Raw genomic sequence first — 72,089 nt, 5'->3', positions numbered from 1 at the left:
ATGAAATTAACCTTTAGGGAAACTAATTTCATATCAGTATGTAGTATCTTTGGTACAGTCAAGAGCCAACCCACTCCAACAACCTGGGGTTCTTAACCCTCAAAGAGGAAGTGACAGGATTTTTAAAAACGACAACCGCAAACAATAGAGTAGAAACTCATTTTTATTTCATACATTAAGAGACATTCACTGTTACTGACTGAAATCATAAGGAGAGTTTTGAATTATAAAAATCAAATGCTGATAAAGACAGTGACTAAAAATTGAAAACAGCAAAGAAATAATGGGATCTGAAACAGAAAGGAAAAATAGAAAGCCTGCCTCACCTTTTTATAAAAAGAAGCCACATTGTACTTCTCAGAAGGTGGATCCTAATTTCATGAATGAAATGCTAATGATGAGAAATCCTAAATGACATAAAAGAGACAAATAGTAAAAGATCTATCTACAAAACAGTAAAAGTTGTAATCTATAATGACTCCAAGGAGCTACTAAATCTTACTGTTGTGTTGTTTATTTCTGTAAATGTCAAAACGTTTTGCATTAAGTGCATTTTTTCATATTATAATATTGTGATGTGGTTAACTATGGGTAATATTCCAGCTAGGAGCAGGCTGTGAGGTAATTTATCAAACTAAATACCTAAACTCAATCTGAGTGTTATCATGATTCTGGACTTCATTAATAAAGCCTATTTTTGGGGAATTGGGATCTCAGTCTAATAACTCCTCTAGTGCTCTGCCCACCCCCCACAAAAAGGTGTCTTTAGTCTGGCATTACATTTTCACTTGGATGGGCTTCAGGAGGATCTATTCATACCCTTACATTACATGCATAGATGTGCGTTTTTCTAGGAAGAGTGTGTCATGTGTTAGATATGTCTGGCAGAAGAATAGTTAAGAATTCTTGACATAGAATTAAGCTGGAAGATAGAGACATCTCACAGCCAACTCCAGTGTTAGATTACTTTAGGAAAAAATGATTTCCCTTGTATTCTTGCATTCCTTTTGAACTTCATTCCCGAATAGACTTGTTTTTCTGAAAAATAAAATACCCTGGGCTGGGCATGGTGGTTCATACCTGTAAATCCCAGCACTTTTTGAGGCTGAGGCAGGAGGATTTATTTAGCCCAGGAAATTGAGGCCAGCCTGGGTCACATGGCGAGACCTCATGTCTACTAAAAGTAAATAAAATTAGCTGGGGATGGATTGTGGCAGGCGCCTGTGGTCCCAGCTACTTGGGAGGCTGAGATGGGAGGATGGCTTGAATTCAGGAGGTTGAAGCTGTAGTGAACTGTAATTGTGCCACTCTACTCCAGCCTAGGTGACAGAAGAGATTCTATCAAGGAGTGGGACATTGCTGTAAAGATACCTGAAAATGTGGAAGTGACTTTAGAACTGGGTAACAGGCAGAGGTTCGAACAGTGTGGAGGGCTCAAAAGAAGATAGGAAGATGAGGGGAAGTTTAGAACCTCCTAGAGATTTGTTGAATGGTTTTGACCAAAATGCCTATAGTGATATGAACAGTAAAGTCCAGGCTGAGGAATTCTCAGATGGAAATGAGGAACTTATTGGGAACTGGAGCAAAGATTACTTTTGTTATGTGTTAGCAGAGAACATTGTGCCCCTGCTATAGGGATCTATGAAACTTTGAACTTGACAGTGATGATTTGGGGAATCTAGTAGAAGAAATTTCTAAGCAGCAAAGCATTCAAGATGCTGTTTTTAACAACATATGCTCATATGTGTGAGCAAAGAAATGACCTGAAACTGGAAGTTATATTTAAAAGAGAAGAATGTAAAAGTTTGGAAAATTTGCAGCCTGGCCATGTGGTAGAAAAGAAAAGCCCATTTTCAGGGGAGAAAGTCAAGCAGGCTGTAGAAATTTGCATAAATAAAAGGAAGGCAAGTGCTAATTGCCGAGACAATGGGGAGAAGACCCAGAAGGCATCTCAGAGAATTTTGAGGTAGCCACTGCCATCACAGACCCAGAGGCCTAGGAGGAAAGAATGGTTTCATGGGCCAAGCCTAAGGCCCCACTACCTACCCTATGCAGGTTCAGGACACCACTCTGCATCCGGCTGCTCCAGTTCCAGCCATGGCTCAAAGGGGCTCAGGTACAGTTGGGCCACTGCTTCAGAGGGTGCAAACTGTAAACCTTGGCAGCTTCTACATGGTGTTAAGCCTGTGGGTACACAGTGCAAGAGTTAAGGTTTGGGAGCTTCTGCCTACATTTCAGAAGATGTATAAAAAAGCCTGGGTGTTCAGACAGAAGCCTGCTGCAGGGATGGAGCCCTTATGAAGAACGTCTACTAGGGTGTGTGGAGGGAAGATGAGTGGTTGGAGCTGTGAGAAGAGGGCCACCACAGCCTCGAGACCCCAGAATGTTAGATCCACTGGCAGCTTGCACCCTGTGCCCAGAAAAGCCACAGGTGCTCAACACTAGCCTTTGAGAGCAGCCATGGGGGCTGAACCCTGCAAAGCCACAGGGGCAGAGCTGCCCAAGACCTTGGAAGCCCACCCCTTGCATCTGTGTGCCCTGAATATGGGATGTGGAGTCAAAGGAAATTACTCTGAACCTTTAAAATTTAATGACTGCCCTGCTGAGTTGTGGACTTACATGAGGCCTGTAGCCCCCTTTGTTTGGTCAATTTCTCCCTTTTGGAATGAGATTACTTACCCAATGCCTATACCCCCATTGTATCTTGGGAGTAACTAACTTGTTTTTTATTTTACTGGCTCATCAGCAGAAGGGACTATCCTTGTCTCAGATGAGACTTTGGACTTTTGAGTTAATGCTGAAATGAGTTATGACTTTGGGGGATGTTGGGACGGCATGATTGGATTTTACAAAATGAAAAGGACATGAGATTTGGGAGCAGCCAAAGTGGAAGGATATGGTTTGGATCTGTGTCTCCACCCAAATCTCATGTGAAATTGTAATCCCCAGTGTTGGAGGTGGAACCTGGTGGGAGCTGATTAGATCATGGTGGTGCATCCTTCATGAATGGTTTAGCACCATCCCTTTGGTGCTATTCTCATGATGGAGTTCTCATGAAATCTGGTTGTTTAAAAGTGTGTGACACCTCCCTATCTTTCCTTCCTCCTGCTCTGGCCATGTGAAGTGTGGCCTCCTTTTCACCTTTCACCATTATTGTAAGTTTGCTGAAGCCTCCTCAAAAGCCAAGCAGATGTCAGCATCATGTTTCCTGTACAGCCTGTGGAGCTGTGAGTCGATCAAACCTATTTTTCTTTATATATTACCCAGTCTCAGGTATTTCTTTATAGCAATGCAAGAATGAACTAATAAAGCCTAACACAGAAAATTGATACTGTGGAGTGGGCAACTGTTACAAACATACCTAAAAATATGGAAGCATCTTTGAGACTGGGTAATAAATGGTGATTGGCAGAGTTTGGAGAGCTCAGAGAAGACAGGAACATGTTGGGAAGTTTGGAACTTCTTAGAGACTGGTTAAATGGTTTTGACCAAAATGCTGATGTTGATATGGACAGTAAAGTCCAGGATGACAAGGTCTCAGATGAAAATGAGGGACTTACTGGGAACTGTAGCAAAGGTCAGCCATGTTACATCCTAGCAAAAAGTTTTGCTGCATTCTACTCATGCCTAGGGATCTGTAGAAGTTTGAACTTAAGAATGATGACTTAGGGTATCCAGTGGAAGAAATTTCCAAACAGAAAAGCATTCAAGATATGGCCTGGCGACTTCTAACAACATATGCTCAGATGCAGGAGCAAAGAAATGCCTAAAAGCTTGAATTGATATTTAAAGGGGAAGCAGAGTGTAAAAGTTTGGAAAATTTGCTGGCTGGCCATGTGGCAGAGTAAAACAAAAAGCATTATCAGGAGAGGAAATCGAGCAAGCTTTGGAGCAACCAGTTGCTAGAGATTTGCATGACTAAAAGAAGTCAAGTGTTAACAGACAAGACAATGGGAAAAAGGCCTTGAAGGTATTTCAGAGCTCTTCTAGGCAGCCCCTCCCATCACAGTCTCAGAGGCTTAGGAGGACTGAATGGTTTTGTGGGCTGGGCCTGGGGTACTACCACCCTGCACCACCCCAGCAGGCTGCTTCTTGCATCCAGGCCCCTCCAGAAGCCTTGATTCAAAGGGTCCCAGGTATAGCATGGACCACAGCTCTGGAAGGTATAAGCTGTCAGCCTTCACAGTTTTCACATGGTGTTAATAGAAACTCAGAATACAAGAGTGAAGGAGCATTGGCAGCCTCCACTTAGATTTCAGAGGGTGGAAAAAAAAAAAAAAAAAAAAAAAACCCTGGGTTTCCAGGAAGAAGCCTGTTGCAGGGGCATAGCCTCCATAGAAGTACTCTACAAGGGTGGTGCCAAGGGGAAAGATGGGGTTGCAGCCCCCACACAGAGTCCCCAGTGGGGCACTGGCTAATGGAGCTATGGGAGGTGGGCTGTCATCTTCCAGACCCTAGAATAATATGCCCACCAGCAGCTTGCATCCCGAGCCTAGAAAAGCCAAGGGTTAGAGCTGCCCAAGGCATTGGGAGCCCACCTCTTGCACCACTGTGCACTGGATGTGAGACGTGGAGTCATAGAAGGCAATTTTGGACCTTTAAGATTTAATGATTGCTCTGCTGGGTTTCAGACTTGTGTGGAGCCTGTAGCTCCTTTCTTTTGCCCAATTTCTTCCTTTTAGAATGGTAATGTTTACTCAAGGCCCATATTGCCATTGTATCTCAAAAGTAAAGTAGTCAATTTTTTTTTTTTTTTTTTTTTTACAGATTCACAGGTGGAAGGAACATGCCTTGAGTCTCAGATGAGACTTTGGACTTTAGACTTTTGAGTTAATGCTGGGATGAGTTAAGACTCTGGGGGACTATTGAGAAGGAATGATTGTATTTTAAAATGTCATAAAGACATGAGGTTTGAGGCCCCAGGCAGAATGATATAGTTTGGATGTTATCCTTTCTAAATCTCATATTGGATTATAATCACCAGTGTTGGAGGTAGAGCCTTTTGGAAAGTGATTGGATCACTGGGGCAGATTTCTCATTATTAGCTCAGCACCATCCACTTGGTTCTGTGCTTGCAGTACTGAGTGAGTTCTCATGAGATCTCAATGTTTAAAAGAGTGTGGCATCTTTCCCCTTACTCTCTTGTTCCTTCTCTTGCCGTGTGATGTGCCTGCTCCTGCTTCACCTTCTGCCATAAGTAAAAACTCCCTAAGCCTCCCCAGAAGCCAAGGAGATGCCAGTGCCTTGTACAATGTGCAACACTGTTAGCCAAATAAACCTATTTTCTTTATAAATTACCCAATCTCAGATATTCCTTTAAACCAATGCAAAAACACCCCTAGCACAGGGGAGACAATATAGAACCAGTTGAAAGAACAAATTGAAGTATATGATCTGAGATCTTGAATCAGTCTCTTAGTTCTGAGAATAATTTTCTTAAACAGTTGTGCCTCATTTTAGATGATGATGTTATAGGTAGGTTTCTATTAAAGTAAGGTCTCTATATTGTCTAGGCAAACAAGTATTAAGTTCAGAGACATTTTTATTAATGCAAAAGATAAAGATAGGTGTCTGAGTGGTTTATAAGCTAGTTTGTTTTTTTTGTTGTTGTTTTTTTTTTAATCTGAAACATTTTTAGTTAAAGTTGCAATCTGGCAGAGTTATTTAAATTGTAGTGTGAATCAGGTGTGTCAGTGAAACTCTTTAGTAGTCCATATTTTATAGGCATGAAGGCCATCTGTCTATATAGGTTACTAGAGTGATTTCTCCCAAAGTTCATATCAAGTTGTCCAGCTTTAGTTTGTAGGACTTTAACCAAAACACATTTTTAAATTTCTAGTGATTTTAGGTCAGAAAGGTGGAAGAAAAATTGGAAATGTAGGTCTGGAGAGTCACAATCAAATATAAGAAAGAACTAAAAATCTAGAATTTAGACCAGACTGTAGGTAAATAATAAAAACTTAGAAATGACAGACAGGGCTAGAAGCTAATAACAGATGTATGATAGTTTTATTTATTTATTTATTTATTTATTTATTTATTTATTTATTTATTTATTTATTTATTTTGACATGGAGTTTCGCTCTTGTCACCCAGGCTGGAGTACAATGGCACGATCTTGGCTCACTGCAACCTCCACCTCCATGATTCAAGTGATTCTCTTGCCTCAGCCTCTCCAGTAGCTGGGATTATAGGCATTCACCACCACACCCAGCTAATTTTTATATTTTTAGTAGAGACACAGTTTCACCATGTTTTCCAGGCTGGTCTCAAACTTCTGACCTCAGGTGATCCACTCACCTTGGCCTTGTAGTTTTATTTTGAAATATAATTTTTCTCACTCTAGTTTCCCATTTCTACAAAAGATAAACCATAGTAGAACCAATTTATTTGTAAAATAAATTTTAGTCTTCTTACACTTGCCTTGATTATTTGCATAAAGTGTAGTAAGGATAATATTTGGCCAAATTGGCTCTTTGTACATTGGCTTTACTGAAACTTTCATAAAGAATCTCAGATTAGACTTTTAAAAGCCTCTCAAGGTTATGAAGCTAAGCCAAGAATTTACCATCAGACTATGCATATAATACCTGTATCAATTGAATGAATTCCTCTCTTCTTCCGGTCTCCAAAATAGCTTGGGTTTTCTGGGCCTGTCAGAAAACATTCTTTATTCAGCAAGGACAAGAACTCTATAAAGAAACTGCGTACACAAGCTACCCGCCCAGTATTTTTCTAAGTATATTGGCTTTATAAAGTCAACCTCAATCCCTAAAAGCATTCTGATCATATCTAAAAATATGACCTTCCAGTCAAAGCCTCAGTAAAATAACTCGTGTATTCAATGTGTCCTGTTACAAAATAAAACAAATTCTTACTGAATTTTTGCCAATAACTATATTTCCACAAATAAGAGTACTCATGAATAGTCTCTGAATTCTAGAAAAATCAGATAAAAAGTTAAATATTTTAACATTTCTCATAAAAGTATACTTTATTTACCCAGTTGCTGTAAGGTATAAATAGCTTAAGAGAAAAAAAAGTTTTCTTGACCCTGGAAAACAAAACAAAAAGAATCAGCATGTTTTAAATAAAAGGAAGTCATCAAAATTATTTTAGTCTATCATCAGTTCATTTTCATATTCTTAATTATTGTTCTGCTTGATGTTGAGTTAGCAATCTTCATGAACTTTCAATCAGTATTTTTCAAATTCAAGTTTTTAAGTAGTCCAATGGTATGATTTCCAATGTTATCAGAAACCTGTAAACAAAAATACTTGTCAGGGTTCTTTCCATAAATTCCCTTGAAGAAAAAGTAAGTAGTAAACTGTATCTATTTATAAACCACTTTTCTTAGAAGAATCAAAGTAAGATAATAATTTCCTGTGGATTACAAAAGACCTAGTATAGCCATGGTTAAAGATACAATTGACAAATAAATTTGATTACTTTTTCTGTGATCTACAGTAATTTAACATAGTAATCATGGTTATGACTGATAATATATAGCAAGACATATCAGACTTTTAGATATCTTATATAATTTTAGAGCACATATTAATAACACCCACTCAAAAACAAGTTAAACATCTTTTCTTATTTGACAATGTCTCTCATATGCAACAAGTAAACCTAATATGTCTCTCTTGGACTTCCAGGGTATATTACTCCATTCTCACACTGCTATAAAGAAATACTAGAGACTGGGTAATTTGTAAAGGAAAAGGTTTTAATTGACTTACAGTTTCACATTGCTGGGCAGACCTCAGGAAATTTATAATCATGGCAGAAGGGAAAGGAGAAGCAGGCACCTTCTTCACAGTGTGGCAGGATGGAGTGAGTGCAAGCAGGGGAAATGCCAGATCCTTATAAAACCATCAGATCTCATGAGACTCACTCCTTCCCACAACAACAGCATGCAGGAAGCTGCCCCCAGGATCCAATTACCTCCACCCTGTCCAGACCTTGAAACATGTGGATTATGGGGATTAAAATTCAAGGTGAGATTTAGGTGGAGACACAGAGCCAAACCATTTCATGGGGTCACTTTTTGAAATGTTCAAAAGTTGGCTCAAGGTCAAAAAGACAATATAGAATTTGAAATTTGAGTTTGAGAAACTTGTCAAATATAAAAAGTTTAATAAACTTGATGAAAAATAGGATCGCAGGTCACTGTAAAATAAGTCATTTATTGAGCTAAAGTGATAATTAAAAATTTTCAAAAAAAAAGACAAAATAAAACAAAAAAAAAACACTTTACTCATTGATAGGGAGGTATATTAGTCCATTCTCATGCTGCTAATAAAGACATACTCAATACTGGCTAATTTATAAAGGAAAAAGGTTTAACTGACTCACACTTCAGCATGGCTGGGGAGGCTTCTGGAAACTTACAATCATGGTGGAAAGGGAAGCAAACATGTCCTTTTTCACACGGCTGCAGGAAGGAGAAGTGCCAAGCAAAGGGGAGAAAAGACCCTTATAAAACCATCAGCTCTCATGAGAACTCATTTACTATCACTAGAATAGCATGGGGGTAACCCACCTCATGATTCGATTACTTATCACCAGTTCCCTCCCACGATATGTGGAGATTATGGGAACTACAAGTCAAGACGAGATTTGGGTGGGGACACAGAGAAACCATATCAGGAGGAGACTCAGTTTTCCAAACAACCAATCAAAAGAATAAAGACCACATGAGGCAAACTTTCCCCACTTACTGCCATTTTTGTCTTTATAATCAAAAAGCTTCCAAAAGTAATTTGCTATTTTTATTACTATTACATGACAATCTTATTTAAAAGAGAAAGCCAAATTTTACCTTTTCACTAGTACATTATTAATACTAAAGCTAATTTTAACAAAACCTTATAAACAGATGTATCCTATCTGAATCATCTTTGAATCTGCATGATTTTATACACATTTTATAACTTTACAAATTTTAATTCTTTTTCTTTTATCAAGTTATACACATATTCAGTTTTATCTATCACTTTTTGTTTATTTGATTTAAAACAACCTTTAAATAACCTCTAAATGAAAGAAAATTACTTTTTAAAGAAAAATCACATTTTTATATCTTTTTATAACTTTTCTTATCAAAAACATCTTACATCTTTGTGTATTTTGTATACAGAATTATTTTCTCTATATCTAGTAATTTTAATTACGTATAGTAACTTCAATGTTAACTCTTAGTAAGGCTAATTTTTATTGAAAAACCAAAGAAGTAATTTTAATTTTTTATTTATTTTTTATTTTATTTTATTTTATTTTATTTGAGACAGAGTATTGCTCTTGTTGCCCAGGCTGGAGTGCATTGGTGCAATCTCAGCTCGCTGCAACCTCTGCCTCCTGGGTTCGAACAATTTTCTGCCTCAGCCTCCCGAGTAGCTGGGATTACAGCCATGTTCCACCACACCCAGCTATTTTGTATTTCTAGTAGAGTCAGGGTTCCTGCATGTTGGTCAGGCTAGTCTCGAACTTCCAACCTCAGGTGATCCACCTGCCTTGGCCTCCCAAAGTGCTGGGATTACAAGTGTGAACAACTGTGCCTGGCCAGTAATTTTGATGTTTAAGTATCAAGTGCAGAGCTTAGGACAGAGGACAGAGCTCTAAAGACAATGCCTGGAGGATCCAATCCCTCTGAAAGTGGTTAGAAGGCACAGATGGATCAGGAAATACAGGGCCATATTAGAGTTGGCCATGCCCTACAGCTAGTGACCCAGGCACTGTAGACACACATATATTTCCAGGTCTAACTATAGTCTCCTGTCTATACCGCAGAATCTAAAGATTTAAAACCAAAGACATAAGCTTATAAACAAATTAAGCAAGTATCAAAAATATCTCATAAACAATAGTTTTATGATGTTAAAAATCTAGCAGAGACAGAATAAATTAGTCTGACCAGTAGGCTCAGGCAAAAGTGCGTAAATTTTTAAAAACATTTTAATATGAATAATTTAAAAACTAGCTTTATACATGAAAGATTACTAAAGTTACATGAACTTACAAAACATTTGGGTTTATTTACTTAATTTATGAGTACTGATTTATCTATGTCAATGTGGTACCATATATAGAAAGACAAATATATAAAGACAGACACGTAAACATGTATACATAGAAATAAAGACACACAAATGCAAAAATGTTAGAGCTTTAATTTAAAATTTTTATCCATGAAACAAGTGAAACAGAGTAGGTTAAAAGGACAGTGGATTTAAACTGTACTTTTATAAATGGAACCGGTTAAAGTTGATCTGTCCTACAGGAATGAAGTCCTTACCAAGTACTGGAGAAAAAAGAGTGGTAAATTTATATCTCAAAGCACACAGAGAGAATTTAAGTTGTTTTTAAGAGGGAATTTGGGTGTGTTAGAGACAATTAAAAATGGATATCAAGGTAACAAAATCATAGGAATTTACTACAGTATTTTACACATAAATATAGATTAACCTAGAGAAAGTTTAGAAACCTTTTCAAAATAACCAGTTGAGTGGCAGGAAAGTCATATTTTGGAGACCAATCTAGTTATATAGGTGGATTTTAAGATTAGCTTCCATTTATTAACTGAATCACTGAGCTCATGAAGTCCATTAACAAATAAGACCAACAAAGCATTTGCAGTTTTTAGGGTCTAACACTTATATATGTGAAAAGCAGGTACAGCTGGAAAGCAGAACATCCAGATCTCCAGAAATCAAGAATCTCATGTTTACACTGAATCCTGGGTCCCCACAAAAAGAAAACACCACGGGACTGGACTGTGTGATGCTTCCACGGTGCACCTCAACTGGAAGGACAACTTCATGCCAGTCAGCACACTCTAATCAGCTCATCCCTCATGGGAGTCTTATAGCTTGGTGGCAAGTGTTTCAACAGTCTTCAAGTGTACAAACCTCACTTTTCTCATCTAAATGTACAAAGAAATGAGTAGCCAGCTACAGTAATAACCACTCACTGCAGCCACTATCAGTCCACTCCAAAACTGCAGCTTTGCCAGGGACTTGCAGCCACCACATGCCCAAAATTCAAGTGCTCTCACAATACATATTAGCCCCTGCTAGGCTCAAAAGTGAAAGAGATGCTCAATGTGAGAGAGAGCACAGTTTTCAGACCTGAGAGAGACCTGCCATAATGCTTGGAACTGCATGAAGAAGATAAAAGACCCTGGAATGGGGATGTGTGGTGGCTTTTACTGTGTTCTTCAAGGATCTCAGGGTCACTAAATGTAACATAGATTTATGTAATATAAATGGTGGCAAAAAAAGGAGGAGTAGAAATAAATGAGAGAACAAGTCTTAGAGGAGCCAATTTGAGAAGATGTTAAACTTTCCAGAAGGCCAATGAAGCTTTACATTTTTTCTCAGTAAAAATTACATCAACAAGAAAAGAAATAAACAAGGATCAAACATAATTGAAAAGGGGTTTAGTTGACTGAAAAAAAAAGTTCCCGGGGAGAAACATAATCCAAAAGAGAAAGAGTAGAAAGGCATATCTAGCTAGCTGGCTATCTCCTGAATATCAGCTTTTGATTGTTTGTTTGTTTGTTTTTTCTGAGATGGAGTTTCATTCTTGTTGCCTAGGCTGGAGTGCAATGGTGTGGTCCCGGGTCACTGCAACTTCCACCTCCCGGGTTCAAGCAGTTGCCCTACCTCAGCCTTCTGAGTAGCTGGGATTACAGGCCTATGCTATCATGCCCAGCTAATTTTTTTGTAGTTTTGGTAGAGACGAGGTTTCGCCATGTTGGCCAGGCTCGTCTTGAACTCCTGACCTCAGGGGATCTGCCCGCCAGGGCCTCCCAAATGCTGGGATTACACATGTGAGCCACCACACCCGGCTGAATGTCAGCATTCAGTTAAGCTGACTGACCACAGAGCTCTTAAAAAAATATTTTCAAATATCTTATCAGATTTTAGCCAGGAAAAACAGCCAATATTACTAGCTTTTGAACCTTTTTCTTTTAAACCATAGATAACTTTCCAAGTGACTCAACAAAACCAATAAGTCTTAACCAAAGTTTTGAATTAACCAAGTAACCACAAGGCATCTCCAAAGAGGTGCAGAACAATCCTCACAAGAGGCAGAACCACCCCAAAGACAGCTAAACAACCAAGGATGTGTGAGGTGTGTCCAAGGAGGTGCAACGCCATTCTCAAAAGACCCAGAACCACCTCCAAAGACAGCTCAAATAAACTTTTTGCTAGTCACAAAGTGGGTACAAACCACATTTTTGTCCAGCCATATTCGCTAGGGTCCTAGCTTTTCATCTGATCTACACACAAAGTCCTGAATGTCTTATGTGCCTCATAGAGACAGAAGACAGGAAATCAAAAACTATTAATGAAAGGGAAAAGGATAATAATAAATGGGTACCCCAAAAGTCAAGAGTAACACGAACATCAAACCAATTTTTAAATAAATATTTCTTATCCCAAGTTAAAGCACTTACATTTCCAAGTGACAGATTCCTTTACGGGCAATCAAACCCAGGCCATTGTGGTAAAAACATAGCATTTTAACAACAAGAATACAAGATGGAATGTCCTTCACTGCAAATTTTTCAGGGAATTCAAGGAAGTCTAGTTTGAGTGTGCAAAATATTTTAACTTTGTTTTAAATCTGATTTCTGCTTTGTTTCTTTTTTTTCTCAACCCTGACAAGGGAATTTTTTAGGCCATATTCCTTTTCTATCTTTTCATAGGTACCAATAGGATAACTGTTTAAGACAAGAGTTCTCTAAAAAGCTTTCTCTTAAATATAGACAATTTACTTATTTCATAAGTGAGCTAGTTCTCATACTCCCTTCCCCAAACCCCACCTGTTAACCCAATTTTGGGAGGGAGAGAGACAAATACTCTTACTACCATTGTTTGATCTGGCACCACAGGTAGCTATGTGAGATAACTTACTTGGTTTAAAAAAAAAAAAAATTCATACCTTTCTTTTCTGGCTTTTTGTCAATTGTTCCAAGATCCCATTCATAGCCTTCAGAATGAACAGAGTGATTTGTTACTCCGTGTACAGTACCAAACTGTAAGGATGAAAGGCAAACTTCTCCTTTGCCCTCTGAAAGTTTACTGAAAATTACCTGACAAAAGACAGGAGGAGAAAAGGCATACACATTTTATTAACATGCAGGGGGTGGGAGGGGTGGTCAGAGTGATTACCCTAACCCCCAAATAGGGTACAGAAGTTTATTTACCTTTTTCATAAGGGAGAAAGGAAGTGGGAAATATAGACAATTCTTTTGAGGGGTAGTACATGATAATTAGGGAGAATGAATTAACTAGGGAGACAAATTAATTTCTAATGATTCTCTTTGGAATTTGAATGAGTCCAAGAGGCAGAAATTATCTTGTGAAAAAGTCCATTCAGTTGTGGTTGCATTCCTCAGTCTTCTTTTCTGCAATAGATAATGAGATTTCAGGGACAGGATAGAAGGTAATTGTGTTTCTTTTGGTAATAAGCTTTCTTGGTCAGATAAGGAAATTCCAGTCAAGAATTCTTCCCTGTACTTGGGGTTGGGGGAGGAACAAGACAATGTTAGAAGGATCTTAATTCTGAGGCTTATTTCTGAGGCCTTTTAACTTGCAAAAGCATTCAATATGCCCAAGCACCATATTTTGAGGAATTGTTTTCTGCACCCCAATAGTAGCATGTTTCTATGTGTCATTCCTTTTTGGGCAAACAATATTCCATTGTATGAAGATAACTACATTTTCTTTATCCATTCATCAGTTGATGAGCATTTGGGTTGTTCTCACCTTTTCATTATTATGAATAATGCTACTATAAGCATTTATGTACAAGTTTCTGTATGGACATGTATTTTCATTTACCTTGGGTATATACCTAAGGGTGGAAAGGCTAGTGATGCAGGATTTTTTTGTTCCTCAGTTCAGCTAAAATCCAGGCTCTTGACTCACGACCAGGAAAAATTAGACATAAAGACACGCTGAAGGGTGAGGAGGGCAGATGTATGAAGCAAAAAGAAAGTCCACAGCAAAGAAAGAAGGGGTCCTGCCAACAGGCTCCCAACTCACAGAGTGAATACCAGGCCACCACCCCATTTTTCCAGGGTGCATGTGGGCCCCTAGTCTGCTGCGGGCATGCCCAGGTAAGACCCTGTGTAGGTTCCTTTAACTGCCTCTTGCATCTATCACTAGGTTATACGGCAACTCTATGTTTAACTATTAAAGGAGCTACCAGGAAGTTCAACCAAGCAGCTGTGCCATTTTACATTCAACCAGCAGCGTATGAAGATTCTCATTTCTCCATATCTTTGTCAACACTTTTTATCTGACTTTCGAATTATAGCCAATCTAGTGGATATGAAATGGTGTGTCACTGTATATTAGAAGGTTTTTTAAATTGACACATAATAGAGGTACATATTTTTAGAGTACATGTGATATTTTCCTGCATATCATGTGTAAAAATCAAATCAAAGTAATTGGGGTATCCATCATCTTGAACATTTATCTTTTCTTTATGCTGGAAACATTCAAATTCTTCTCTTCTAGCTACTTTGAAATATACAATAGGTTATTGTTAACTGAAGTCTTTCTTTTTAATTCCCTAAGAACTAATGATATTTAGTATTTTTTAAGGTATTTATTGGTAATTTATTTATTTTCTTTGGAAAAATGTTGATTCAACTCCTTGGCCCATTTTTTAATTGGGTTTGTTTTATTGAGATTTAAGTATGCTTTATATTCTAGACACAACTCTCTTGTTAGATACAAGATTTTGCAAAAATTTTCTCCCATTCTGTGGATTGTCTTCACTTTCTTCATGGTGCCCTTTGAAGCACAAACGTTTTAAATCGACGAAGTTCAGTCTAGCTATTTGTAGTTGTTGTTCTTCATGGTTTTGGTGTCATGTTTATTAATCCATTGCCAAATAAAGGTCATGGAGATTTATCCCAATGTTTTATTCTAAGAGTTTTATAATTTTGCTCTTACATTTAGGTCTTTGATCTGTTTTGAGTAACTTTTTATATAAGGTGTGAGGTAGGAGTTCAAATTCCTTCTTCTGCATGTGGCTATCCAGTTCTTCCAAGACCATTTATAGAAAAGACTATGCTTTTCTTCACCTAATGGTCTGATACTCAACAAAAATCAGTTAACCATAGACACATGGGTTTATTTCTGAACTCTCAATAGAAACTTCATAATTCTATTCCATTGATTTATATATTTATCCTTAGGCTTCACTTACTTGATTGAAGTTTCTTGGTAGTAAGTTTTGAAATTCAGAAGTTTGAGACCTCAAACTTTATTCTTTTTTGTCAAGATTGTTTCAGCTATTCTGTATTCCTTGAAATTTCATCTGAATCTTAGTTTGTCAATTTCTGCAGAAAATCCAGGGATGATTCTGAATAGGGATTCTGTTGAATCTCTAGGTCAATTTGAAAAGTATTGTGATCTTATCAATACTAAACCTTTAGATCCATGAACAGATGTTTTTCCATTTATTTATCTTCGTTAATTTTTTCAACAATGTTTTGTAGTTTTCACAGTATAATTTTAGCATTCATTTTGTTAAATTTATTTCTAAATATTTTATTTGTTTTGATGCTGTTATAAATAAAATTGGCTTTTTAGTATTATTTCAGATGGCTCACAATTTATCTTTAAATATTGACCTTTATCCTGAAGTCTTACTATAATTGTTTATTAATTCTAATATCTTCTAAATTCCTTAGGATTTTCTGTATATAAAATCATGTCATCTGCAAATAGAGATCGTTTTACTTCTTCCTTTTCAATCTGAATGTCTTTTACTTGTTTTCCTTGCCCTGGCTAGAACTCCCAATATCATGTCAAATACAAGGGCAAAAGCAGACATCTTGGTGGGTTTTTTTCCTGCTCTTAGTGGGATGGCAACCAGTCTTTCACCACTAAATATGACACTAGCTATGGGTTTTTGTTGGTGCCTTTTATCAGATTGAGGGAGTTCTATCCTTTTTCTTGTCTTTGAGTGTTCTTATCAGGAAAAGGAGTTGGATTTTGTTAAATGCCTTCTCTGCATCTATTGAAATTATCATATCGTTTTCGTCCTTTGTTCTATTGATATGATGTACTATATTAACAATTGATTTTTAAATGACAAACCACTTGCATTCCTGTGAAAAACTCCACTTGATCATGTTGTGTAATTCTTTTTCAATGTTGCTAGGTGTAGTTGGCTAGTATTTTGTTGAGGAGTATTCCATGTATATTCATAAAATATATTGGTCTATAATTATTTTGTAATGCTTGTGTCTGGTTTTTGTATTAGTGTTATATTGGTTTTACAGAAGAAGTTGAAAAGTGGTCCTCCCTCATATATTTTAAAAGATTTTCTTTTTAAATGGTATTAATTTTTCTTTAAATGTTTGGTAGAATTCACCAGTGAAAACATCTGGGCATGAGCTTTTCTTTCTATATAGTTTTGTTTGTTTGTTTTGCTTTATTTTGCTTTTACATATTCAATCTCTTACTTATTCCATGTCTATGGAGATTGCCTTATTAAGTGCATTTTATAATAATAGCTTGTGTCTTTCTAGGTATTTGTCCATTTCAATAAGTTATCTAACTTATTGGCATACAAATATTCATAATATTCCTTCATAATTCTTTATTTTTCTGCAAGAGAAGTGGTAATAGCTTCTCTTTCATTTATTTTCTTTTTCTTTCCTTTTCTTTTTCTTTCCTTTTCTTTCTTTCTTTCTTTCTTTCTTTTTTTTTTTTTTTCTGAAACAGGGTCTCACTCTTTCACCCAGATGGGAGTTCAGTGGTGTGATCATGTTTCACTGCAGCCTTAACCTCCCAGGCTCAAGCAATCAATCCTCCCACCTCAACCTCCTAAGTAGCTCAGACTACAGATGTGCATACCATGCCTGGTTAATTTTTTTATTTTTTGTAGAGACGGGACCTCCCTATGTTACCCAGCTTCATCTTGAACTTCTTACTCATTTAAAAGTACTTCTATACTTTTAAATTTATTGAGATTTGTTTTACGGTCTAGTATTCGGTTTGTTTTTGAGAATGTTCTATGTGTACTTGAGAAGAATGCATATTCTTTTTTATTTGGGTGGAATTTTCTATAGATGGCTGTTACATCAATTTTGTTTATAATGTTGAAGTATTTTGTTTTCTAGTTATCTTCTGCCTAGCCATTCTGTTCATTAGTTAAGTCTCCAACTATGATTGTTGAATTGTATATTTCTCCCTTCATTTCTGTGAGTATTGCTTCATATATTCTGGTTATCTGATGTTAGGTGTACATATGCTTATAATTGTTATATCTTTCTGATAGATTGACTATTTTTGAGGACTTTGGCCTATGAGGGTATAGCAAAATTTATAGTATTATCCTGTCTGCAGTGGTTTTATTCAACTTTTTCATTGTTTAGTTCCTTAAGAGGAAGTAAACATCTATTTTCATTCAAACATGCAATCTCCTTTGAAACTGAAGCCATTATAAGGAATAAATTGGCATTTTGTTCCGCAAAGAAAACTTAAAAATAAGACAACGCTTTGATCTTGAATATAGAAAGCAATGAAGTCAATTATTTTGGTATACTGATTACGATCGTTTTAGTAATAAATGAGTCTGGTTTTTCTGTGCAAATCTGTGATACATTAATATCTTATTAAATGGTAAAGTCAACTGAAAATGCTAGTTAACAATCATAACATTAGGAAAAAATAGAAGCAGAAAATCTCTGCTGATGTGGTACCATTAGACGAAGTTTAATATCTTAAAAAAAAAAAAATGGTTGATCAGAACTATCTCTTACATCAAGAAACAAAGTAAATGCTTGATAATATGCTCAACTCAATTATCCAGTTTTTCTAATTCCTGCACATATTTCAATAATGAATGTCACATTTATAAATCATTTTGGAAAATACATATTCTGAGTAATGAGAAGTTGATAGTTTAAGGTTATCTCCACATATTGTCTATTGTAAATAGTACTTCAATGAACACAGGAAGACTTTTATCTCTTTGAGATCCTGATTTCAATTCTTTTAGGTAAATACTCAGAAGTAGTATTGCTAGATCATATGGTAGTTCTATTTTTAATTTTTTTAGGAACTTCCATACTGTTTACTCTAGTGGCTGCCCCGTTTTTCGTTCTCACCAACAATAAGCAAGGGCCCCAATTTCTCCACATTCTTGGCAACACTTGTTGTCTTTTCTGGATAGCAATAAATTTGACAGCAGAAAATTAATTTTCTTGGTGGATTAGTCTGCATTCTCCAGAGAAACAAAACCAATATGATGTGTGCATGTGTGTGTGTGTTTATCAGAGAGAAAGAAAGAGAGAGAGAGAGAAATTTACTCTAATAAATTGGTTCACAGTTATGGAGGCTGAGAAGTTCCAAGGTCTGTAGTTGGAAAGCTGGAGGTTCAGGAGACTCGATTATATAGTTCAAGTCTGACTCTACAGGACTGAGGATGAGGTGGGCTGATGGCATAATTTCAGTTTGTGTCTGAGTCTGAAAACAGGAAAAGACCAACGTCCCAGCTCAAACACAGAGCATAAGTCTCCCTTACACTGCCTTTATTTGGGCCTTCAACAGATTGGATGAGGCCCACCACACTGGGGAGGACAATGTGCTTTACTCAGTCTTCTGGTTCAAATGTTAACCTCATTCCAAAATGCCCTCATAGACACACTCAGAATAAACACAGTCTATGGCTCAGTCAAGTTGACACATACAATTAACCACTATACTAGGTGTCTTAGTGGAACATAATGCAGAATGCACTAAGTAGTCCCAATGATAACCCAAGAACTTTTATTTTCCAGAAACAGAGAGCAAAATCCCCCATTTTAAGTTTGTACAATTAAAGTGATACTAGAAATAAAAGATTGATAGCTCCTGGGCCCTCAGAAGGGAACAAAGTGTCTAGTTCATATATGAATTTTCAGTAACATTCAAATTTTTCCAAGTTCTTAAGATTGGCATTAAATACAAAAGTGACAGTGTCTGTATGTATTTAGTTCTCTGGTAGGAACAAAAACCATAATACTAACATTCACTTTCGTACAAAATTATTTTTTCCAGTTATTAATTCTTTATTATATAAGTTTATAATTATAATAGTGTAACAGATCTGTTGTTCAAGGTTTAGAATAAGCAAAATCTCAAAAACTATGACAGCACCATATATTATTTTATATTTGTCGTGTGTGGCTTCAAATGGCATTTCCTGGTTTCCTTTATTTGATGAAATTATCATTTCCTTGAATCATTTATGGCTTTTTATCTGTAATAGAATTTCAAACTCAGTACATTCATAAGATCCTTAGAATTTCAGGCCCAGTACATGCTTAAGAAACTTTAGTTTAGCTATCTCCAGGAAGTCTTTCTAAATTGTGACCGAAAATACATTCCTAATATCTGAGATCATGAGTTTTTCTCAATATGATTAGAAGGCAGTCAAAATAAAGTCTAAACAAGATAATTTTTAGACATCTTTTGAGATCAGCATATAGATGTTATTCCTCATTTCTTTGTAAAATTGAATACTATCCCAATATGCAGATGTACTATAATTTAGCAAGCTCCATGTTGACATACATATGGATTCCTTCTCCATTTTTTTTTTTTTCCTTTTTGTTGATAAATTCAAGTTGTTTGTCCTGTGGAATTCCCTAGGATCTAAATTTTGATGATGTCATCTCTAACTTCTTGTTTAGCATTTTCCCTTATTCTTTATGTTTCTTGAGTTAGTAGATAGTTTTTTTTTTCCCAAACCATACTGAAAACATTGGAAGTAGCCATATTTTAAAGGTCTGATCAAATTTCAGCTTGATTTCTGGAAGGATTATTCTTAGTTAATGTTTCATACTTCAACTAGGTGGTATATAATTGTCTGGTTGACTCTTTTTTTGTGATTTTAGCAACTATTGAGGATCAATGCCTCTATCCATTAATTAGAAGTTACAAAATTGTTCTATTCTAATTACATCATACTTTCCCCATTTATTGGCTTGAATAAAAAGAAACTTACTCTCCTTCACTATTTGGTTACGCTCAGGTATAGATTATGTAGGAAATGCAGAATAAATGATTGATTATCAGTTTTCAGAGTCATGAGTTGTTCAAAAGTGGACAATGAAAAATTTTGGGTTTTTTTTTTAGTATCATTTTGACTGCATGGATTTAAATATATCTGATGTATTTCAACCCGTTGCAGTTAATATTTCTTCAGTGATTTTCAAATTTCACATGTTTGACAGTGGGAGGCTGTTTAAGTTGAGTCAAGGGTGCTTTTGATACAATCCTAGTAATCCTTGATAGCTTCTTTGTTTTATGTTATAACAAGAGATTCCAGACTCATCTTGAGCAATTCCTGTCTTAGATAGGCCTGGAATCAGACATTTTCCTAAAAGGCCCTGGTTTCTTTATGAATAAATAAAATTTACACACTTAGAGTATGTCAGATGGGTGCATTGCTAGTAGACCAGTTAATTTAACAGTTTTTCTTCCACAGGGTCAAAAAAAGCACTGACTGCCTGATATCAGAATCACTATATTTGTGAATTATATTTCTCTGTAAATTAGTTTTTAAAAAGTACAAATAAGTCTTCTATAGTTTCTGCTGAGATCTGATGGAAAGAAAACTAGTTGAAGTTTCAAAAGTAAAGGTTTAAAGCCTGGGAACTTCTGTGTGATATTAAGTAAGTCATTTCACTATTCTGAGTCACACATAATTTCTTGTACTTCAAAATAGAAATATTACCTATCACAGCTTTTATGAGAACCAGTATTGAAAGTACTTCATAATAACAGCTAACATTTCCTAGAATGTTTTACATGCCAGCTTTTGTGCTATGTTACCTAGCTTATATCATTAAATCTGTATAAAAGGACAAACATTATTTATTATTATTATTATTAATTATCTCCCTTTTATAAGGGAGAGCACCAAAGATTACAGTGACTGGTATCTTGCTGTTTCTATAAAGGAAATTTACAATGATCTCAAGAAGCCGAGGTCATCAAGCAGAGTAGGAGGTAGATTTCCTATCCAGGAGCAGTGAACCAAATTAAATACATAGGTAATCTACAGCTGCAAAATGTGAGAAATGACTGAACATAACCAGTAGTAGCAGACTAAATTAAGAAAAATGTTTAAATGCATTAAATTTATGCTTAAAATTAGAACAAGTATATTTGGATTCAGTTGCAAGAAGAGGAAGACAAAGTTATGATAGAAAGAAAACTCAGCAACTGGGATAACAAACTGGGCTCTTTTACAAACTCGCCATTTGAATTTGTCAAGAGATTTATTCTCTCCAGGTCTCAATTCTTCACAGGGGAATGAGGATATATGATTGTACAAGCTAATCTGTTAGGATAAAAATAGAACAGTAATGCTTGCGGAGAACTTTGCAATAACTCACTTTTGATGTGCAGAGTTAAAAAAAAATTACAACGTATTTATAGGTTCTACCGATTCAGGTTTCTGAATCACTCGTTAATTCCTTCATTTAATGATACTTGTTGAAGACCTACTGAGGTCTGAGCAGAGACTCAGAGTTGAAAAGAACGCACCTGGATTTCAAATGTTTCACAGAAAAACAGAGGTGAAGAAGGAGGTTGAATCAACTATAATTCCTTCTACAGCAGCGTCATATTTATTTTGAGTTTACCTTTCAAGTAGATTGTCTCCAGAAGAAGGAAGTCCTATCAATTAAGCATGACTCTCAAGAGAACAACACAATGTGTATAAGTGATTTTAAACAGAACATAGCATCAAGAAGTGAAAATTGCCCAAGACCCTATTTTATCCTGCACTTTTCCGTTACTTTGGTAGTCAAGAGTTGGTTGAGGCTGGGTGCAGTGGCTCACACCTACAATCCCGGAACTTGGGAGGCTGAGCAAGAGGATCTCTTGAGCCTAGAAGTCTGAGACTGGCCTGAATAACAAAACAAGGCCCCATCACTACAAAAAAATAAAATAAAATAAAATCAGTTGAGGATCAACAGCAGAGTCCAAGTATGTAAGGGGTATGTTATTCCATTTACTCCTCAGAATAATTAATTGAGGTAGGAGTTATATTACTGATTTTCAGATAACAAAACAGGGACTGTAGGTAACTTTCCCAAGGTCACACAATCAGATACGTAGTGAAACCATGATTCAAATTAGATGCCAAATGACTCTGAATTCACTATTCAAAAGTCATATATGGGAAGGGGAAAGCAAAAATATCTAACATTTTGCATAGGCCTCCTTTTCAACAGCACTTCTGGGCCCCTTAAATGTCACTTTTTCTACATAATGATTTTTGCTTGCAAAAGTCACCAACTGCATTTTTACTAATATGGCTCCAGCTTCCAGATCTACAGCAGTGTCAGCGTAGGTCAACATGAATATTATCACAAAGCCTTCACAGTATTCAGACTGCCACGGTCTGTGAAGGAAGGACTCAAAGTGCCATCTTAGAATTGGTGCTTTGCAAGTTGGGAGTGACTCCCCCTTACCTCAGTCTCTGGCCCCTCATGAGAAGCCATGCCAGGAATGGTTCTGCACTCAATGAGTCCAGGTGGGAAATAGAAACCTAGTGTGAACCCGAGGCTAGAATAGAAACTGCAGTTAGTCCTCTTCAGTGGACCAGTTGACCAGGTGACCCCTTCTGTTAAATCAGATGATTACTTAGTAATGTGTCCTTAAATAAATTGCCAACTTGAAAAAAAGTCTTTGAAATGAATAATTTAATATTTTATATATAATTTTATGTATGTACATTCATGTAAAGACTAAACTATACTAGTTTTAGTTTAAATGCAACTTAAATATTCCAATAAAGGGGAAGTGTACATTGACTTTACTCCAGATCTGATTTCCTAGCCAGATTGGAGGCAAATAAAATAATACGTTTCTGTTTATGTTAAGTGACATACATAATGTCTACTTATAACACCTCTCAATAGAATTCATAAGAGAAAAAAATTGTCATAAGTTACATCCTTCTTTAAATGACTACGCTAGAGACCACAAAATTTCCTTTAAACTCAATTGTCTCAAATATGAATGCTTTGATAACTTGCTAAAAGCAGTGGACAAAGTGTCATTAGTGAACCAGGAGAAGGGGAAACCCCAGAACAGCCATCAGCCATCTTTACTTCTCTGCAATCAGCTCCTTCATATCCCTGATAACAATGACAGGAAAATGTATCTGCCATCACTGCCAGGTCTGTATCAGACGCTCTTCCTTTCACAGTAAATTCCCCATCCTCAGAGGCCTCTATGTGGTAACTTGCGGGGTTCAAGTGAAGGTAAGTGGGTGAGTTCCACATCTTCCTTATGCACCTCCCATTGTTCCTGCAGAGGTGAAAGCTGCATACCTCAGCAGCTCTGGTCACATTGGCTATGTAGCTCCCTAAATCAGAACTCACAAACTGCTTCACCTTTGTACAGTTGGCCTAGAAATGTGGAAAGAAATTGATTTTAGTGTTTCTCCCTGATAGAAATGTAGAAAGAAATCAATTTTAGTGTTTCTCGCTGGTACTGATAGAATTAGAGCTTCTAGAACAGTTCTTTGGTCTTGATTAAAACATAATGGCTTGGTTCCAGTTGTTGAACTTGTAGGCTCCTGGGCACTATAACAAGGATCCCAAATCAGAAAGGGGAGAGGTCTGAGGGGAGGGAGATGGATACTATGTTACAGTCAGGTTAAGCAACTGAACTTGCAAATGGCCCCCAGAATCAGCACATGGGACCTTGCCTTTCTCCAATTTACATTCTTTTTTTCTTCCTTCTAGCTTCCAAGTTAATGAGTATAAAAGGAAAAGGAACAAACCCAAATTAGGAATGTACCAGAACTGCTGCCCTCAGGCTACCATTCAAGTATGTAGGGCCTTCCGTGGTTGTGTTACAGCTTGAATCACAGTCCATCATTTACTGTTAAATCATCTTATTCCACCATTCTACTGAGTATTATAGCCTTCTGGACTTTCCTGTTAATTTCCATCAACTGTCTTGGGTTCTGTACTTCTAATACAATTCAAACACAGAAAAGTCTATATGGCTGACTAGGTAACTTTTGTGTATATGGTTCCTATTACCTGTTCTAAACAGAGGCCACCTGTGTGCACCCACCTTCCTGATGAAGCTCTTCTGATGAGCCACCAAGGGGCTGGGGTGGAAATAGCACACCTGGAAAGTCAGGAATTAATCCTCTGAGTTTCTTCCTAATTCTCATATGTGGGCATAGGCATAAACAGTTTCATGAACATTATCTCAGTAGCAACAAATTGAGACTGTGAAATTCTAAGAATAATATCAGATCATCATGGACTTGCAAAAACCTCAATTTAGCAAAAAGTGTCAAGGGTACCAGTATTCAAGGTAAAATGCGTTACACTATAGAAATATAAACAAACCACATCTGGAAATATGGAAGAAATTGTAATTAATGTGGATTGGGGAAAACTAAGAATCTTTCCTGAAGTAAAAAATATATCTCAGCTGAGAGAAATTTGAAGAGCCATATAAATCTTTTTATTTTTCTTTTTTTTTTTTTGAAATGGAGTCTCACTCTTTCATCCAGGCTCAAGTGCGATGGCATCATCTTGGCTCACTGCAACCTCTGCCTCCCGGCTTCAAGCCATTCTCCTGCCTCAGCCTCCCAAGCAACTGGGATTACAGGCATATGCCATCACACTCGCCTAATTTTTATATTTCTAGTAGAAATTGGCTTTCTCCATGTCAGTCAGGCTGGTCTCGAACTCCTGGCCTGAAGTGATCCCACCTCCCAAAGTGCAGGAATTACAGATCTGAGACACCGTGCCCAGCCATAAACCTTATTTTAAATGCTGTTAATTTTTAGCTGATTTCTCTGTAGAGAAAAAAATAACTTCATTGTGGAGAATTAAAAAGTTACCACCTGTTTCTACCTCTCAAAATAGTATATAACACATTTTCTATAGTCGTTAAAATGCAAGGTGTCCATCATCAAACTGTGGCTAATGCCAGCTCTACCACTAACTATCCTAAATAGCTGTTAACCTAGTTGGTTTCCTCTCTAGTTTCACCATCTGTAAATGAGGACGATGGTCACTACCTCATATGATCAGGAAGTGAGCAAATTCGACTCAAAAAATCTCTTAGCACAACCTTAGTGTATCATAAATATTCATTAAATGTCAGTGTTATGATTACTATCTTTATAAAAGTTAACAATATTTTTTAGCCTTTTCTATGTATCAGGCACTGATTTGGAATATTTATTCTAAAGCTGGTTTGCTATGGAAGTCATGAGAGCTTTATTAGAGTAAGTTCTCCAAGAAAGCAGAGAAATACTTTAAAAAAAAACATTAAATATACCTTCAAGATACTGACTTACCTTGGATGAAGTTAAATTCATGTCTCCCCAAATAACAATGCCTGCAGCTCCCAAGGCAGCACTTTCTCCTATGGTGCTGACTAGATCTTGCTAGATTGAAGAGAGTAGAGTTCATTATTAATTTGAATATAAAACAACCCACCGGGGGCCAGGCGCGGTGGCTCACGCCTGTAATCCCAGCACTTTGGGAGGCCGAGGCGGGTGGATCACAAGGTCAAGAGTTTGAGACCAGCATGGTCAACATGGTGAAACCCCGTCTCTACTAAAAATCAAACAAAAAAATTAGCCAGGCGTGGTGGGTGCCTGTAATCCCAGCTACTCAGAGGCTGAGGCAGGAGAATCGTTTGAATCCAGGAGGTGGAGGTTGCAGTGAGCTGAGATCACACCATTGTACTCCAGCCTGGATGACAGGGCGAGACTCTGCCTCAAAAACAAAAAACAAAAAACCCACCAGGGATTAGGATTAGAGTGCGAGTTCAGTATAATAGGTCTGGTACTGAGCTCATATACTCCTTAGATACTATTTTCTATTTTCTTAGAGTGACACAAACGCTGAATAAACCAATGCTCAAAAACCACACTCTGTAACCATATGCAAAAACATAAAAATATTTTTAAAGAAAAACATATTTTGCCATGCAGGATGTTATTTTGAAGACAATGAGTCTGTAAATGGTTATCAGAAATTATTTAATTGAAATTAATCAGGGGCACAAACCCACATACCAGGTCATATGTATGTGTTCCGGAAAAAGAATCCAGAAGTTTTCCTTCTCCAAATGGGATCCTCTTAACCAAGGTCCTTTTCCATTTTGCAACATGCCCCAGTAACACTTCATCCCCACAGTTATTTGGATGGGTTTATATCATTTCAATTCCAAGGCCAGGCAAAGAAGCAACGTTAAGGGCTTGCAGGCTCTGATTTTGTCCAGCTTTTATATTTGTCCCTGAAATTATGTGTGTTTAATTTCTAAGGTATCTGGCCTAATGGGCTTTATTTATGACTCATCCAGTCATGGTAAAGTCGCTGGAATTTTCTGCAATATGGTTAAGATAGACAAAGGTAAGGTTTTAGCAGAGAGAATTTTGATTTTATAATCTTAAAGGGTTATTGTTTTAGTGTTTAAAGATTAACATGGATCTAGGCCGTTTTCTGGAGGAAATTAAGATTTGAATATATGTAGTTGGTTTCCTAGTTTGTTAAATTATAACACATTCCCCCAATCTTTAGGATACTAAGCATTCACCTTTTACTCCAAGGGTGAATTTCTACCAATTAAATGCTAGAAAATGTTATTAGGTGATTTGGTGGAAAACAAAAGCAGAACTGTAAATGCTATTTTGCCATTGGGCACTTAATATTAATACTTGAGAGATAAATCTCTTTATCTGACACTTTTATTGTCTAACACTCAAATTAAAGGTTTTACAAGATCAGTTTTTAAAGTTTTTATTTGTTTGTTTGTTTGTTTCTGGGCAATTGTCTTGTGACTTTCAACAAGAAAACAGATTTTGGTTTAAACTAATTTCCCTTTCAGGTTAACTTCCATTTTCATTTCGTACGATTATAATATCTGCTGAACAGGTCATAGCTGACATGACAGGAAGGAGAGGCTCAAATAAGATAATATAAATGAAAGAATTTTGAAAACTGTCAATGGCACGATGAACAGGGACAGAGAAGGGGCCATCCCTGCAGTACCAAGACTGAAGACGCTGCTGAGTCCGTGTCCACTCCCTCTTTGGACAAAGACATAAGGGAGCAGAACTCCTCACTCCCCTCACTTTGAAACTTCCCTGAAAATGGTGTCATATAGTCACATGGTGTGATCAGGGCAGAAATCCCCAACAGCTCTCCTTTTGATTAAGGCATTGTCATCAAAGGGGAATAAAGACATAACATTTACATTTTGTATTTATAGGTTATTGATCTATAGTAAGTATGTAAGTGGCAGATGTTTCTGGTGAAAAGCCACACACACCTTCTGAGGTTGCTGTCAGTTTCTTCCAAATCAGTTTTCAAATCAGTTTCTCAACAAATTAGTTCACTGTCACCTCACAGAGAGCAGGGTGCTGAATGAATCACAAAGCAGCTATGTTTTGGGGATCAGAAAAGCAAGGGCACTACCCAGCGAGGAAAGTCACAGATAAAAAGTGCCTCTGGGTGCAAATTGGGACACCTGAAAGCTTGAGCCACGGGGGTGTTGTCACATTAAGGAGAAAGAAAGGAACAAAGAAGATGAACTGAAAAGGAGCCTCCCAGGACCCAGTGTGGCACAGGGTGCTTTGCGCCTACACAGGATCCTCCGACCTGAATCATGGTTTCCCAAGCAGAGGGTAGGGCTACTCAGGAGATTCCCTCAACACTCCCGTGTCAGTCCCTGACGCTTACCAGAGTGCATGTAAGCAAGGTGCCCACTGTGGGGAGCTGGAGCATTACTAATGAGCTGCTTTTGTGCCGTACCAGAGACAGAATGAATTAATGACAAGGATAAACATCTTTAAATCTATAGGCAAGGAAACTCCTCTTGTTAATTTTTAAAAGCATATCTCACAGATGGAACAGGAGGTCATTATCTTAAGTGAAAAACTCAGAAACAGAAAGTAAAATATCAAATGTTTTTACTGGTAAGTAGGAGCTAAACGATGAGTAAACATGGACATACAGAGTACAATAATAGACACTGGAGACTCCAAAAGATAAAAGGGTGGAGGAGAGTGAGGGATAAGAAATGAACTGTCCGGTGAAATGTACACTTTTCAGGTGATGGGTAAACTAGAAGCCCAGACTTCACTACCACTCAATAAATCCATGTAACAAAACTGCACTTGTACCCCCAAATGTTTACAAATGGAAAACTAATAATAAATAATAAATGTTTTAAAAGCACAGCATCAGATTATATCTAGGTTGCATTCATATGTAAATAATATAGGCAATCTTCTGGGTGAAATGAGGTTTGACTGCCTCTGTATTCCCCAAGCTATAGCTACTGCCTGAGATTCCACTCTTAAATATCCCATGTGTAAGTTTAAGGCTTTGATGGCTGTTAAAAAAGTAATAGCCATACCACATAGGTTTCTGTAGAACTTCAGGTTTTCATATGCATGTTCTCATTTGATTTGCATCATACTTTTGCTAGGTCAGTAGGGCAGGTAATATTGTCTCATTTTGTACATGAAGACACCAAATCCAGGGAGGTTAAGAGATTTGCTACTTACTAGTGAATCTTCTTTGTAATCTTAACTGTATGTGTGTGCATTTTAAAATTCAGACATTGTTGGGAAAATCAGAAGTGGAAGCCATTAATGGTCATTAAGAGTTTGGTACAAATGAATATCAGGCTTTTTAAAAATTATGGGCAGGATTCTTCTAGGACTCCCCCTTTTCATTCAACTGTCTCTAAGATTCACACATACTGAGATATGTTGTTGTAATTCATTCATTTTTACTACTTTGTTTAATGGAATTAAATATGTAAAAGTTCAAAAAAAAGTTAAAAAATAAAAATAAATAAAAGTTAGATGTTGAACTTACAACAACAAAAAAATTATAGGCAGGGCCAGGCGCCGTGGCTCACGCCTGTAATCATAGCACTTTGGGAGGCCAAGGCGGGTAGATCTCTTGAGATCAGGAGTTCGAAACCAGCCTGACCAACAGGGCAAAACCCCATCTCTACCAAAAACCCAAAAATTAGCTGGGCATAGGGGCGCATGCATGTGATCCCAGCTACTTGGAGGCTGAGGCAGGAGAATCACTTGAACCCAGGAGGCAGAGGTCACAGTGAGCCGAGATCATGCCACTGCACTCCAACCTGGACGACAGAGGGAAACTCAACTAAAAATAAATAAATAAACAAACAAACAAATAAATAAATAAATAATAAGGGCAGATTTTTAAAGTCAATAGGGTACAATGGTGGGTACACTTATAGTTTAAAACACTTGGAAATCGCTTGTTTGTCACTTGGAAAAAAAAGAGTGCAGAATGAGATGAAACCCAAACTGTTGCTCCTTTTTCCTGAGAGGGAAAAGAGCATTTCCGAGGCTACAGTTACTAGAAAAAGAAGCTTATCCCAGGTTCACAGAATGTGCAGAATGTCCCAGTAGTCTAAATTCATCTTTTGAAATGAACATTTTGTCCCGTAGAGTTTACTGTTTCTCCTAAAAGTCAATTTATTATCACTAAAGAAAGGAACTTGGTTGACTCAAATATAGAAAAGATGTTTTATAAAAGAAGCTGGTATTTAAATTTTGATTCAATTCCAGAGTCAACATTATTTTGTAAAGATTTAGATTACTTTCTTTCTTTTTTTTGAGATTGAGTTTCACTCTGTTGCTCAGGCTGGAGTGCAGTGGCGCAATCTCGGCTCACTACAACCTCTGCCTCCCAGATTCAAGCAATTCTGTGTCTCAGACTCCCCAGTAGCTGGGATTACAGGCACCTGCCACCACACCTGGCTAATTTTTCTATTTTTAGTAGAGATGGGGTTTCAATACCTTGGTCAGGCTGGTCTTGAACTCCTGACCTCATGATCCACCTGCCTCAGCCTCCCAAAGTGCTGGGATTACAGGCATGAGCCACTGCACCCAGCCTAGGTAACTTTTTAAAATCTTTCAGACTGTACTGACTTCCTATTCTTCTTCATAAATTATTTATCACTGATTTTTCTAGGTGGTATGAAGAGAAGTTCACAGTAGAGACTTTATTTCCTTCCTCCTTCACCTCATGAATGACCTCGGAGGTATGGCACTTACCATATTTCATACATATGTATCATTTCTCCCTCTGATGAATACACTCCATTTATGTTCCAAAGATACCTGGTCACTGTAAAATGCCTCACCTGGGTATTTTCTATGCCTCCTCCTTAGGATGCCTAGAAGTCAGTATGAGGCCTCTGAGCCCCAAGCTAAGCCATGTATCCCCTGTGACCTGCACACATAGGTCCAGATGGCCCAAAGCAAGTGAAGAATCACAAAAGAAGTGAAAATGGCTGGTTCTTGCCTTAACTGATGACATTCCACCACAAAAGAAGTGAAAATGGCTGGTCTCTGCCTTAACTGATGACATTACCTTGTGGAATTCCTTCTCCTGGCTCATCCTGGCTCCAAAGCTCCCCCACTGAGCACCTTGTGATCCCCGTCCCTGCCTGCCAGAGAACAACCCCCTTAACTATAATTTTCCACTACCCACCCAAATCTTATAAAATGGCCCACCCTTATCTCCCTTTGCTGACTATCTTTTCGGACTCAGCCCACCTGCACCCAGGTGATTAAAAAGCTTTATGGCTCACATAAAGCCTATTTGGTGGTCTCTTCACACAGACATGCGTGAAATTTGGTGCCATGACTTGAATCAGGGGACCTCCCTTGGGAGATCAATCCCCTGTCCTCCTGCTCTTTGCTCCATGAGAAATATCCACCTACGACCTCGGGTCCTCAGACTAACCAGCCCAAGGAACATCTCACCAATTTTAAATTGGGTAAGCGGTCTCTTTTTACTCTCTTATCCAACCTCTCTCACTATCCCTCAAACTCTTTCTCCTTTCACTCCTGGCGCCATCTTTCAATCTCTCCCTTCTCTTAATTTCAGTTCCTTTCCTTTTCTTGTAGAGACAGAGGAGACGCGTTTTATCTGTGAACCCAAAACTCTGGCACCAGTCATGGAGTCGGGAAGACAGTCTTCCCTTGGTGTTTAATCACTGCAGGGACCCCTGCTTGATTATTCACCCACGTTTCAGAGGTGTTCGATCACCATGGGGACGCCTGCCTTGGTCCTTCACCCTTAGTGGCAAGCACCACTTTTTTGGGGGGCAAGTACCCCCTTCCCCTTCTCTCCATGTCTCTATCCTTTCTTTTCTCTCCACTTTCCTGGGGGACAAGCACCCCCTACCCTTCTCTCTGTGTCTCTACCCTTTCTTTTCTCGGGGCTTGCCTCCTTAACTATGAGCAACCTTCTACTCTCTATTCCTCCCTCTTCTCCCTTAGCCTGTGTTCTCAAAAATTTAAAACCTCTTCAACTCACACCTGACCTAATACGCAAATGCCTTATTTTCTTCTGCAATGTCACTTGACCCTAGTGCAAATTGGATAATGGCTCTAAATGGCCAGAAAATGGCACTTTCGATTTCTCCATCCTACAAGATCTAGATAATTTTTGTCAAAAAGTGGGCAAATGGTCTGAGGTGCCCTACATCCAGACATTTTTCACACTTCGTTCCCTCCCTAGTCTCTGTTCCCAATGTGATTCCTCCTAAATCCTTTTGCTTTCCCTCGTGCCTGTGCCCTCAGTCCCAACCCCAAGCGCCGTTGAGTCTTTTCAATCTTCCTTTTCTACAGACCCATCTGACCTCTCCCCCCTCCCCAGTCTGCTCGTCACCAGGCTGAGCTAGGTCCCAATTCTTCCTCAGCCTCTGCTCCTCCACCCTATAATCCTTCTATCACCTCCCTTCCTGACACCTGGTCCTGCTTACAGTTTAGTTCCATGACTAGCTCCCCCCCCACCTGCCCAACAATTTCCTCTTAGAGAGGTGGCTGGAGCTGCAGGCGTAGTCAGGGTACATGTGCCTTTTTCTCATCAGACCTCTTTCAGATATGTCAGCATTTAGGTTCTTTCTCATCAGACCCCACTAAATATATACAAGAATTCCAATATCTAACTCTGTCCTTCCTGGCCCCATCGCCTCGGAAGCCCCCTGGACCATCACAGACGCCAAGCCTCAGGTAACTCTCACAGTGGAGGGTACGTCCATCCCCTGTGTAATCAATACAGGGGCTACCCACTCCACATTATCTTATTTTCAAGGGCCTGTTTCCCTTGCCCCCATAACTGTTGTGGGTATTGACGGCCAAGCTTCAAAACCTCTTAAAACTCCCCCCACTCTGGTGCCAACTTGGACAACATTTTTTATGCACTCTTTTTTAGCTATCCCCACCTGCCCAGTTCCCTTATTAGGCTGAGACATTTTAACCAAATTATCTGCTTCCCTGACTATTCCTGGACTACAACCACATCTCATTGCCGCCCTTCTTCCCAATCCAAAGCTGCCTTTGCATCTTCCTCTCATATCCCCCCATCTTAACCCACAAGTATGGGGCACCTCTACTCCCTCCCTGGCAACCAGTCACACGACCGTTACTATCCCATTAAAACCTAATCACCCTTACCTTGCTCAACACCAATATCCCATCCCGCAGCATGCTTTAAAAGGATTAAAACCTGTTATCACTCGCCCGCTACAGCATGGGCTTCTAAAACCTATAAATTCTCCTTACAATTCCCCCATTTTATCTGTCTGAAAATTGGACAAGTCTTACAGGTTAGTTCAGGATCTGCACTTTATCAATCAAATTGTTTTGCCTTTCCACCCTGTACTGTCCAACCCGTATACTCTTTTGTCCTCAATATCTTCCTCCACAACTCACTATTCCATTCTTGATCATAAAGATACTTTTTTCACTATTTTCCTGCACCCCTCATCCCAGCCTCTCTTTGCTTTTACCTGGACTGACCCTGACACCCATCAGTCCCAGCAGTGACTACCTGTGCTGTGCTGCCACAAGGTTTCAGGGACAGCCCTCATTACTTCAGCCAAGCTCTTTCTCATGATTTACTTTCTTTCTACCCCTCTGCTTCTCACCTTATTCAATATATTGATGATCTTCTACTTTGTAGCTCCTCCTTTGAATCTTCTCAACAAGACACCCCCCTGCTCCTTCAACATTTATTCCCCAAAGGATATCAGGTATTCCCCTCCAAAGCTCAAATTTCTTCTCCATCCGTTTCCTACCTCAGCATAGTTCTTCATAAAAACACACATGCTTTCCCTGCCGATCGTCTCCAACTGATCTCTCAAACCCCAACTCCTTCTACAAAACAATAACTCCTTTCCTTCCTAGACATGGTTCGATACTTTTTCCTTCAGATACCTGGTTTTGCCATCCTAACAAAACCATTATATAAACTCACAAAAGGAAACCTAGCTGACCCCATAGATCCTAAATCCTTTCCCCACTCCTCTTTCCATTCCTTGAAGACAGCTTTAGAGACTGCTCCCACACTAGCTCTCCCTGACTCATCCCAACCCTTTTCATTACACACAGCTGAAGTGCAGGGCTATGCAGTCAGAATTCTTACACAAGGACTGGGACCGTGCCCTGTAGCCTTTTGTCCAAACAACTTAACCTTACTGTTTTAGGCTGGCCATCATGCCTCCGTGCAGTGGCTGCTGCCACCCTAATACTTTTAGAGGCCCTCAAAATCACAAACTATGCTCTCATAACTTCCAAAATCTATTTTCTTCCCCACACCTGATGCATATACTTTCTGCTCCCTGGCTTCTTCAGCTATACTCACCTTTTGTTGAATCTCCTACAATTACCATTTTTCCTGGCCCTGACTTCAATGCAGCCTCCCACATTATTCCAGATACCACACCTGACACCTATGACTGTATTTCTCTGATCCACCTGACATTCACCCCATTTTCCCATATTTCCTTCTTTCCTGTTCCTCACCCTGATCACATTTGGTTTATTGATGGCAGTTCCACCAGGCCTAATCGCCACTCACCAGCAGAGGCAGGCTATGCTATAGTATCTTCCACATCTATCATTGAGGACCCCTCTATACTACCTCTCAGCAAGCCAAACTCATTGCCTTAACTTGGACCCTCACTCTTTCAAAGGGACTACGCATCAATATTTATACTGACTCTAAATATGCCTTTCATACCCTGCACCACCATGCTGTTATATGGGCAGAAAGAGGTTTCCTCACTACACAAGGGTCCTCCATCATTAATGCCTCTTTGATAAAAACTCTTGTCAGGGCCACTTTACTTCCAAAGGAAGCTGGAGTCATTCACTGCAAAGGCCCTCAAAAGGTGTCAGATCCCAATGCTTATGCTGATGAGGTAGCTAAAGAAGCAGCTAGCATTCCAGCTTCTGTCCCTCATGGCCAGTTTTTCTCCTTCTCATCAGTCACTCCCATGTATTCCTCCACTGAAACTTCCACCTATCAATCTCTTCCCACACAAGGCAAATGGTTCCTAGACCAAGGAAAATACCTCCTTCCAGCCTCACAGGCCCACTCTGTTCTGTCATCATTTCATAACCTCTTCCATGTAGGTTATAAGCCACTAGCCAGTTTCTTAGAACCTCTCATTTCCTTTCCATCGTGGAAATCTATCCTCAAGGAAATCACTTCTCAGTGTTCTGTCTGCTATTCTACTCCCGCTCAGGGATTGTTCAGGCCTCCTCCCTTCCCTGCACATCAAGCTCGAGAATTTGCCCCTGCCCAGGACTGGTAAATTGACTTTACTCACCTGCCCCGAGTCAGGAAACTAAAATACCTCTTGGTCTGGGTAGACACTTTCACTGGATGGGTAGAGGCCTTTCCCACAGAGTCTGAGAAGGCCACTGTGGTCATTTATTCCCTTCTGTTAGAGATAATTCCTCAGTTTGGCCTTCCCACCTCTATACAGTCTGATAACGGACTGGCCTTTACTAGTCAAATCACTCAAGCAGTTTCTCAGGTTCTTGGTATTCAGTGGAAACTTCATATTCCTTACCATCCTCAATCTTCAGGAAAGGTAGAACAGACTAATCGTCTTTTAAGGACACACCTCCCCAAGCTCAGCCTCCAACTTAAAAAGGACTGGACAGTACTTTTACCTCTTGCCCTTCTCAGAATTAGAGCCTGTCCTCGAGATACTCTAGGGTACAGTCCATTTGAAATTTTATATGGATGCACTTTCTTGCTCAGCCCCAACCTTGTCCCAGACACCAGCCCTCTAGGCGACTATCTTCTCGTCCTCCAGCAGGCTAGACAGGAAATTAGCCAGGCTGCTAATCTTCTCTTGCCTACTCCAGATTCCCAGCCATATAAAGACACCCTCGCTGGACGATCAGTTCTTGTTAAGAATCGGACCCCTCAAACTCTACAACCTTGATGGACCAGACCCTACTTAGTCATCTATAGTACCCCAACTGCCGTTTGTCTGCAGGATCCTGCCCACTGGGCTCATTATTCCAGAATAAAGCTGTGTTCATCAGACAACCAGCCTAATACCTCCTCTTTCTCCTGGAAGTTGCAAGTACTCTCCCCTACTTCCCTTAAACTCACTCGCATTTCTGAAGAACAGTAATAACCCTTATGAGCCTAATACATCCCTTCATTCTATTAGGTCTGTTCATCCTTACCCTACTTTTTCCAATGGGGCTTTACGCAGTCATCCCCACTACTTGGACTGAGCCCCAAAAACTAGTCATCCCTGCTATCTTCTGTCTAGTCATACTCCCATTTATCGTTCTCAACTACTCATAAATGCCCTACTCTTGTTTACACTGCTGGTTTACACTGTTTCTCCAAGACATCACAGCTGATATCTCCTGGTGCTATCCCTAAACGGCCACTCTTAACTCCCTCTTAGAGTGGATAGATGATCTTTGCTGGCAGGGGACCCTCCAATACTTTCACCCTGATGAAGTTCTATTCTTTACTTTTATACTCACTCTTATTCTCATTCCCATCCTTATGCCACCCTCTACCTCTCCCCAGCTATCTCCACCACACTATCAACCTTACTCACTCTCTCCTAGCTGTTTCTAATCCCTCCTTAGCAAACAATTGCTGGCTTTGCATTTCCCTTTCTTCCAGCACCTACACAGCTGTCCCTGCCTTACATACAGACTGGGCACCTGTCTCCCTACACCTCCGAACTTCCTTTAACAGCCCTCACCTTTATCCTCCTGAAGAATTTCTTTACTTTCTAGACAGGTCCAGCAAGATCTCCCCAGACATTTCACATCAGCAAGCTGCCACCCTCCTCTGCACTGACTCAAAAAAACCTTTCTCTTTATATCAACTCTACTCCCCCCATATTTGGACCCCTCACAACACAAACTACTATTCCTGTGGCTGCTCCTTTATGTATCTCTCGGCAAAGACCCACTGGAATTCCCCTGGGTAGCCTTTCACCTTTTCGTTCATCTCCACAGCCCAACTACACACATCACTGAAACAATTGGAGCCTTCCAGCTCCATATTACAGACAAGCCCTCTATCAATACTGGCAAACTTAAAAACATTAGCAGTAATTATTGCTTAGGAAGACACTTACCCTGTATTTCACTCCATCCTTGTCTACCTTCCCCTTTGTCATCAGACTCTTCTCTCAGGCCCTCTTCTTGTTTACTCATACCAAGCCCCGTAAATAACAGTGAAAGTTTGCTCATAGACACTCAATGTTTTCTCATACACCATGAAAATCAAATCTCCCCCTCTACGCAGTTACCTCATCAGTCCCCTTTACAACCTCTGACAGCTGCCGCCCTAGCTGGATCCCTAGGAGTCTGGGTAGAAGACACCACTTTCAGTACTCCTTTTCATCTTTTTACTTTGCATTTCCAGCTTTGCCTCACACAAGTCTCTTCTTCCTCTGTGGCATTCTACCTACATGTGTCTACCCGCTAATTGGACAGGCACGTGCATACTAGTTTCCCTTACTCCAAAAATTCAATTTGCAAATGGGACTGAAGAGCTCCCTGTTCCCCTCATGACATCAACACGACAAAAAAGAGTTATTTCACTAATTCCTTTGCTTGTCAGTTTAGGACTTTCTGCCTCCACTATTGCTCTTGGTACTGGAACAGCAGGTATTTCAACCTCTGTCACGACATTCCATAGCCTCTCCAATGACTTCTCTGCTAGCATCACAGACATATTACAAACTTTATCAGTCCTCCAGGCCCAAGTTGACTCTTTAGCTGCAGTTGTCCTCCAAAACCGCCAAGGCCTTGACTTACTCACTGCTGAAAAAGGAGCACTCTGTATATTTTTAAGTGAATAGTGTTGTTTTTACCTAAATCAATCTGGCCTGGTGTATGACAACATAAAAAAACTCAAGGATAGAACCCAAAAACCCACCAACCAAGCAACTAATTATGCTGAACCCCCTTGGGCACTCTTTAATTGGATGTCCTCGGTCCTCCCAATTATTAGTCCTTTAATACTTGCTTTCTTCTTCTTTTATTCGGACCTTGTATCTTCCATTTAGTTTCTCAATTCATCCAAAATCGTATCCAGGCCATCACCAATCATTCTACATGAAAAATGCTCCTTCTAACAACCCCACAGTATCACCCCTTACCACAAAATCCTCCTTCAACTTGACCTCTCCCACTCTAGGTTCCCACATGACCCCTAATCCTGCTCAAAGCAGCCCTGAGAAACATTGCCCATATCTCTCCATGCCACCCCCAAAACTTTTCACTGCCCCAACACTTCAATACTATTTTATGGTATTTTTCTTATTAATATAAGAAGGCAAGAATGTCAGGCCTCTGAGCCCAAGCTAAACCATCGTATCCCCTGTGACCTGCATGTATATATACATCCAGATGGCCTGAAACAAGTAAAGAATCACAAAAGAAGTGAAAATGGCTAATTCCTGCCTTAACTGATGACATTCCACCACAAAAGAAGTGAAAATGGCTGGTCCCTGCCTTAACTGATGACATTATCTTGTGAAATTCCTTCTCCTGGCTCATCCTGGCTCAAAAGCTCCCCCACTGATCACCTTGTGACCCCCAACCCTGCCCACCAGAAAACAACCCCCTTTGACTGTAATTTTCCACTACCCACCCAAATGCTATAAAATGGCCCCACCCCATCTCCCTTTGCTGACTCTCTTTTTGGACTCAGCCCGCCTGCACCCAGGTGATTAAAAAGCTTTATTGCTCACACAAAGCATGTTTGGTGGTCTCTTCACACAGATGCATGTGAAACTCAGAACATCTTTAACAGATATTGGTGAGTTGAAATTTGCAATGGTACAGAAAGGAAAAATGCCTCTGTTAAAATATATTAAACCACTGGTGTCCAGCAATACCTGAAAACATCACTGCATCACACGTGAAGCCCTCCACAAGTCCCAAGGCTTCTCAATGTAGAAAAGTTACGCAAAATTATCCAAATCCAAAGATTAGGCTGGGCACGGTGGCTCATGCCTGTAATCCCAGCACTTTGGGAGGCCAAGGCTGGTGGATCACCTGAGGTCAGGAGCTCAAGACCAACCTGTCCAACGTGGTGAAACCCCATCTTTACTAAAAGTACAAAAATTAGCTGGGCATGGTGGTGGGTGCCTGTAAATCCAGCTACTTGGGAGACTGAGGCAGAAGAATCACTTGAACCCCGGAGGTGGAGGTTGCAGTGAGCCAAGACTGCATGATTGCACTCCAGCCTGGGTGACAAGAGCAAAAAACTCCTTCTTGAAGAAAAAAAAAAAATTAGGATACCCACTACTTCCCACAGAATTTTTCGTTTAAGTGGCTAGACAATTCTGCTTCCACATGTATGAGCAAACACTCCATTTCAAAACATCCTTTTTGATTATCTAACCTGCTGTCGATCATTTCAATAACCTTCCAAAATGCCCAGTTGTGAATATAGTTAAAGTTGGTGTGCAGGAAATGTAGTAGTTGCTGGTATCTACTTTAACTCTTTCTCACCTTACTTTGTTCCTTAAGAGAATAATAATGAATAAGATAATCAAAATTCAGTTGTCATATATGAAGAGTCTAAACACATGACTAGTCAAGGAAGAATTATGCTCCTATATAACAGACCATTAATTGAAATCAATTCTTCAAAGAACATAATTAACAAAGAAATGTCCTTTTAGAGATAAGGAGGAGATCCCCCACCATTGGACAAGAAGCTTCTTACCTTAGAAAGAAAAAATAAAGGTTCATCTCTGTACCCTAGCCTTGTGTAGACAAATACAGGCAGAGCATAATCGTGAGATGTCATGGTAGAGATCCTCATGGATTCATGCACCCGAAATTGGGAGAAGCGCAAAATGTTTTCACTGTCTCCAAGGGATTTCCAGACACCGATAGAAGGATATAAAGCAGCACTGCTGTTCCAGAGCCAAGAGAGCTCATTGTTCCTCAAGACTTCCTCTTCTGGGCATGACCCAGTATAGTTTGGGGCATAAACATTATAATTGTGACAATCAGGATATAAATAATAACCCCAAAGACCTTTGGGTCGACTCTTAATTCCCAATTTGATGGTTTCCTTCATGAAAGCTTTTGCGCTTTCTTCAAAGGTCACTTTAGCTAAATATTCAATATCCGTAGCTGATACATTCTTTCCCATATCAGAAATAAGCTTTCTTGACTTCTTTCTGTAGACATCTTTTGCGTTCCAGTTCCGGGCCCACTGTGGTCGCCAATATTCCCAATCTATAACAGCAAGTCCACTGAAATCTTCAGCAGGGATGTAATAATTAATATCTTGGTCAGCTTTTTCCAGATGTACTTGTAAACTTATGTTCTGTGGGAGACCTCCATTAATGGGGACCCCTTGTGATGTATACCACGGATAGTATCCCAATCTGTTGACATAAAATATAGTGATGTTTTGCCCCCTGGCCTTGGCCAGTGGGCTTCCAATCACTGGAAACATTTTCAAATTTAGTCTTAAATTATATTTTATCAAACACTTATCTGTTGGAGCATTCCAAGCAGCTATAAAAGGTTTTCTTTGATAAATTGGAAGTCGAGCAGGTTTTAGACAAGAGATAGACTTTAGAATAAAAAATATAAGGAGCCATGAAGTGAGATGTACTGGTTGAACAACACAAAGCCTTAACTGTCCTTCAGATAACACTTTCATGGTAAGATAAAAATCTTATGTTATCTTCTGCTTTAGTGCACTCTAGAAGACCTGTGGAGAGATTTAATTTCCTGTTAGGCATAGTTTTGAGGAACAAGACTCAAATAGGCCTATAAATAAATGGAGATATAGAAGCAGATGTAGAGACCTAGCTTCTATTCAGGGGCAGGAAATGCAATTCAACAGACATTCATGGAGCACCAGACCCTATGTCCAGAAAATAAAATGAATAAGATGTGGTCCTTGCCTTTAAGGAGTTCATGATCAGATAAAGATGTGAAATAATATTCATTATCATTTTGGAAAACTCATCAAATCCCAGGCATTGTGCTTAAGTGCTTTGTAAATATTTTTAAAACTTGTAATAACTATGTAAGGCTTATAATTACATTTCCATTTTACAAATGGGGAAACTGAGGCTTAGAGAGATGAAAAGGCTTGCCTGATGTCACATTATATGGAAGGCAAGGTGATGTAAAATTTAAATAATAAAAATGCATAATAAGTACTACATGATAATTTATTGGAGTGATTACTTCTGGGAGTAAGCAGTAGGTAGGAATGGAGAGGAAAGTGATTGAGTGGCAAGAAATTAAAACCAGCCAAACTGTTCTAAAGAATAGATGTTTTGGGTTTCTTTTGAATAAACTTAGAAATTGACCCTCCCAGGGTAAAACTTAAGAAAGTTACATTTGTCTTATCAGGGTTCCTTTCTTGGTAAACCAACCATCAAGCCTCCCAGAAAGCTTCAAGGAACTGAAACTTACCGGATTACCACATCTAAACAATGAGACACCAGACACCTCACTGACCTAACTGACCACTTGCCTGTTGACCAATTCCTCTTTCTTACCCCTCCTTAATTCCTATTTTCTCACACATAGTTACTTTTCTTCCCTACTTTATAGACCCCAAATTTTAGTAGCTTGAGGAGATGAATTCGAGACTGATCCTTTATTCTGCTTGGCCGCAGCACCCAAATAAGGCCTTCTTTCCCAGCAATACTCCTTGACTCAGTGATTGGCTTTCTGTGCAGCAAGCAACAGGACCTAGACCAAACCCCTGGTGTAACAGAATGTCTCAGGGAAGACACTGGAGTTGAAAGAGAAGATAGGGCCAGGCAGGGTGGCTCACACCTATAATCCCAGCACTTTGGGAGGCTGAGGTGGGTGGATCACAAGGTCAAGAGATCAAGACCATCCTGGCTAACATGGTGAAACTCCATCTCTACTAAAAATACAAAAATTAGCTTGGTGTGATGGCACACGCCTGTAGTCCCAGCTACTCAGGAGGCTGAGGCAGGAGAATCGCTTCAACCTGGGAGGTGGAAGTTGCAGTGAACCAAGATCACACCACTGCCCTCCAGCCTGGCAACAGAGCGAGACTCAATCTAAAAAAGAAAAGAAAAGAGAGAGAGAAAGAGAAAGATAGGTAGGTGTTTGGACAGTACGAGAGGGAATACGATAGTGGCTACCTTGTCAAGTTATTTTTTAGTTATCTCTTTGTAAAACTACTACAAAATTATTTTTGTAAAAGCTCATCAAAGGGTTTGATGGCATAAAACATTTGCAGTCTTGTGTGTCATTAAAAGGGAAGTGCATTGTGGTTATGCCTGATGCCTAGTGAGACTAAGGTGTCCAGTAGACATTTGTCCTTTGGCTGTGTGCTCAGGATACAGACCCCTTTCCTCAGTAGTTAATTCTGTACCATAAATACCTTGGAAGGCAAAGTCCATATTTCATAAAATAAGCCAAAATATCTCAGTGTTCCTTGCAGGTTTGGTATTTGTCTATGACTGTGGTCAGCCCAATTAGATGCATCCTAATTTAGGCTTTGAATTAGGATATTGAGATTCAAGGAGGCTGAGGTGACATTGCCAGTGGTGACATAAATTCCAGTGTCAAGGAGCAGCAAGCTGGAGCATCCAGAACCTGAACCTGATGCCTATAATGTTACTGTTAAGTGGAGACATTGTCCTCATGAGACACCGCCTTTCTGCTCAAGTAAGCAAGGTTTGTTTTGGGGAACTCTGGTGGAGAAGTGATATGGTTTGGCTGTGTCTCCACCAAAATCTCATCTTGAATTGCAGCTCCCATAATCTCCCTGTCATAGGAGGGATGTGGTGGGAGGTAATTGAATCATGGGGGCAGATTTCCCTTGCTGTTCTTGTGATAATGAATAAGTCTCACGAGATCTGATGGTTTTATAAATGGTCATTCCCCTGTGCATGCTCTCTTGCCTGCCTCCATGTAAGACGTGACTTTGCTCCTCCTTCGCCTACTGCCATGATTGTGAGGGATCCCCAACCATGTGGAACTGTGAGTCCATTAACTCTCTTTTTCTTTATAAATTACCCAGTCTTGGGTATGTTTTCATTAGCAGTGTGAGAACGGACCAATACAAGGCCCTTCTGTGCTTGGTAGTAAAGCCTGTGCCACATGTTGTGTGTAATTATCATGTTTAACCACCAGGTGTCACCAGCCAAACCTTATAGTATTTCTCAGGCCTCAGACACTGCTGTAAAAAAATGTTTAATTAATTCACAAAACTTCCTCCAAAGACATTTAAGAAGTCCTAAGTAAATGGATAAACACAAAACACCAGTTTTTAAGAGCTATAGAGGTAGATATTTTCATTTATTGAATAAATATACTCTTCCATGCACAAAGCTGAATAAAATTACCCTACTTAGTAGCATATGAAATATATCCTACTGCAGTTCTAAATTATGATTTGAAGAGAATAATATCTTCAAGGGAATCTAATTTTATGAGTAAGAAAAATTGTGGTACTCAAAACTTCTCCTTTTCTTTGATTTTTTTATTATATTTTGCCTCCAGGTAAGAAAAATAGATTTGCATATGCATTCATTAATAGAAGGGGGAAGAAGCTTTCCTTTAAAATTAAAATTCATTTCCATTGCACACGTATGTTTACTGCGGCACTATTCACAATAGCAAAGACTTGGAATCAATCCAAATGTCCATCTGTGACAGACTGGATTAAGAAAATGTGGCACATATACACCATGGAATACTATGCAGCCATAAAAAAGGATGAGTTTGCGTCCTTTGTAGGGACATGGATGCAGCTGGAAACCATCATTCTTAGCAAACTATCACAAGAAGAGAAAACCAAACACCGCATGTTCTCACTCATAGGTGGGAACTGAACAATGAGATCACTTGGACCCGGGAAGGGGAACATCACACACTGGGGCCTATCATGGGGAGGGGGGAGGGGGGAGGGATTGCATTGGGGAGTTATACCTGATATAAATGATGAATTGATGGGTGCTGACGAGTTGATGGGTGCAGCACACCAACATGGCACAAGTATATATATGTAACAAACCTGCACATTATGCACATGTACCCTAGAACTTAAAGTATAATAAAAAAAAAAAAAAAAAAAAAGAAAGGACTATATTTGTGTACCAAAAAAAGAAAAAATCTACTCTGCCAGGCACTTCCTGCTTTGGTATCATACAAAACATAGTTTTCCACTGACTATTGTTTCTCCTTTGGTTGGCTCCCTCATCACCACCATAGAACATCCTGGTTCATTTATTACAAAGTTACCAAGTGATTCTCTTCTCCTATCCTGGAATGTTATTATTCTCTTTGTTCTGGTGAACTGGAGGTGCACCTTACATGGCAGATGGCAGACACAGCTCCTGATAAAATGTGTGGGTGCACAACCAAAGAAGGAAAATAAATAAGTAAAATCCTGTGCCCGTGTCTTCTGCTTGCTGTATGTCAGGTTTCTGCTTCCTTTGCAGCCAGGTCAGGGCACCGGTGTGCCCTCCTCGTTAAATATGGCTTGTTGGAAGGAGATCCCCTCAAGTGATCCCTCTCAGACACTGTTTTCCCTTCCCTGTCCCACCATGCAATCTCTGTTTCTCCTGTCCTTCCTTCACCAAGGAAACTCCCCAAACCTGCCCTTCCAAAAGCGCCCTTTGCTTCAGAGCTTCTCTAGACCTTATTCCCTCACCCCACCTATGCCATTAAAATCCCTACCGCTGAGCTCTGCCTTATCTTGACTAGTTCGTGTAGCATAGCAACCTGTGTAATTATCCACAGTTAACCATGTGTCACCAGCGATAGCAACCTTCCTTTTCTTTCTCCCTTCCCCCTTCCATAATCTGCCTAGGAAAATGTGCTCCTGTAAACAAACCTCTAAATGACAGAATGTTTAGAAAGAGTTAGCAAGATATTGGAAGTAGAGGCGAATGAGGAATTTAACCTGGACTTGGCCGTTAAATTGTATCACCCAGTTTTCTCTTCTTAGAAGTAAGGTCTGTTCTCGGGACATATATGAAGGACTAGTTCCCTTCCTTCAACAAGAAACTTCTGTGAAGACATTTTAAAGGCGCCTGGACAAATGATTTTCAATGAAAATGACATACTCATTAAAGCCATAAGTAAAGGGAAGTAGCTTTCTCCTGACTCCTCCTCTGGTGAAAGAAAGTGAGGAAGGTTAAGCTGCTACTAGGTTGACCTTGGCTTCATAGTTCTAATCTTCTTGCCCTGACCAGAGACAAATGTGGCAAAAGCAGCAAACAGACAGGGCCTATTTCAAGTCGGCTCAAGGACCTCACCTCATCACTGCCCCTTCCTCCTGACAGTGAAGAAGACAGTGAAGAAGGTGGCAGGAGGGGTGTTCTTGTGGGAAGACAGGACCACCATGTACAGCTACAAGAGTCTGTGAAAAAGCCTCTAATCCCTGTCCCCTGCTTATTCCTATGTCCCTTCTCACTCCTTCCCCAAAGAAGCTTACTTGCTTGTGATAAATTAAAAGAAAAAAAAGAGCAACCCCTGGCATTCAGAAACTGTGAGTACTACACTCACAGCTAGGCTGCACAATGCTTCTCTTAAACACTGTCATAGAATACCAGTCTGGACACGTTTACTCTCAGACCACAACAAAATGAGACAAAGCCAGGCCACTTTTAAATTTTGTCTAAGATCAGAAAAGAAGGTCACTGTGCAACCCACAAAATACCAAACATCCCTCTCTCTTGCTGAATGAATGACTGCTATTCTTTACCCAGTCACAGGAACGCCTCTGCTTTCTGACAATATCTAATCTAGAGAAAATCCCTGCCTTCTTAGACTCTCCCCCAGATCACCCAACCAAAACCTAAATAATATAATAGTTTCCTCCTAATACCCTCTTACTGAGACACCCCATGGTTTCTCATGGTGTGCACCCTTCCTTCCCACAATAAGTAAGAAAGCCAACTAATTTAACTGTAGGTGTGCTCCTGGTGGTCTTTGGAGCACTGACACTGTATGAAGGCAGAGGCACTTAGGGTTTATTCTTATAAGAATTCAGAAAATTTTTATTGAGCATTTTCTGTGCACCAGGCTTCCGTCTAAGTACCAACAATACAATAGTGAGCAAAACAAACAAAAGCCCCTGCCCTCACTGCGTTTAAATTCTTGTAGGGGAGGGAGATAATAAATAAGAAGAGGAAATAAAATATTCAGTATGTTGCATAGTGATGATAACAAAGAAAAATAAATAAGGCAGGGATTTGTTTCTAGATGGTAACAAGCCTCACTGATCCCAAGGATAAGAGGAGTCAGCCTGGAGGATATTGGGGGAAGTATGAGGGGAAGCAGGTGCAAAGGCCCTGTGGCAGAGCATGCCTGCTGTCTCCAAAAACCTTTGAAGAGGTCAGCGACTAGGTAAAAGGAGCCAGAGAGGAAAGAGTGAGGGTCTTGTGGGGGTTTATAGGTACTCAGGCTTTTACTCTAAATGAGATGGGAAAGACGTGGTAGGCTTTGAAAGAAGAATGACATTATCTGCCTTGGGCTTAACTGGATTCCTCTGGCTGCTGTGTTGAGGCAAGCCTGAAAGGGAAAAGACATATGAGAGAAGCAGGAAGAGTGTAAGAAGCTCTTGCAATAATCTAAGACAGAAATGAGAGCAGTTCAAACCAGTTATTTATGAGACCATAATATTTTAAACAATCACAGCAAAGGAAACGGATGTTATAAATCAATACATTAATTGTACTAATTTGTTTTCATTTTGATTGCAACTCTAAGTGCTTGTTCTCAAACACCCAGTGCAATGTTTTTTAACTTCACACAGCGTGATGATCCATACTGATCTTTACGATCAGAGTGAATGCTCTGGAAAAGTTTTTCAAAGCATATACTCCTTTCTTAATATTCATGTATTAGTGAAACAAATTGATTTTCCAAATCTACAAGTCTTCTATTTCTTTTTTCATGATATTGGGGTTCTGTTTTAAAAATCTTTAAGATGCCAAGTGTCTGCTCCTAAAACCATGAGAGTTTGAAGAGATATCCTGAAGGTCATGGTCCCTAAGGAATTTAATAAATGCACTGTTTTATTTCCAAGCCCTTAAGGAAAGTACTGACCAAAATTACATTTTGTTGCCAATGATGAAAAATATATATACTCATATACATTTATCGGCCTGAGAGAGCAGAACTATCAAGTTCAAAGCTATGTGCTCAATTTTGCAGAACTAATTGCTAACCTATTTTCTAATAAAAGCTTATTAGAGCAGCAGCCAATAATAGGCTTCTATTTTTTTCTCTGATGAAGTTTTTCTCTTTTGAAACATCAATGCTCTGCAAGCTGACTCTTTAGTATTCCAGCAGAAAAAGCAAAATATTTTAATGTTAGAGGTTTCTCAATTAAGTATTTTTCATACATGTTTCTTAAAAACTTGTTGCCTATGGGTTTACAATATAATCAACTTTATAACAGTATTTCTTAAGGCCCATAATTCATCATTAGACACTGAATTTTATGATAACTCTATTTTACGTTATTATCAAAGAACACAGTGTCCCTCCATCTGAACAAATTTTAGAACTCCTATACTATCTTGATTGTATAAAATTGTTTCCTTTCCAGTCTTCTTAAATATAGGCTTAAGTTTTGTAAATATGTGAAAATGACTATTTCAGTGTCACTTTTGCTAATGGCAAATTCACTATATTATTCCATCTCAAAGGCCTTGTTTTTTATGAAGCAAGCAAATTTTGCAGTTTTAAGAAATACAACCCGAAAGAGATTAAAATTGTCTTTGTATAAAAGTACACACTTAGTCTTTGTCTAAAAGTATTACTTCTCTTTTAGGACTTGAAATTTCTTACAGCCAAGATCAACAGATTTCTCAGAAAAGCACACTGAGTCTTAGGATCACATTTTGAATAAAATGTTCCTTCTGTCAACCTGTTTTTAACCAAGTTCCTTAAGATAACATTAAGTTGATTTATGTCTTCAGGTTTTTAATTAAAGTTGTTGAACTAAAAAGTCATCCAGTGGCCTGTGAAATGTTATTTAAATCTTTCCAATGTCCATAGTCAAGATTACAACTTAAAATACTTCCCTCCCCATAAAAATGACCCAACTCATTGATTAGGAGTGCTGGGATACTAGTCAGGGTTATCAGACAGAAACTAGGGATGGGGAGCTGAGGCCCCAACCTCAGGCCTGAGGACCAGAACAATATTTAAACAAGAAAGTGTTGGATCCCAGTTCCTCAGATCCTAGCTCTCAGTGTTAGAGTACAAGACTGGAGAGGAAAGGCAAACATTTGAGAGGCGAAAAACTATAGCCATATCACATTGTCTTGTCTCTGGTAAACATGGCTTAATTTCAAATTTTGCCTCATTCCTGACTGGAGTGGCTTGAAAACTAGGGTTCCCCTGGCTTTACAAATGGCAACCCATCATCATCTATCTCTCTGTACAAGCATATATATTTTAGCAGGATAAGAAATTTGAGCAAGGTGAAATGTGCAGGGATTGACTCCAACCTGAATGAAGAAAGAGTACATTCCTAGTGGAAACAGAAGACTGGAAATTTCTATCTGAATTATCAATGAATAAAATCTTTCACCAAGAAATTCTGCTTCTATGTAATTCATTGTAGCACTTCTTATAATTAGGAAGACAAAATTAATGTCTTCCTAATTCTTATAATTAGGACAACAAAATAAATGTCTACCATAAGGCAAAGGCCACATAAGGCATGGCCTTGTATACAGTGGAATGCTGTGCACCTACAACAAAGAATGAGGTTTCTTCTATATATTGATAAGGACATTCACTAGATATTAAAATATTCTTTAAAATATATATTTGTTTTACACGTATGTCTGTACACAAGCTACACATTCTAATAAAGTGTGTATAGACTGTTGCCATTTTTCAAACAAAGGAATGTATACATATATAATATATACACACATACACATATACCACAAATTACATATGTACACAGTATAATAATTTGTATACTGAGGAATATCTCTGGAGCTGTATTTGTCCAGTCTCACACTGCTATAAAGAAATACCTGAGACTGGGTAATTTATAAAGGAAAGAGGTTTAATTTACTCACAGTTCCCTATGGCAGGGGAAGCCTCAGGAAACTTACAATCATGGCAGAAGGCAAAGGGGAAGTAAGTGCCTTCTTCACAAGGTGGCAGGAAAGGAAAGTGCTATGAAGGAGGAAGTTCCAAACACTTAAAAAGCCATCAGATCTCGTGAGAACTCACGCACTATCAGGAGAGCAGCATGGGGGAAACCACCTGCATAATCCGATCACTTCCCTCCCTCCACACATGGGGATTACGGGTCCCTCCCGCAACATATGGAATGATAATCTGAGATGAGATTTGGGTGGGGATACAGAGCCAAACCATATCAGGAGGGATACTCATGAAAGGTTACGCTGTTTGCTTCCAGGGAGGAAAACAGGGTGGCTAAGTGAGAGAAGTGAGCAGGGGCGAGATTTATTTGAGAAGGAAGTTCTGTTGGGATTTTGTACTACGTTTTTGTAACAGCTAATTCAAAACCATCAATCTGATTTTAAAAACTCAAAGTTCTTTGGATATATAAGAGAAGATGCAAATCGATTCTGACTATAGTATAAGGAATCCAGTTTTCCTAAAGAAAGTTACATCTCACTTGGATTTTGTTATGAAGATGATTTTTATAATTTTATTTGAGAAATTGTATGCTTATCTGCAATCTGAAAAGAACATCCTTTTTCAGGAAATAATAATGATTTTTTTTTTTAACTAAAGTGAACACTATCAGCCAAAGCTTTAAGTTAAGGCTCTATTCTGACATTTGATTATTAAAAGCTAATTGTTGATTGGTTACTATCTATGGTAAAAGAAAACTAACAGTGGTTAATGGTTTAGGAAATGGTTTAGGAGGTGTTTGGTAGGAACACTGATTATAAGCTTGAAGAAACTGATTAATATTATTATTCTCCACAAAATGTAATGCACAATACCAGTGAATTATTTAATACTAGTGGAAAATACACTTTAGAGTAATAGGCCTTCTCTGATTGTAAACAAGGCAAAACTCTGGTTACAACAGATAAACATATGCGGAGAAACTAGGTATGAAAAAATGATTGTTCTTTCTTATTTCTTTGACTATATATTAGTTTTGGTGATTTATTCATCATAATGTTAAATAACTCAGGAAGCTAGATTGTTTGTTACTTCTTCAGCATCAGATAACTTTTTTCCTTGGAGTTTCTTAAAGACTTCAATTCAATTTTATTTCATCACCCATACCTTTTTGATGAAGACTAACTTCTGATCTTATTTTTTATTCTTCAACGTCTATGGCATTATTCTTATTTCTTTTTATTCTTCCCCACACTCTTCTTTTCTAAATCCTTCTCAAATCTGATTGCTTTGTTTGAATTATGTCCAGCTACCCTGGTGTGTTTACAGCACAAAATATCTCAGTGCAATTTAACAGAAGCCAGTAAAGAGTGCAGGTTAAAATCTTACACTCTGGAGCCAGTTACCATAAACAGCACACTAGAAAAGGTTTCATTGTTTTTCCTATTCAATTTTTATTTCTATTGTTTTAACTTGCCTTCCCAGCATATCACAATACTGTCTTTTTGGGCAGAGAAGTGCAATGATAATAGTAATGCCCTTTTATTTATCTAAATATAGTATTGATGTCTATTCTCTTCTTATAAACTAAAGTCTCAACTTTTGAAAATTATATTTATGAACTAGAACTTAAATTCCAATTTATAAATATGGGACAGGATCTTGCACACTCCCCTTTCCCCATGCGTCTCTGCACCCTTGCCTTTCTCTGGTTGACATTTTCACATAAGACAGATCTTCTAACCTAGACAACAATCCCACTATACGGCTCAATGGACATAAGATGTCCATATGTGGCGCTGACTGCCACATAGTTGATTAAGTCATGCCTGAGTTTGCAATGTCTTTTGGCATTGCACCTAATGTTTTCTACCTAAAATATCTCTGTCAATCTTCATTAAACTTGACTATGAGATTTCAAGCCCATCAAATTAAGCAATCTGAGAAGATTTGGCTTATAAAGAGTTGGTTGGACTATGTCTGTATATAATTTTCTTCACTTTTTGGTTTACATCTCACATGATTAGCTATATATACATTTCTTTCCTTTCTTTTCTTTTCTTTTCTTTCCTTTCTTTTCTTTTCTTTCTGAGACAGAAATAGGCTGAAGTGTAGTGGCACAATATCAGCTCACTACAGCCTCGACCTCCTGAGCTCAAGCAATTCTCCCACCTCAGCCTCCTGAGTAGCTGGGACTACAGGTGTGTGCCACCATGCCAAAGCTAATTTTTATATTTTTGCAGAGACAGGATTTCACCATGTTGCCCAGGCTGGTCTCGAACTCCTGAGCTCAAGTGATTCACCTGCCTCAGCCTCCCAAAGTGCTGGGCCAACATTCAAATTCAGGAAATATGGAGAATGCCACAAAGATACTTCTCGAGAAGAGCAATCCCAAGACACATAATTGTCAGGTTACCCAAGGTTAAAATGAAGGAAAAAAATGTTAAGGGCAGCCAGAGAGAAAGGTCAGGTTACCTACATGGGGAAGCCCATCAGACTAACAGCAGATCTCTCTGCAGAAACTCTGCAAGCCAGAAGACAGTGGGGGCAATATCAACATTCTTAAGAAAAGAATTTTCAACCCAGAATTTTATATCCAGCCAAACTAAGCTTCATAGAGAAGGAGAAATAAAATCCTTTAAAGACAGGCAAATGCTGAGGGATTTTGTTACCATCAGGCCTGCCTTACAAGAGCTCCTGAAGGAAGCAAAACACATGGAAAGGAAAAATGGCACTAGCCATTGCAAAAACATACCAAAATGTAAAGACCATCAACACTATGAAGAAACCACATTGATCAACAGGCAAAATAACCAGCTAGCATCATAATAATGGGATCAAATTCACACATAACAATATTAACCTTAAATGTAAATGGGCTAAATGCCCCAATTAAAAAACACAGTCTGGCAAATTGGATTAAGAGTCAAGACCTATCGGTGTGCTGTGCTGTATTCAGGAGACACATCACACATGCAAAGACACACATAAGTTCAAAATAAAGGGATGGAGGAATAAACAAAAAAGGCAGGGGTTGCATTCCTAGTCTCTGATAAAACAGACTCTGATAAAACCGACAAAAATCAAAAGAAACAAAGAAGGCCATTACATAATGGTAAAGGGATCAATTCAACAAGAAGAGCTAACTGTCCTAAATATATATGCACCCAAAACAGGAGCACCCAGATTCACAAAGCAAGTTCTTAGAGACTTACAAAGAGACATAGACTCCCACACAATAATAGTGGGATACTTTAACACCCCAATGTCAATATTAGACAGATCAGCGAGACAGAAAATTAACAAGGATATTCAGGACTTAAATGCAGCTCTGGACCAAGTAGACATCTACAAAACTCTCCACCCAAAATCAACAGAATATACATTATTGTCAGTACCACATAGCACTTGTTCTTAAATTGACCACATAATTGGAAGTAAAACACTCCTCAGCAAATGCAAAAGAACATAAATCATAAGAAACAGTCTCTCAGACCACAGTTCAATCAAATTAGAACTCAGGATTAAGAAACTCATTCGAAACCACACAACTACGTGAGAACTGAACAACCTCCTCCTGAATGAATACTGGGTAAATAATGAAATTAAGGCAGAAATAAATAAGTTCTTTGAAACCAATGAGAACAAAGATACAATGTACCAGATCTCTGGGACACAGAGAAAGCAGTGTTTGGAGGGAAATTTATAGCACTAAATGTCCACATCAGAAAGCAGTAAGGATCTAAAATCAACACCCTAACATCACAATTAAAAGAACTAGAGAAACAAGAACAAACAAATTCAAAAGCTAGAAGAAGACAACAAATAATTAAGATCAGAACAGAACCGATGGAAATAGAGACATGAAAAACCTTTCAAAAACTCAATGAATCCAGGAGTTGGTTTTTTGAAAAAGTTAGCAAAATAGACCACTAGCCAGACTAATAAAGAAGAAAAGAGAGAAGAATCAAATAGACACAATAAAAAATGATAAAGGGGATATCACCACTGATCCCACAGAAATACAAACTACCATCAGAAAATACTATAAACACTTCTACGCAAATAAAATAGAAAATCTAGAAGAAACAGCTACATTCCTGGACACATACACCCTCCCAAGACTAAACCTGGAAGAAGTCAAATCCCTGAATAGACCAATAACAAGGTCTGAAATTACTAGCCTACCAACCAAAAAAAGCCTAGGACCAAAAGGATTCACAGCCGAATTCTACCAGAGGTACAAAGAGGAGCTGGTACCATTCCTTCAGAAATTATTCCAAACAATAGAAAAGGAGGGAATCCTCCCTAACTCATTTTATGAGGCCAGCATCATCCTGATATGAAAACCTGGCAGAGACACAGCAACAACAACAAATTTCAGGCCAATATCCCTGATGAGCATTAATCCAAAAACTCTCAGTAAAATATTTGCAAACCGAATCCAGCAGCACATAAAAAAACCTATCTACCACAATCAAGTTGGCTTCATCCCTGAGATGCAAGAGTGGTTCAACATATGCAAATCAATAAACGTAACCCATCACATAAACAGAACCAATGACAAAAACCACATGATTATCTCAATAGATGCAGAAAAGGCCTTTGACAAACTTCAACAGCCTTTCATGTTAAAATTCTCAATAAACTAGGTATTGATGGAATGTATCTCAAAATAATAAAAGCTATTTATGACAAACCCACAGCCAGTACCTTACTAAATGGGCAAAAACTGGAAGCATTCCCTTTGAAAACTGCCACAAGACAATGATGACCTCTCTCACCACTTCTATTCAACATAGTATTGGAAGTTCTGGACAGGGAAATCAGGCAAGAGAAAGAAATAAAGGATATTCAATTAGGAAAAGAGGAAGTCAAACTGTCCCTGTTTGTAGATGACATGATTGTATATTTAGAAAACCCCATCGTCTCATCCCCAAATGTCCTTAAGTTGATAAGCGACTTCAGCAAAGTCTCAGGATACAAAATCAATGTGCAAAAATCACAAGTATTCCTATACACCAATAATAGACCAACGGAGAGCCAAATCATGAATGAGCTCCTATTCACAATTGCTACAAAGAGAATAAAATACCTAGGAATCCAACTTACAAGAGATGTAAAGGACCTCTTCAAGGAGAGCTACAAACCACTGCTCACGAAATAATGGAGGACACAAACAAATGGAAAAATATTCCATGCTCGTAGATAAGAAGAATCAATATCGTGAAAATGGCCATACTGCCCGAGGTAATTGATAGATTCAAGGCCATCCCCATCAAGCTACCATTGACTTTCTTCACAGAATTAGAAAAAACTACTTTAAATTTCATATGGAACCAAAAAAGAGCCTGTATAGCCAAGACAATCCTAAGCAAAAAGAACAAAGCTGGAGTCATCACACTACCTGACTTCAAACTATACTACAAGGCTACAGTAACCAAAATAGCATGGTACTGGTACCAAAACAAAAATATAGACCGATGGAACAGAACAGAGGCCTCAGAAATAACACCAGATGTACAACCATCTGATCTTTGACAACCCTGACAAAAACAATCAATGAGGAAAGGACTCCCTATTTAGTGAATGGTGCTGGGAAAACTGGCTAGCCATACACAGAAAACTGAAACTAGACCCCTTCTTTATACCTTATACAAAAAAATAACTCAAGATGGATTAAAAACTTAAACCTAAGACCTAAAACCATAAAAACCCTAGAAGAAACCCTAGGCAATACCATTCAGGACATAGGCATGAGCAAAGACTTCATGGCTAAAACACCAAAAGCAATGGCAACAAAAACCAAAATTGACAAATGAGACCTAACTAAACTAAAGAGCTTCTGCACAGCAAAAGAAACTACCATCAGAATGAACAGGCAACCTACAGAATAGGAGAAAATTTTTGCAATCTATCCATCTGACAAAGGGCTAATATCCAGAATCTACAAAGAACTCAAACAAATGTACAAGATAAAAACAAACAACCCCATCAAAAAGTGGGCAAAGGATATAAACAGAAACTTCTCAAAAGGTGACATTTATGCGACCAACAAACATGAAAAAAAGCTCATCATCACCGGTCATTAGAGAAATGCAAATCAAAACCACAATGAATTACCATCTCACACCAGTTAGAATGGCAATCATTAAAAAGTCAGGAAACAACAGATGCTACATAGAATGTGGAGAAATAGGAACACTTTTACACTGTTCGTGGGAGCGTAAATTAGTTTAACCATTGTGGAAGACAGTGTGGAGATTCCTCAAGGATCTAGAACCAGAAATACCAATTGACCCAGCAATCCCATTACTGGGTATATACCCAAAGGAATATAAATCATTCTACTATAAAGACACATCAACATGTATTTATTGCAGCACTATTCACAACCATGAAGACTTAGAACCAACCCAAATGCTCATCAATGATAGACTGGATAAAGAAAATGTGGCACATATACACCATGGAATACTATGCAGCCATAAAAAGGAATGAGTTCATGTCCTTTGCAGGGACATGAATGAAGCTGGAAACCATCATTTTCAGCAAACTAACACAGGAAGAGAAAACCAAACACCGCATGTTCTCACTCCTAAGTGGGAGTCACATAGACACAGGGAGGGGAACATCACACACAGGGGCCTGTAAGGGGGCAGAGGGCTGGGGGAGGGACAGCACTGGGAGAAATACCTAATGTAGATGACGGGTTGATTGGTGCAGCATACCACCATGACACATGTACACCTATGTAACAAATCCGCACATTCTGCAGACATATCTGCAGAACTTAAAATATAATTTTAAAAAACTTTGTTGAAACATCAAATGTAGTATTTAATCATTAATTTGCATGTTTTTTTAAAAGATCATTAGATAATTTGTTGTCTGCTTTGTTTTTCTATTCACATGGTGTGAGAACTGTGTTGCACTTGGATCTTAGTAAAGTAAGTTGAGTTCCTGCATTAATTCATAGCAACATATATTAACCATAAATGTGAAGAAATACTTTTTCATACAAATACTTTTTAATTCTTTAAAAATAAGTTTATTTGTCCAAGACTGCTAAACGCATGCAGTCTAATTAAACAAATGTTGTAACTTCAAAATGTTTCACAATAGGTTTTAATTTCCAGATGTAATCTTGAGAGAATTTCCTAATACAATAAGGAAATTTGGAAATGCTCCAATCATAGATTTTGGGTTAGACTAAGGATGCAGTAAGGTCGTTCTGGAATTCTCTTGACAAAGGCAGAGGAACTCCAGCCTAGGATTGTAGCCAGTTCTTGAACCACCCAGTATATTGTATCAGAGAAATATTGTTCCTTGGAGAATGAGATTTAGATTTTTCACATATTCATGAAAAGACAGAGCACGGGATTCATGCATTTGGGCCTATTATGAACATTAGGCACATGCTTAGTACTTAGGTAAAGAGACTTCAGTCTATGAACAAGACAACTAGAGGTTGTTCTTGTTAGAAATTCACAGTATCTGTAACTCTATTATAAGTAGAGTGGTGCGGTGGCTCACGCCTGTAATCCCAGTACTTTGGAAGGCCAAGGCCGAGGACTGCTTGATTCCAGGAGTTAGAGACCAGCTTGAGCAACATGGCAAAAACCTGTCTTTACAAAAAAATTAGCCAGTGGGTGGTGCGTTCCTGTGGTTCCAGATACTTGGGAGGCTGAAGTGGGAGGATCATCTGAGCCCACGAGTTCAAGGCTGCATTGAGCAGTGATCGTGCCACTGCACTCCATCCTGAGTGACAGAGTGAGACCCTGTCTCAACAACAACAACAAAAATCTAAGTATTCATATTTCAACAAGAGCTCTTCTTTGCATCATCAAACTAATTCTAATTTACAAGCAAGGCTGAAATAAATCATGTGACTAAGCTCTCTTAGATATTACTACAATTGTATTGCATTTATCAGTACAATAAGTATCTCAAGTAACAATGATTCTAACATGTGTCACATTTGTTGGAAGAATTCCCAAAGCTTTGAAACAAACAGGTAAATCCAGTGTCACTCTAATTCTACCTGACTGGTATGTAAGAGGGTTGCATGCTACTACGTAAGATAAAATGCATGAGAAATATAGAAAGGAAAGTTTTGTATAAACAGGTGAAGTAGAGAATCAAGTTTTTTGTCTGTCTATTTGTTTATTTGTGCTAGAGTCTGGCTCCATCGCCCAGACTGGAATGCAGTAGCAAGAGCTCAGTCCACTGCAGTCTCCACCTCCTGTGTTCAAGCAATTCTCCTGCCTTAGCCTCCTGAGTAGCTGGGACTACAGGAACGTTCTACCATACCCTGCGGCAAACCAATATTATGAAGATGATTCAAGTCAGCATGTCTATGAAGGAACAAAAGTTTTGTCTTAAAAGGTTTCCCTTTTGTTTTGTTTATGTACATTGTTTTAAAAAAGAAAGCCTGGACCAGTTGCCATGGCTCACACCTGTAATCCCAGCACTTTGGGAGGCCAAAACGGGCCAATCACTTGAGGCCAGGAGTTCAAGACCAGTCTGGCCAACATGGTGAAACCCTGTTTGTACCAAAAAATACAAAAATTAGCCAGGCGTGGTAGTGGGTGCCTGTAATCCCAGCTACTTAGGAGCTGAGACAGGAGAATCACTTGAACCCGGGAGGCAGAAGTTGCAGTGAGCCAAGATCACGCCACTGCACTCCAGCTTGGGTGACAGAGAGACCCTGTCTCAAAGAGAGAGAGAAAAAGAGAGAGAGAGAGAGACTGTACATTAGTTATTCAGGTACTCAGGATCTAGAGATAACAAGTTTTATTAGCTCATAATTTTTCAAATTTTCACTTTATATACCTACATACAGTCAAATACATAGTCACTAAACAGCATTTTCCACATCATTATTACATTTCTCAACTTTAAGATTTCTCTTTAATAGGTTGAATGATTTAAGATTTACCTTTCTTGTACTGTTTTGGTACTTGTTCTTTCTTTTCTGGAAAATCTAAATCTATCCATATGTACATATATGTATATGTTTATTTATCTCCTCTCCAATTACTAAGATCTTTTTTGAAATGCCAGATGATTGTTATCTCTAAATATTCAGTCACTTTAACAATATTTGGAAAGAAAATGTACAACCCAGTTTTACAATCGAAAATCATCCACTTTCTGAGCCCTTTTAAATGTTGCATGCTTCCTAAAATCTGCAATACTTATTCCAACAAACAGTCCTCTTGTATTGACCATCATGGTACGTATAACTATAAAATTAGGTATGAAAAATATGCTTCATTAAAGATGTTGCAAAAGTAAAATCTTTGTCAAAATATGCACTTATACTTTAATGGAAAACATTTATGTTTATACAGTTAGCTTGAGGAATGCTTCACATCTATTGATTCAAAAAATATTAAAGTTGTGGCTCTCTCATAAAGTCATGTGTTCTTATGGCTTATTTGTAGTTAATTGACTAACCTGCTTCATGGAATACATTTTGATGTGATCACAAGTTCAGGTTAGTAATGCAATCACAGAAACTATGCGCACAGAAAAAAATAAAGAAAGCCTTGAGTAGTCATTAAAGTGGGAATTATTTTCAAAGGTAGATTTATGATAAATAAAAAGTTAACTGAAATTTAGCTCGTAACTATCAGTGACAAATGTGTATTTTAGGCTGCTTGGTTCATAAAAACAAACTCACATTTCAAAAGGTACTGCATTTGAAAATTAAGTAAAGTTAAGTTAGGCTACAAAAGGAATTGAGCATTCCAAGAAATTAATATTGGCTTTTTTCTAACTCTTCAAAATTCTAAAAACAATCAAAAAATTTTTTACAAACAGGAAAAAAAGTCTATTTTACCTTTGCTTTTGTTTGTTGCCGGTCCTTTAGTCACCTTGTGCAAATCAGAGGTTGAATGGCAAAGGATGCCCTGTCTGCGGTTCAAACATGTTATTACAGGGGTGACTCAGTCCTCCAAGTTAAACTGGAGGCTTGCATTAAATCTCTTTATAACCAAAGTCAGTTCTCTTAAAAGCATCTTGCTATACAGGACCATTTCTTTCTGAAAACACCCAGTTGAAATTCACTAACCTAAGACGGAAGAAAAAAACTTTGACTCTTTATTTGGAAAATAAGGAAGAAAAGAAAACTGTATACGTAAGACTTCCAGAATAAAGAGAAAAAAGGGAGTCAAGTGCTTTGTGTACTAAAACATGTATTATTATTATTATTATTATTATTTTTTAGACGGAGTCTCACTCGGTCACCTAGGTGGTGTGGAGTTGTGCAATCTCAGCTCACTGCTACCTCCATCTGCCAGGTTCAAGTGATTCTCCTGCCTCAGCCTCCCGAGTGGGACTACAGGCGCATGCCACCATACCCGGCTAATTTTTTTGTAGTTTTAATAGAGACAGGGTTTCACCATGTTATCCAGGATGGTCTTGATCTCCTGATCTTGTGATCTGCCTGCCTTGGCCTCCCAAAGTGCGGGGATTACAGGTGTAATGATAATGGAATCATTGACTCTATAGAGTATTAGGTATCATCCTGAGTAAGTACAACATGAATTTACTAGACCTAATGGCTCAAGATGGTGAACTGAACATGTGTATTTATTTACTGTGTCATTTCAGCACCTATGATTAGAAAAAAGTACACTATAAAGCTGAAAATGAAAAGGGGTAACATGACTCAAAGACTGAAAACAACTAGAAGTGTATCTCAGAAATGTTTTTAAAAGTAGAAAGACAAAAACAAACAAAACTCATAGTAGAAAGTCATTCTAAGAGATCATGGCAGACAAGAGGCAGGACTAGACTGCAGCTCTCACGTGAACAGACAGAGCAGTATGTGGAGACTTGCATCATGAACTTTTGCTCCAGAACAACTGCAGAAAATAACCAGGAAAGCTGAGAGAAACTACAGACCCTCTGAAGGAAGCAGATTGCTCCTGGAGGACCCAGGAGACACCCCAAATACAGCCCAAGCTGTGGAAGTGGGAAATGGAGATTGTCCGCCCCCAAACACACACCCTCAGTGGGGAACCTTAAGGTCTAGATCACGGGAGAAGATTCTGACCTTACCTGGAGCTGGGTCAATTTAGAGAGCTGAGTGAAATACAGAGGTAGAGGAAGCAGCAGGAACATTCCTGTGGGCTCTCTGAGTCCCCTGGAAAGCTATTTCTGCCTTGTCTCATAGGGGTCCTTAGGGAGAGCTGCCAGAGGTATTTAGAAAAGACTACAGGGAAAAGGAAACTTCCAGCTGAACTTTGTAACAATTCCAACGGAATGTGAAGTCTTCTGTCCAGACCTAGGGAGAGAGTGTGAATCTGGTGTGCAGACTCCACAGACAGGGAGGCACAAAAGTCTGGTTTGCTTTCACAGCTATGAGGCTGGTAGTCTGGGGCAAGTTCTCAGCCCTGCTTGCCCGCTGCTTGGAAACAGACTCGGTGCTGTTTGAGAGGGCAAGGTGGGAGTGAGATTGGCCTTTTGCGTTATGTGAGAGCTGGGTGAGGCCTATAACTGCCAGTTTTCCCCCACTCCCCTGACAACCTGCATGACACAGCAGAGGCAACCCTAATCCTCCTGGGACTATGACACCATTGGCCTGGGAACCACACCCCCATCCCCCACAGCAGCTGCCATAAGACCCACCCAAGGAGAGTCTGAGCTCACACACGCCTAGCCCTGCCCCCACCTGATGGTCCTTCCCTACCCACCCTGGCAGCTGAAGACAAAGGGCATATACTCTTGGGATTTCTAGGGCCCTGCCCACTGCCTGATGCCCCTATGCTACTACAGCTGATGCTCTCTTCAAAGTGCCACCTCCTGGCAGGAGGCCAATACAAAAATAGTGCATTAAGCAACCAAAACTAAGAACCATCATAGAGTCCATTTCACCCCTCTGCCACCTCCATCAGAGCAGGTGCTGGTATCCACGGCTCAGAGACCTGCAGATGGTTTACATCACAGGACTCTGTGCAGACAACCTACAGTGCCAGCCTGAAGCCTGGTAGACCAGCTAGGTGGCTATATCCAGAAGAGAGATAACAATCACTGCTATAACAATCACTACTAGCTCTCTGGAAACCACATCCATAGGAAAAGGGGGAGAATACTACAGCAAGAGAACATCCCATGCGTCAAAAAAATCTGAACAGCAGCCTTGAGCCTTATACCATCCCTCTGACATAGCCAACCCAAGTGAGAAGAAACCAGAAAAACAATTCTGCTAATATGACAAAACAGCTTTCTTTAACAACCCCCCCCCCCAAAAAAAAATTACACTAGCTCACCAGCAATGGCTCCAAACCAAGAAGAAATTTCTGATTTTCCTGAAAAAGAATTCAGAAGGTCAGCTAATCAAGGAGGCATCAGAGAAAGGTGAAGTCCAATGTAAGGAAATTTTTAAAAATGATACAAGAAATGAGGGGAGAAATCTTCAGTGAAACAGATGGCATAAATAGCCAGGCACGGTGGCTCACCCCTGTAATCCCAACACTTTGAGAGACTGAGGCAGGCGGATCACTTGAGGTCAGGAATGCAAAACCAGTCTGGCCAATATGGCGAAACCCCATCTCTACTAAAAATATAAAAATTAGCTGGGCGTGATGGCATGCTCCTATAGTCCCAGCTACACAGGAAGTTGAGGCAGGAGAATCACTTGAACCCAGGAGGTAGAGGTTGCAGTGAGCTGAGATCACACCACTATACTCTAGCCTGGGCAACAGAGCAAGACTTCATCTCAAAAAAACAAAACAAAACAAAACAAAGCAAAACAAAAAAGGGGGGGGGGAAGAAATAGATAGCATAAATAAAATAAAAAACTATCGAACCTGGAAGATGGCCAAATAGGAACAGCTCCAGTCTGCAGCTCCCAGTGTGATTGACACAGAAGACGGGTGATTTCTGCATTTCCAACTGAGGTACCTGGTTCATCTCATTGGGACTGGTTGGACAGTGGGTGCAGTCCACGGAGGGTGAGCTGAAGCAGGGCAGGGCGTTGCCTCACCAGGAAAGCACAAAGGATTGGGGGATTTCCCTTTCCTAGCCAAGGGAAGCTATGACAAGTATCTGGAAAAACAGGACACTCCTGCCCAAATACTGTGCTTTTCCCAAGGTCTTAGCTGTCAGGCCTCTGAGCCCAAGCTAAGCCATCATATCCCCCATATGCCCTGTGACCTGCACGTATACATCTAGATGGCCTGAAGCAATTGAAGATCCACAAAGGAAGTGAAAATAGCCTTAACTGATGACATTCCACCATTGTGATTTGTTTCTGCCCCATGTTAACTGATAAATGTACTTTGTAATCTCCCCCACCCTTAAGAAGGTTTTTGTAATTCTCCCCACCCTTGAGAATGTACTTTGTGAGATCCACCCCCTGCCCACAAAACATTGCTCCTAACTCCACCGCCTATCCCAAAACCTGTAAGAACTAATGATAATCCCACCACCCTTTGCGGACTCTCTTTTTGGACTCAGCCTGCCTGCACCCTGGTGAAACAAACAGCCTTGTTGCTCACACAAAGCCTGTTGGGTGGTCATTTCACATGGACGCATGAGACATAAGCAACCTGCAGACAAGGTGATTCTCTCCCATGCCTGGCTCAGTGGGTCCAACGTCCACAGAGCCTTGTTCACTGCTAGTGCAGCAGTCTGAGATTGACCTGTGAGAAGGCAGCCTGGCTTGGGGAGGGGCATCTGCCACTGCTGAGGCTTGAGTAGGTAAACAAAGCAGCCAGGAAACGTGAACTGGGCAGAGCCCACTGCAGCGCAACAAGCCTGCTGCCTCTAGACTCCACCTCTGTGGGCAGGACATAGCTCAAAAAAGGCAGCAGACAACTTCTGCAGACTTAAATGTCCCTATCTGACAGCTCTGAAGAGAGCAGTGGTTCTCCCAGCACTGTGTTTGAGCTCTGAACACAGACAGATTGCCTCCTCAAGTGGGTCCCTGATCCCCATGTAGCCTATCTGGGAGACACCTCCCAGTAGAGGTAGACAGACACCTCATATAGGCGGCTGCCCCTCTGGGACGAAGCTTCCAGAGAAAGGATCAGGCAGCAATATTTGCTGTTCTGCAGCCCCCGCTGGTAATATCCAGGCAAACCGGGTCTGGAGTGAAACTCCAGCAAACTCCAACAGACCTGCAGCTGAGGGACCTGACTGTTAGAAGGAAAACAAACAGAAAGGAATAACATCAACATCAAGAAAAAGGTCATCTACACCAAAACCCCATCTGTAGGTCACCAACATCAAATACCAAAAGTAGATAAAACCACAAAGATGGGGAGAAACCAGAGCAGAAAAGCTGAAAATTCTAAAAATCAGAGCACCTCTTCTCCTCTAAAGGATCGCAGCTCCTCGCCAGCAACGGAACAAAGCTGGATGGAGAATAACTTTGGCGAGTTGACAGAAGTAGGCGTCAGAAGGTCAGTAATAACAAACATATCCGAGCTAAAGGAGGGGGTTCGAACCCATCGCAAGGAAGCTAAAAACCTTGAAAAAAGACTAGATGAATGGCTAACTCGAATAAACAGTGTGGAGAAGACCTTAAATGACCTGATGGAGCTGAAAACCATGGCACGAGAACTTTGCAACACATGCACAAGCTTCAATAGCCAATTTGATCAAGTGAAAGAAAGGGTATCAGTGATTGAAGATCAAATTAGTGAAATAAAGTGAGAAGACAAGGTTAGAGAAAAAAGAATACAAAGAAATGAACAAAGCCTCCAATAAATATGGGACTATGTGAAAAAAAAACAAATCTACGTTTGTTTGGTGTACCTGAAAGTGATGGGGAGAATGGAACCAAGCTGGAAAACAGTCTTCAGGATATTATCCAGGAGAACTTCCCCAACCTAGCAAGGCAGGCCAATATTCAAATTCAGGAAATACAGAGAACAGCACAAAGATACTCCTCGAGAAGAGCAATCCCAAGACACATAATTGTCAGATTCACCAAGGTTGAAATGAAGGAAAAAGTGTTAAGGACAGCCAGAGAGAAAGGTCGAGTTCCCAACAAAGGGAAGCCCATCAGACTAACAGTGGATCTCTCAGCAGAAACGCTGCAAGCCAGAAGAGAGTGCGGGCCAATAATCAACATTCTTAAAGAAAAGAATTTTCAACCCAGAATTTCATATCCAGCCAAACTAAGCTTCATAAGTGAAGGAGAAATAAAATCCTTTACAGACAAGCAAATGTTAAGAGATTTTGTCACAACCAGCCTGCCTTACAAGAGCTCCTGAAGGAAGCACTAAACATGAAAAGAAACAATGAGTACCAGCCACTGCAAAAACATGCCAAATTGTAAAGACCATTGATGCTATGAAGAAACTGCATCTATCAATGGGCAGAATAACCAGCTAACATCATAACGACAGGCTCAAATTCACTCATAACAATATTAACCTTAAATGTAAATGGGCTAAATGCCCCAATTAAAAGACACAGACTGGCAAAATTGATAAAGAGTCAAAAGCCATCAGTATGCTGTATTCAGGAGATCCATCTCACATGCAAAGATGCACATAAGCTCAAAATAAAGGGATGGAGGAAGATCTACCAAGCAAATGAAAAGCAAAAAAAAAAGTAGGGGTTTCAATCCTAGTCTCTGATAAAACAGACTTTAAACCAATAAAGATCAAAAGAGACAAAGAATGCCATTACAAAGTAGTAAAGGGATCAATTCAACAATAAGAGCTAACTATCCTAAATATATATGCATCCAATAAAGGAGCACCCAGATTCATAAAGCAAGTCCTTAGAGACCTACAAAGAGACTTAGACTCTCACACAATAATAATGGTATGATTGCATGCCTAGAAAACCCTAAAGAATCCTCCAAAAAGCTCCTAGAGCTGTTAAAAGAATTCAGCAAAGTTTCTGGATACAAAAATAACGTGCACCAATCAGTAGCTCTCCTATAAACCAACAGCACCCAAGCTGAGAATCAAATCAAGAACTCAACCCCTTTTACAATAGCTGCAAAAAAAAAAAAAAAAAAAAAAAATTTAAAATACTTAGAAATATACCTAAGGAGGTGAAAGACCTCTACAAGGAAAATTACAAAACACTGCTGAAAGAAATCATAGATGCCACAAACAAAAAGAAACACATTCCGTGCTCATCGATGGGTAGAATCAATATTGTGGAAATGGTCATACTGCCAAAAGCAATCTACAAATTTAATGCAATTCCCATCAAAATACTACCATCATTCTTCATAGAACTAGAAAAAAAGAATCCTAAAATTCATACAGAACCAAAAAAGAGCCCACATAGCCAAAGAAAGACTAAGCAAAAAGAACGAACCTGGAGCATTATATTACCTGATTTCAAACTATACTATAAGGCCATAGTCACCAAAACAGCCTAATACTGATATAAAAATAGGCACATAGACCAATGAAACAGAATAGAGAACTCAGAAATAAACCCAAATACTTATAGTCAGCTTATATTTGACAAAGCAAACAAAAACATGAAGTGGGAAAAGGACACCCTTTTCAACAAATGATACTGGGATAATTGGCAAGTCACAAGTAGGAAAATAAAACTGTATCCTCCTCTCTTACTTTATACAAAAATCAACTTAAGATGAATCAAGGACTTAAATCTAAGATGTGAAACTATAAAAATTCCAGACGATAACATTGGAAAAATCCTCCTAGACATTGACTTAAGCAAGGATTTCATGACCAAGAACCCAAAAGCAAATGCATGAAAAAAACAAAGATAAATAGGTGGAACTTAATTAAACTAAAGATCTTTCACGTGGCAAAAGGAACAGTCAGCAAACAGCCCACAGAGTGGGAGAAAATCTTAAAAATCTATACATCAGAGAAAGGACTAATATCCAGAATCTACAATAAACTCAAAAAAATTAGCAAGAAAAAAAAATCTCATCAAAAAGTGGGCCAACGACATGAATAAACAATTATCAAAAGAAGATATACACGGGCTATCAAACATATGAAAAAATGTTCAATATCACTAATGATGAGGGAAATGCAAATCAAAACCACTATGTGATACCACCTTACTCCTGCAAGAATGGCCAAAATCAAAAAATAATGGAGGTCCATGTGAATGTAGTGAAAGGGAACACTTCTACACTGCTGATGGGAATGTAGCCTAGTATAACCACTATGGAAAGCAGTGTGGAGATTCCTTAAAGAACAAAAGTAAAACTTCTATTTGATCCAGCAACCCCAACACTGGGGATCTACCCAGAGGAAAATAAGTCATTGCACGTGTATACTTAGAGGAGCACAATTCACAGTTGCAAATACGTGGAATCAACCCAAAAGCCTATCAATCAACAAGTGGATAAAGAAATTGTGGTATTTATATATGATGGAATACTCAGTCTTGAAAAGGAATGAACTAATGGCATTCGCAACAACCTGGATGGGATTAGAGACTATCACTCTAAGTGAAATAACTCAGGAATGGAAAGACAAACATGTATGTTCTCATTCAAAAGTAGGAACTGAGCTATGAGTGTGCAAAGGTATAAGAATGACATAATAGGCTTGGCGCGGTGGCTCACACCTGTAATCCCAGCACTTTGGGAGGCCGAGGCAGGCAGATCACCGGGTCAGTAGATTGAGACCATCCTGGCTAACACGATGAAACCCCATCTCTACTAAAAATACAAAAAAATTAGCTGGGCACTGTGGCGGGCGCCCATAGTCCCAGCTACTCGGGAGGCTGAGGCAAGAGAACGATGTGATCCCGGGAGGTGAGCTTGCAGTGAGCCTAGATGGCGCCACTGCGCTCCAGCCTGAGAGAGAGCAAGACTCCGTCTCAAAAAAAAAAAAAAAAAAAAAAAAGAATACAAATTGGGTTCAGTGATTACAGCTCGGGTGATGGGAGCACCAAAATCTCACAAATCACCACTAAAGAACTTAACTCATGTAACCAAATACCATCTGTTCCTCAAAAACATTACTTTAGATGTATGAGCTGCTCCCTCCATTAGAAAGAGAAACTCTAATATTCAAAAAATGGCAATGGGTGGAGGCCAAATTATCAGATCAAGGAAAATATTTATTTCAACATGGCAGAACCAGTTCGACCATTTAACTTACCAGAACATGTAGAGTGGCAAGCAGTAGAGACATTTGACCCCAAGACATTTAAGTAAAGAGAAAGCTCTTCCTATACAGGTTCAGAGTTTGTATGTTGAACCAAATATAAAAGCAGACCTAAAATGAATATATCTGGATCTTTCCAGTGGGCATGGAAGGGGAAAAAAAAAGGATAGGCTGCTCAACCCAGGAAAGAATTACACTCCTTTTCCATGATAATTTTCTACTTATTTTGATCATAATTACAGGGGGTTCTACTAACCTGCCTGGTTTCTACTCATCTGCTACAGATGCACTCTTACTTGTCAGTATGTCCCAACCACTTTCAGAATCTACAGTCCATCCTTTCATTCAATGAAATAATCTGTTGAGTAAATATGCCCGACATATGTATGGGTGGTGGGGGTTGCAAAAATCCCTATGACAGATTTTTCAATTACTCTGGTCCTTTATAAATATAAACGGATGACTAAAGATCACAAAACATTTGATACAGACCAAAAGTATAAAGGAAATTAACAAAGGAAACATTCTATTCTCAAAGGAAATGGAATAGAATAAAATGTATAACAATATAAACAATTTTCAAAAATCTAATTAATAGCCTCAGAGAGATTTAAGAAGCTGTTGAACCAAACCAAAATAAGAGTACTGTAACAAAGGAGCAATCATATTACACACACAAAAAAAGGATTCTTTGAAATTAAAACAAATGTCAAAATATGGTGGTGTCTCAGTTCATTTAGCATTGCTACAGTCAAATACCCGAGGCTGGGTAATTTATAAAGAAAAGATGCAGGCTGGGAAGTTCAAGATCATGGCCCCGGTTTCTGGTGAGGGCTTTCATGCTGCATTATAACATGGCAGAGAAGGTCAAAGGGGAAGTAGACATGTATGAAGAGGCAAAATTCAAGGGGTAGCCTGGCTTTAAAACAACCCATAGTCAAGGGAACTCATTCACTCCCATGAGAACTAATCCAGTCTTGCCAGAGCAAGAACTCAGTACCACAACAATGCCACTAAGCCCTTTATGAGGGATCCATTTCCATGATCCAAACACCTCCCATTAGGCGTCACCTCCCAATACCACCACATTTGGGATCAAATTTCAATGTGAGTTTTGGTGGGGACTAATAAACCATAGCCAAACCATTGCAAGTGCAGAACAAACTAGTATTCTAGAAAAAGAGGTGAGAAAATTCATACTACAAGGCAGAAAAGACAAAGACTTAGAAATGTGAGAGGAAAGCAACACAGGGTTCAGATGTAGAAAATCCAAGATCTATCTAATAGTAATGTTATAACTGAACAGTGAAAATTAGCTAACTAGTTGAAAAAAAAATTGAAAGCAAACTATCTTGAGACAAAGATGAGAGTCTAAATTAGAAGATAAAGTCAAAAGACTTTCTAAAGAATGTCTCCAATATAAAAATAGCCATGACATGAATCTACTAAAGACCAGAAAGACTGAGTATAACATACTGCTTGTGAAATGAAGACATAAGTTCCTTCTGATTCAAAAAATTGTGGGTCATATGGAACAGTAAGAGACTGGGAAAAATTGTCCCATGAAAAAGTTTGTGTCCAGATAAAGAGTGCTGTGTTTTTTTGTTTTTATGTTTTTAACAATAATGGGAAATAAGAAATAATACTGCCCTAAAGAGCAGACAAAAGTGTCATTTTTCAGGTAATTCAGGACAGAAATAAGCCCTCATTGGGTTTGTAACAGATATTACCTATCATCTTAGAAGATAGGTTTTATTTGCTAAAGTGAGCTGTGGTATTTATAAGATGATATTTTACTTACAGGTGTACCTTTTACTAATTTCTCTTGAAAAATTATCATAGGCATAGGAAGAGTTTAAATTTTGATTTTTTTTATTTTAGAAAAAAATATTTGTCTTAGCATAAGACATAATTGATGACACTCATTTTTATGAGATCACTGACAAAGTGTTATAGTCTGGAAGTCCAAAATTATTCAAGTTAAAATAAGCTACAACAAAACCTGAATGCTTTTCATGATCCGTTTTTAACTTGAGAAGATTTTTTTTTTTTTACAAATTAAAATTTTGAAGACTCCATTACAATAAGTGTGGCAGTTTCTTTGGTTTTAGTTTCTTTTACTTGCTATTAAAATTCAGTGAAATAAAAATCAATAATCTTTTCTTATTTAGAAAAAGTTAAATGATTATCTATGTGTAATAGGATTGCAGTGTTTCCTAATTTTTTCTATGTATTTATGTATATTTTCTCTTTTTCTTTCATCTACCTTGAATCTTCTTATGCCCTGATTATTTTGAAGGCACTGTAAGGTTAAACAGTGGCCTGATATGTATCCTGTCTTTGAGGTATTCATTGACTGTTGGACAAAATTGGCTATGCCTCTCATTCTTTTCTTATTTTCTTCATCTTCAAGATGTTAATATTATTATTAATATTGCCCGCTTTATTTAGAGTTCATTGAATATCAAAACCCTGACATAATAATTAAGGATAAAAGCAGTCATTTTTTTTTTCTCTTATAAAGTCTTAATACCAACTTTACTCATTGTAAAAACATGTCATGCCTGGGTACAAGAATCTAATTACTCAAAGTACAGCCTTACTGGAGCAGGACACCAATAAAATAGGAAAACTTATCAAATAGCCCACAATTTAGTTTACTATATTTCACTGCCCCTTAAACTTTTACTTCTCCCCAAAAATGAATGAATAATGAATGAATGCACCAGCAAATGAATCAAAATAGGAGTTCAAGTGTGATCTGCCTATCAAAACTCTATATGTATGCCAGCATGAAATATATGTGGATGTGCAATATTTGGAAGGCCTCAGACTGGGAAATGTCTTCCCTGAACCAAGGGGAGAAATAGCATTGGGGACATTATAGTATCTTTTGAGTCTTTATGATAGAAGATGATCTGGATTACAACCAGATCAGTTAAGTGACCACGTGAACTACATGCATTGAAAACTGATGAACTACTTAGATACAGTACTTAGATACAGACCAACAAGCATCACATAAAAGGATTTCTCATATAAATTCTATTTTATGGGAGTCTAATACAATTTATCTTCTGATATTGATGATTGCTAAATGAATTTCCAAGGGTGCTGGTGATACTTGGGTAAAGTTGAACCCCTACAGCATTCATATAGATTCGCTTTCACCCACATAACTTAGCATCCTGTGATCACTTATAATATTTAGGGATCCCCAATTACTGGAGCGTAAACAGCAATTTGCTTTTGCATTTGCTATTCCCTATTCCGAGAATGTATTTCCCAGGACATATTTGTGACTGCTCCTGCCTTCAAGACATCTCATCAGAGAGGCTTTGACTCTCTTATATTTCCAGTGTTCCCTCAAACTCCCTAATCCTTTTACCCCTCATTATTATTCTCCAGAGCACTTGCAACCACCAAATATATGTGTGTTTGTTAGTGTATTGGGTTAAAAAAAAAATTTTTTTGAGACAGAGTCTCACTTTGTCACTCAGACTAGAGTGCAGTCACACAATCATAGTTTCCCACAGCTTTGAACTCCTGGGCTCAATGATCCTCCCACTTCAGCCTGCAAAGTAGCTGGGACTACAGTCTACACCACCACACTCAGCTATTTTTTACATTTTTTGTAGAAATGGGATATTGCTATGTTGTCCAGACTTGTTTATTGCTTATTTATCATTGTTCATTTTCCCACAAGTATTTAAACTCCCCAAGAGCAGGTATATTCACTTTCTTTTCCCTATTGCCTTGCATGAGGTAAACACCCAGTAAATAATTGCTGTATCAATGAATGGCATCAATGACTACCTTTTTTATTTTTATTTTTTACTTTAAAGTCAATACATATTTTGGGAGAGGCTTGAGGTTGAAAAAAATCAACACTTGCTACTGTTTAGTATTTCAGGGAAAAATTGGCATTGTAGTAAGGGCTAAAAAATTTTTTAGCAGAATCACAGGAAAAGCCATACTGAGAAAAACTAATAAATTGAAGTTAACAGTAGGAACCTTATTCATCTCTCTTAGGAGATCTGAAGAGTGATCCTGACAAGATGGTCCATGCCAGCCATAATAGCAGTGACACACAAATCCATTCTTCATGTCTCTTACTGTCTTCTGTTTATTGTGTTCAGAAATGATGAATCTGAAACTCTTGTTTAGAACATATTTCTTACCACTGCTTTCAGGCATATGCAGATAGAAGGAGGACTCAGGTATTTTTCGAATACATCTTCCATGATTGTTACATAGACTCTGACTGCAGAGCTTGGCTGCAGAGGTCACATTCACAGCATAACGGCCCAAAGGCCCTCGGATAGATTGTTGCATAGATAAGCAGTTCTCCTGTAGGAAAAACAGAAATCGACTTAAAGCACTCTCAAAGTGTGATTCCATTATCCAGGCAGTATTAATGCCTGAAGTTTTGTATTTGGTAAGGCTGAAGAGGAAGAGCATTTCTGTGGATTAACTATTTAAAGGAGGGACTAAGCCTTTATAGGGTCATTTGAGTATGAGCCATGCCTTTAATTGGGAAGACTATGAACCAACCAAATTCATATCATTTCCAGGTGAAGATGATCTCACAATGTCCCAGTAGAGACTGGTTCTTGATGTAAAGATATATTTGTAGTAATACTTTTAAAAGATATCATTAATATGGGAATGGCTTGTTAAAATTTAACTTTACTTGTGAAACATTTTCAATGCTGATACTCAATATATTTTAACATTAGGTCAGATTTTTCAAAAACTACCAAGTCATCCTATTCTTCTCTCTACCTCTGATGAGATAACAATTCTCCTAAAGTTGATGAGTTCTCATCCACATTTTTATAACTTTACTAGGGTTGTGTGTGTGTGTGTGTGTGTGTGTGTGTGTGTGTGTGTAATTATGAACAAGAGGGGGTATTATTTTGTGCTTTTTAATCATTTACATACATATATCATGTAGGATATTTTTGCAACTCACTTTTTGAACTTAACATTTTCCATTTTTTATGTTGATACATGTAGCATTTTTTCATTTTAATTGCTGTTCAGTATTTCATAATATAAATATAACATACTTTACTTGTCCATCAGTCAGTTTTTAGGAGGTAGAATACAAAAGATCATTATTTACACGAAATGCTAGTATTACTTGTACATTGTATATAGGGTCCAATGATAGTAGGTAAGAATGTTTCCCACAAGTCTACCACTGGGTGTTTCATTGATGTGTCCATAGCATTGGGCTTTAACTTTAGGACACTTTCTGTACATTAATGATCATATTGTGCAGTTAGGATGGGCAAACCTAATTGAAATGAGATTATCAGCTAACCCAGAAGAGCCTGGCTGAAATCTTGATAAACGTCTGCCTTGATGCACACAGGTAGGACCATGGAAAAATTCTAGTAAATTAATTAGTAACATAAATTGAGTTTTCTATTAGCATTTAATTATTTATTTTATCAATATTTAAACTAATGCATAATTAAAAACCAATTAAGCTTAGAACAGTGGGATATTTTCTCAGTG

At 38.8% G+C, this 72,089-nt stretch overlaps 2 protein-coding genes across 3 annotated transcripts in view; both read right to left on the bottom strand.

Annotated features, from left to right (window-relative positions):
- Window positions 1–22,720: 22,720 nt before the first annotated feature.
- On the bottom strand, window positions 22,721–61,286 carry HYAL4 (hyaluronidase 4). 2 transcript variants are annotated; one of them, XM_023223552.2, is made up of 5 exons: window positions 60,759–61,286; window positions 58,325–58,394; window positions 39,104–40,108; window positions 25,372–25,461; window positions 22,721–23,449 (listed from the first exon to the last, which is right to left on the bottom strand). In XM_023223552.2, exons 3-5 carry the CDS (start codon window positions 40,055–40,057, stop codon window positions 23,048–23,050), a joined length of 1,446 nt encoding a protein of 481 aa, XP_023079320.1. In that variant the 5' UTR covers window positions 40,058–40,108; window positions 58,325–58,394; window positions 60,759–61,286; the 3' UTR covers window positions 22,721–23,047. The 2 variants fall into 2 exon arrangements, with proteins under 2 accessions (XP_023079320.1, XP_023079319.1); XM_023223551.1 differs by lacking the exon at window positions 60,759–61,286 and adding an exon at window positions 24,126–24,182 and having other exon boundaries at window positions 22,727–23,449; window positions 58,325–58,412.
- A 9,186-nt stretch (window positions 61,287–70,472) lies between these two features.
- Window positions 70,473–72,089, bottom strand: part of LOC111550204 (hyaluronidase-4-like) — a 13,990-nt gene continuing 12,373 nt past the window's right edge. The window contains exon 3 of the mRNA XM_023223490.1: window positions 70,473–70,913. Coding sequence (XP_023079258.1) covers window positions 70,473–70,913 — 441 coding nt within the window. The remainder of the gene's footprint in view (window positions 70,914–72,089) is intronic.

This window comes from Piliocolobus tephrosceles, chromosome 8 (genome assembly GCF_002776525.5).
Source record: "Piliocolobus tephrosceles isolate RC106 chromosome 8, ASM277652v3, whole genome shotgun sequence".
Classification (NCBI taxonomy): domain Eukaryota; kingdom Metazoa; phylum Chordata; class Mammalia; order Primates; family Cercopithecidae; genus Piliocolobus; species Piliocolobus tephrosceles.
This window is presented reverse-complemented; position numbering and strand designations above follow the sequence as displayed.

Coding starts and splice junctions, on each gene's coding strand:
- HYAL4 (XM_023223551.1), bottom strand. CDS start 40,057: ATGAAAGTGTTATCTGAAGGACAGTTAAGGCTTTGTGTTGTTCAACCA. Junction 24,183..25,371: donor TGAATTTAACTTCATCCAAG/GTAAGTCAGTAT, acceptor CTGACTTTCCAG/GTGTGCTATTTCCACCCCAG. Junction 23,450..24,125: donor AGAAGAGCTTCATCAGGAAG/GTGGGTGCACAC, acceptor CCACATTTCTAG/GCCAACTGTACAAAGGTGAA.